This window comes from Corylus avellana, chromosome 7 (assembly GCF_965113065.1).
Source record: "Corylus avellana chromosome 7, dhCorAvel1.hap1.2, whole genome shotgun sequence".
Taxonomy (NCBI): domain Eukaryota; kingdom Viridiplantae; phylum Streptophyta; class Magnoliopsida; order Fagales; family Betulaceae; genus Corylus; species Corylus avellana.
Window position 1 is genome coordinate 16,558,402 of NC_142496.1, and position 72,089 is coordinate 16,630,490.

At 36.4% G+C, this 72,089-nt stretch overlaps 5 protein-coding genes across 6 annotated transcripts; 1 reads left to right on the plus strand and 4 right to left on the minus strand.

Moving 5' to 3' along the window:
- Window positions 1-572: 572 nt before the first annotated feature.
- Window positions 573-3,530, minus strand: LOC132184939 (nascent polypeptide-associated complex subunit beta). Its single transcript, XM_088518073.1, has 6 exons — window positions 3,421-3,530; window positions 2,363-2,430; window positions 1,523-1,671; window positions 1,368-1,424; window positions 1,046-1,084; window positions 573-936 (listed from the first exon to the last, which is right to left on the minus strand). Exons 2-6 carry the CDS (start codon window positions 2,428-2,430, stop codon window positions 767-769), a joined length of 483 nt encoding a protein of 160 aa, XP_088374199.1. The 5' UTR covers window positions 3,421-3,530; the 3' UTR covers window positions 573-766.
- An 8,239-nt stretch (window positions 3,531-11,769) lies between these two features.
- LOC132185943 (uncharacterized) lies at window positions 11,770-19,362 on the minus strand. Its single transcript, XM_059599763.2, has 2 exons — window positions 18,822-19,362; window positions 11,770-12,415 (listed from the first exon to the last, which is right to left on the minus strand). The coding sequence occupies exon 1, from the start codon at window positions 19,232-19,234 to the stop codon at window positions 18,851-18,853; it is 384 nt and encodes a 127-aa protein (XP_059455746.1). The 5' UTR covers window positions 19,235-19,362; the 3' UTR covers window positions 11,770-12,415; window positions 18,822-18,850.
- A 1,358-nt stretch (window positions 19,363-20,720) lies between these two features.
- Window positions 20,721-21,347, minus strand: LOC148584563 (uncharacterized). Its single transcript, XM_088518074.1, has one exon. It carries the CDS (start codon window positions 21,345-21,347, stop codon window positions 20,985-20,987), a length of 363 nt encoding a protein of 120 aa, XP_088374200.1. The 3' UTR covers window positions 20,721-20,984.
- A 16,087-nt stretch (window positions 21,348-37,434) lies between these two features.
- Window positions 37,435-43,314, plus strand: LOC132184775 (GEM-like protein 4). Of its 2 annotated transcripts, none has more exons than XM_059598521.2 (5): window positions 37,435-37,573; window positions 39,826-40,105; window positions 40,192-40,272; window positions 40,642-40,916; window positions 42,933-43,314. In XM_059598521.2, the coding sequence occupies exons 2-5, from the start codon at window positions 39,952-39,954 to the stop codon at window positions 43,113-43,115; spliced, it is 693 nt and encodes a 230-aa protein (XP_059454504.2). In that variant the 5' UTR covers window positions 37,435-37,573; window positions 39,826-39,951; the 3' UTR covers window positions 43,116-43,314. The 2 variants fall into 2 exon arrangements, with proteins under 2 accessions (XP_059454504.2, XP_059454503.2); XM_059598520.2 differs by having other exon boundaries at window positions 37,560-37,600.
- Window positions 43,315-71,032: 27,718 nt separating this feature from the next.
- LOC148584564 (uncharacterized) lies at window positions 71,033-72,054 on the minus strand. The gene is made up of 5 exons (XM_088518507.1): window positions 71,977-72,054; window positions 71,806-71,898; window positions 71,627-71,728; window positions 71,180-71,540; window positions 71,033-71,076 (listed from the first exon to the last, which is right to left on the minus strand). The coding sequence occupies exons 1-5, from the start codon at window positions 72,019-72,021 to the stop codon at window positions 71,033-71,035; spliced, it is 645 nt and encodes a 214-aa protein (XP_088374633.1). The 5' UTR covers window positions 72,022-72,054.
- Window positions 72,055-72,089: the final 35 nt, after the last annotated feature.

A 72,089-nucleotide genomic window follows, 5' to 3' on the forward strand; every position in this document is an offset into this window, starting at 1 on the left:
TTAATAAAAAATAAGGGCACGATTGTAATTTTTCACCCTTTCCGTTAGGATTTAACAGAAAATCCTAACAGAAGGGGCAAAGTGAAAAAAAACAAAAATTGGATACATCAAAGTGAGAAATTTTAAACAATGGGAGAGTGTTTACAAAAAGCGCGAAAATAAGAAAGTAAGTAAAATTCCCCCTATTTTTTTTTTAAATGAACTTTTTAAATATTTCAAACGCAATCTCAAACATAATCTTATTATGAGCCTTCCACCTTTTCGGACATGGTCGACAGCATAAGCTTTTCTCTCAAACTGCGTACTTTCCAAGTTACGAGACATTTAACAATTTTAATCAACCAAAAAAAAAAAAAAAAAAAAAACCCAAAAATTAAACACATCAACCTACTTTTTATTTTTGTAAATCTTGCATTTTTTTCAATATTAAAAGGACAGATACCGCTAATGAGGAGAAATATTACAGAAATTTAACTGAGGAGAAATACTTTTTTTTTTTTTTTTTTGCTTTGAAGAAAACATTATTACATGATAAAAACTGAAAAGGGTAAGTCCTAAATGATGCCGGGTAGTAGCTCAGACAAAAAACCACCAATCAGAAATATTGTAAAGATCTTTGAACCGATACATCGAAGTAACATCTATCCCAGAGTTTTCACAAGCATCAAAAAAAAAAAAAACGCATGAAAGAGTTAATTGGAAAAACAAAAGTAAAACTTGAAAAACATAGAAAATATATAAAATAGCACAAAATCCCTCAAAACTCCTAAGTAGTTTTCGTCTCCTCCGCAGCAGCTTCAAATGTCTCTCCAGCCACAAGTTCTGGGACATCATCATCATCGTCATCTTGTGCTGTGGCCGCACCAGCACCTGCACCAGGTGCCTGCTTCTGGAACTGCTCAGCCAACTTCCTCAAGTTGTCCAAGTTATCTGGCCCTGTAAATAAATCAGGAAAAATATACATGATATTTTAACCAATCCAGTTACAGGCTTACAGCCAATAGACATGAGCAAGAAAATTGTGAAGTTACACTAGGAAACATACCCAATTGGTTGATAATGCCAGGGAGAATATCCTGCAATTCTGGGAAATAGAAAATTCATGTTAAAATACTGCGTCATTTCTAGAGAAAAGTCAATATGGGAAAAAAATCAATGCCTATACAGGCACCCCAACTAACAATTACTCTCCCTCTAACCAGCATCACAAGAAAGCAAGTTCTAGGAAGACAACAATAAGAATATTTTCGCACTTTTTGTGTTAAAACATTATAGATCCGGTTAAAACATTGAAACAAACACACACAAGAATAGATTGGCAATTACATAAATCTTCAAATACAGAAAGAAAAGATACAGAGGCATACTCTTTGTTTGAGGAGAACCACTAACAACCCATGTGTTTGCAGCAATAGAGGCTTGAACTGAAAAAACAAATGAGACAACAGTTATTAGTATTGTAAGGAGATGTTAAACGTGGGGAAAGAAATAGATGATCCACATAATGTCAAGTTAGCATCACCTTTGGGATTTATAAACTGGATAACTACATCATCCTTAAATATGTTAACTTCCTCAATTGCTGGAATAGCATTCACCCCTATTCTCTTAAGGGTGCTCTGAAGCCTTTTGTCATCTGTGGTAGTTGTCTTGTGAACGGCCTTCTTCTTTCTGTAGTCATGAGCAGACAGTATAGTAGGTATAGTGTGAAAGAAAAACAAGAAAGAATCAACAGATGATTAAACATGAGTTGTCTAACATGCAAACTCATTGTCACATGTTGCAAGATATTTCACTTATACAAATCAGCAAAGAGTACCTCTGGCAATATATTTTTCTATTTTTTAAAAGAGGTACGTTATACACACCTCTGGTGAGCCCCAAACCCAAAACACAAATTTAGCTCGAGCAAGTTACATTTGACTACACAAAAGGCAAAAGCCACAATGACCATATCATACCATGAAAGTACCAAATGGGCAATCTCCTTAACTACTAGCCAAAAAACCAAACTATTGATCAACATTATAGCCACAGTTTTCTCTAATTTTATTTTCTCAATTTAAGAGTTTTTATTGTATTGTCAGATAAGGTGGGTGAGATTTATGAAGTCTCAGGGAAAAACAAACAAAAAGATAACAATCCAGTAAAACATGTTATTTGGCTCATACATACATATGAGGTCAACTTATAAATGAACATCTTAAACAAGGAAGTCATAAAGTGGGTAGGATGGAATGTTGACAAATGATCACTATCATCTCAAAGCTTCTTTCCTTGAAGAAAGCAGCCACAACCATCTTAACACTTCCAAGTTAAATAAGCTTAAAATTGGCATTGTTTGTAACTGAAACAGACTTGCCTTCTCACACTTCCTTTTCCGCCGGTGCGAACCGCACCGGCCATCTTCATAAGCTTCTCCCGATTCATCTGCATAAATAAAGACAAGGATAAGGAAATCATGACTCATATGCAGTAAGACTAACAAAGAAGTGATAATCATAATGAAAACCAAGTTAATATTTCTCAGTACATTATGTATTTTCAGTTCATATGATAATACGGGCACAACAATTGCCTACATGAGATAACTATGACAAAAACCAGGTTACTAATTCTCAGTCCATAATATTTCAAGAGTGTCAGATTCACAGCCCACACCCTACACATCAAGGAAAGGGTAATCAAATTCAATCAACATATAGTATATCGCAGTTGAAAAAAAGTGAAGCCCAATTTTAAAGGAATAATTATTTCAGCTGCAAAACCAAAACCAAGAAAATCTATAGGAAGCAGCACCTTGAAAGCCAATAACAAAACATAGAAGCCACATCAAGGAATAATACAAAACAGATGAAAGGCTCGCACACAAAACCAGTGATGAGCCACTAAAATTAAAGCCTTCGTACTTGATAAACGGTGCTCCACAATGAAATCATAGCACTCAAAAAACAACTTTAAAATGTTCATGCTTCAAACATCCAAATGAACAAACCCATAATACAGATGCAAATAAAGTGAACCCAGATTATATTACATAGCGATGACAGTTGGAAATGCCCCCTCCAGATCAAAACCGAAAAATCAAATCAAGCAATTATCACTAACAAATACAATAGCAGTACGAAGAAAAGAAACCAAAAAAAAAAAAAAGAGAGAGACTGAAAAAGTCATCCAAAGGAAAATGGAAAAGAAACGAAAACTTCAAAACTAAAATCGCTAAATATTTGATACCCAAGATGTGAAAAATGAAAAAAAGAAGAACCGAGTAGTTAGAGCTCACTGATCTGCCAACAGAATCAGAAGTAATAGAAACTATAAATACCCTAGTACAGGAAGATACGAAAATCAGAACGATGAAAATCCACACCTTCAAAATCACTTCAGAGAGAGAGAGATGTGGGGAGAATAGGGTTTTACCTTTGCTAGGGTTTTGGGTGGGGATAAGATTTGGGAGGCGGAGAGAAAGCTTCTCCTCAGACGGCGCTCTCAGGTTTTGGCATTTGTTTACAGTAATAGCCGAATGGGGCGCTGGGGATATTTACAGAACATGCCCCTGCTCTGATCCGACGGTCCAAATGAGAGTTGAAAAGTTCGATAGGGTTCTTGTTTATGATGCATAGCGGCTCAGTTGATTGGACCACAAAATTGGGCCCTCCATCCGGGTCGTCCACTGCTAAATAATTTTGGACAATGAGTATTTTGGATAATTCTCGTTTATATGTATATGAAAATATATTCATAAACATCAAATACATTTCTTAAATTTAAAACATGATATAAAAACGTTGTTATATCTCAAGCATAAAACAAAACTAGAATATTGTCTTCCTATGAAATATGATGAAATTAGTCCTTACAATTTGTTTTTAAGTTAAAAAATACTAGAATAATGTTATTTAGGATGCGTATGAGATTGCGATTTTAAACTAAATCGTAAAAAATGAATTGTTTTGGAAGATCTGTGTTATCAAATCGTAAAGAGATGATTTTTTTTAAAATGTGCAATTTTAAAGGCTAAACAATGATTTTAAAGGTCAATCCATAATTTTGTCAAAACGCTTAACTGCATTTTTAAAAATCATGTTTTCAAATCACATATTTTAAAATCGTTAATGATATGGCAATAAAAATCAACTTTTGAATCAACACTTGTAAAAAAAAATAATAATGATTAATTTTTACCATTACGTCATCTTAATTGTGTGATATAACTTTAACAAAATCACGTTCTTAGCCATGGCTTGATCTTATATTAATATTTTTTTTAATTTATGAACTAGATTTTGCTTGTAAATCTTTATGACGATGCCAAGTAAACTTTACTAGTTAGGCTTGGTTGGCACTCTTTATTTGCTAATGTAACTAGATGCAATTTATGGGTGAAAATGTGGGCGATTAATAATCGTCCGCTAACTGCTAACTGCCCGTTAGTGATTAGTGGTGTTTACAAAACTGGTAACCGCTAACCATTTTTTAAATATAATATATATATATTAATGAATATATATTAATTGTATATAATTTATTTAATATACAATAAAAATATATTGTTTGTATGTTATATAATGTAATATTAAGTTTTTAAAAAGTGAGTTAGGCATGAAGCCAAGAACATTGACGCATGGAGAGTGAGGTTTTCAATTTGCCTTTTGGCCTTGTCTGAGACTCCCACACAGACAACTGCAAGTGTTTTCAATTGCCTTTTGTTTGTCCCACATCGAAAAAAAAAATCTACTACTTCCACCTTCACTCATCTATATAAAGTACATGTCCCTCCCTAATCCTCTAAATATTTGCCTTAGTCAAACACTTATGCTAGGTAAGCCAAGAGCCAAATTTTAAGTACTCAGCTTGCCTAGCAGGTGAGCTCAGCTAGCCAGGGAGAATGGCGAGCCGAGCCAAGCACAAATTTTTAATTTTTTTTTCCCTTTAAAAAACGGTTAACCGCTAGCCGCCGATTAACCTTATAGGTGATTAGTAAATTTTACTAACTGTCTTTTCATCCCTAAGTTGCATTATCATTGGTGTAGGCCAACTCAACTTACATCTTGCCTAGAATAAAATAAAAATAAAATAAAAACGTACATCTTTCCTATAACTTTTTCCAAACACAGAGGAATATAAAAATAGCTTTACAAATAAGTTTTGTCCGGACTAGGTTGGCCATTTAGCAAGAAGTTAACCTAGCCCAAAATCTTTTGGGACAAAAAAAATGATAAATATTATAATTATATCTAACATTCATCCAACAAGGTTAAAGTGGTACTCTCAATTAGTCTTTGGATTAATTATTGTTAAGCAATATATATATATATCAAATGGTTGATTTAGACTTTAAAGTGTCATATCAACATTGTTGGCTTGAGCAATATGCTAAGGACAATCACGATGCTTTGTTCTCCTTAAACCACTTATTCTAGTGATGAGTTTCAGTCTGTGTTAAATGGGAGATATGATTCAAGGTAAATGATCTTGTTTTGATCAAATGCTTGAGGAGATGTAGTCTATGGCACATGGTCATGCTTTGATCAATTGCCCCAATAAGATGGGTATGTGTATCTTTAAGTTAAACTATAGTTCTTGGTTCATTGCATATTCCATAATACTCTATATTGACCCAATAGTCCAATTGTTATTTCAATGTCAGGTCTAATGTTGACCTGTGCATACATATGTAATATTTTTCATCTGCCTTTGTTCAAATACATTTGGGGACATTATCCCCTTTAATAATAGGTGCTATTAAAGATTTATAGTTCTTCATTCTGAATTTCTCCCAAAACTTTAGTGAAAGGAACTTTATGTAGCAAATGAAAATTAGTGCTTGCAAGCAAAATATTATCTATATACAGGACTAAAAGAAATGTAACTTTACTCCTACTGACCTTAAGGTATATTCAATGATTAACAAGGTTCTCAATAAACCCATGTGAGGTAATAACCTTGTAAAATTTTTGTATACCATTGATGAGAGACATATCTTAGTCCATTAATAGATTTTCTTAATTTGCAAGCTTTCTGACTGTTATCAATAAAACCCTTAAGTTGTCTTATGTACATCTTCTCCTTAAGATCCTCATTCAAGAAAATTGTTTTTCACATCCTTTTGATATATCTCTAAACCAAAATGAGATACTCATACCATGATAATCAATGCCTTCCTTTTGAGTAAGATCATTGGCTATAAGTCTAGCTTTATATCGTTCAACATTACTCGGAAGCATTCTTTTAGGTTTTGTAAACCCATTTGCAGCCTATGGCTACAACTCCCTTTGGTAAGTTAACAAAATTGCAAACTTGAATTTTAGCAAATAATTTAATCTCCTCCTTCATGGCATTGAAACACAATGTGAACTTATTTCCACTCAAAATGATGTGAAAACAATTTTTGGATCGTCCTTAGGTCTGACATAAAAATCAGACTCCTGGAAGTATACAACATAATCACTAGGGATTGTTGGTCACCTTATTCTAGAGGATCTACTTAATCCTACTTCCTTTGCATTTGGCAAAGTCTGAGTAGGTTCATTATGAACTTCTTATGAGTTGACTGTTCTGAAACCGATTGTGGTTCAAGATAATCAATTTGATTTTCCATAAGCACAATCAAACACCCTTTATATGAAGGGGTTTCAATCAACTCTCGTGCTTCCTCTAATTCAATCTTTTGAGAATAAGCACTCCTATTAGGTTCAGCATCTTCTAGAAATTTTGCATTTCTAAACTCAACAATTCTAAGATAGAATGAAGGACAGTAAAAACTAAACTCCTTGGAGTTTACTGCATAACCTATAAAATTCCGCTAGTTGTCCTTGAATCTAATTTCCTTAGGTGTGGATTATAAATCCTAACTTTAGCATGACAACCCCATATGTGTAAACAATTTGAACTTGGTTTCATTCATTCCTTAATTTAGGCGTCTTAGGACAACCCTGAATGGAACCCAGTTAAATGTATACACAACGGTTTTCAAGGCTTCACTCCATTAGGAGAATAGAATATTAGTATTACCTTTCATGTCCCATTTTCATGTACATACCATAATACTATCTGCCTCTATCAGATCTTACGATCTTGACTTTCTTTTATTTTGTTTCTCCACTTCTACCTTATAGGTACTGAAAGCATTTAATGCCCCAACCTTATGATTTAGAAGATAGAGATACATAAACTTTATATGGTTATTACCGAAAGAGATAGGATATCTCTAACCATTTAGGCAAGACGTATGGAAAATGTCTACACTTGTACATGATCTCAAGAATCTCAAAAAATCATTTTGTTAGCATGTTTAGTGGCATAGTTGGTCTACTGTTCCTTAATGCAATCCACATAAATACCAAAAATAGTAAATTTCAAGAGTCGTAAAAAACTCTATTATTTATCGACCTTTTATTCTTTATAGAGATATATTCCAATCTCCAATGCCATAACATAGAGGATTTTCTCATTCATAAGACTCTGCTTTATGTCAACATTTATATGTAGGGATTAATATTCCAAAAATTGGGATATAGATCAATTTTAAATAGACCATTAATTTAATATTCCACCTCAAAATTTCAATAATTAATCTTGTACTATGTGATATTGCTAATTCATGTCTTAAAGCTATATCTTTTTTTGGAATTGTACAATGTATATATACTTTGTTTTCGTCATCTACAAAACGATGGAAAATATTACTAGAGAATGCGCCAAGTTTAACTCTTAAGCCATTATCACAAATATGTTGGGAAAGTTGGATTGAAAGTATAAAAGCAATAAAATTTCAAACTCTACAAATAAGAGAGACTCTGCTACAAGTAGCAAAAATAAGTGAAGATCATAAAACAAAAAGTGAAGCTAATTGTTTGGCAACCTATGAGATTGAAAGTTTTGAATTCTTATTAAGTATGACTATTTGGTAAGATATTTTATTTGCTGTTAATACTGTTAGTAAAAATTTACAATCGAAAGACATGCATATTGATGTTGCTATAGATTAATTAGAAGGTCTTATTCCCTATTTTAAAACTTATAGAGAAACTGGATTTGCATCGGCTATGATTTCATCTAAAGAGATTGCAACCATAATGGAAATAGAACATGTTTTTCGTGAAAAAAAATGTGTAATTCGTAGAAAGAAACAGTTTGATGAGAATGCTAATGACGAGACAACACAATCTGCTAAAATATCTTTTAGAATTGCTTACTTCTTATATATAGTAGATCAAGCTATTTCTTTAATTCAAAGTAGGTTTGAACAATTTCAAATATACGAAAATATTTTTGGTTTTTTATTTAATTTTAAGAAATTAAAATCACTAGATGATAATGGTTTGGAAAATAAATGTCTTAATCTAGAAGATTTCCTAAAACATGATCTTGATGGTTTAGATTTATTTTCAGAATTAATAAAAGTTTTAAAAGAAATTTTACAAATAGAAGAAAGTGCTCCAATTGATATATTAAATTATATAAAAAGACTTGATTCTTTTCCAAATGCATGTATCGCTTATGGAATTTTATTGACAATACCTGTTACAGTTGCTTCTGCAGAAAGAAGTTTTTCAAAATTAAAATTTATAAAATCCTACCTAAAATCAACAATGTCACAAGAGAGATTAAATTGATTAGCTATATATTATCAATTGAAAAAAAAGATGTTAGAAAATCTTGAATATAAAAACTTAATCAGAAATTTTGCATTTCAAAAAGTGAGAAGAAGAATATATATATATATATATATATATACTTTTAAAAAGAAAAATTGACTTAAAAAAAAAAAAATTGTTACTTTAAAAAAATAAAAAAATTTAGGCACAATTTCAAAGTTTTGCTGATAACCCCTAAATACATTGAGCTAGCCCTGACCGTTTGGATGGGCATGCGGAAGACATGCCGCTAGGCTGGAGTAGGTGGCACTTCCGCCGAGTGAGAACGTGATGGATCTAAGGCTTTTGAGAAATGATATTCAGTTTCCATTGTATTGCAGTACACCTCTGGCTTGGAAGATGAATGACCCTCTTGGGTTGTCACTGAACTAGCAAATGGAGAGTTCGTTGAATGTTTAAGAGACGCCATAATTGACAATGTTGTTTTGACCTCTCAATACATCCACATGTCTCGCGATTTTTGTTGGCCTTCGGCACTAGATTCGCCATTAAAATCCTTCCTCCCACACATTCGCTTGCACATGGGGTGAATCTATGGTGACCTTTGAAAATGTCAGTCAAATCATGATGCTGCCTTTAATGAGCTATGGTGGGGAGCTGTGGTCTCTTGAGAGGGAAGAGGAGGAGGCAAATGGATCTAGGGGTGTCAATGAACTGCTAACAGCTAACAGCTAACCGTTAACCGTTAACCGCTAACTGCTAATCGTTTAATCGTTTAATCGTATTAACCGCTAATCGCTTAATCGCTATAACCGCCTAGCGGTTAGCGGTTAGTGGTTATTGGGTTTACTAACCGTAACCGCTAACCGCATTTTTATATAATATATTTTTATAATTATAATTATAAAAATATTTATACATATAACATAATCAGTTGATCATTAAATCACAATTTGAATATTAATATAATATCACTATAATTTATATAATTATATCATATAATCACTTGATCATTAAATCACAATTTTTTTTTAAAATAATTAAATCACAATTTGAGTATTAATATATTATCACTATAATTTATATGATTATATCACATGATCAATTGATCATTAAATCATTTGATTATACAATAACAAATTATACATATATAATATGACATAACTCATAAGTATACAAATTCATACTAATACAACAATTAAATATCTAGAGACTTATTTCCAATGTATGTTATAAACTTATAAGTCTATATATGTTATAAGTCTATATAAGTCTACATATGCATATGAATAATATAAATGTATAATATCAATACTTAATTATATGATTGAATGACAATCCAAATACTTTATTCAAGACTTCAAGTGAATCATATTATTAATGTACAATGATGATATGATTCGTATAATATTAAATTAAGTAATTGACATTGGATTAAACAATGACTAATGTGTTACTTATAAACACAATTTAAGTATTAATGTATTATCATTATATGTTGTGACAGTTGTCTGAATTTTGAACTTTTTTTTATACGTTGTGTTAATTTTTTTATATGTTGTTGTTGTTTTTTTTGTTTTTTTTTTTTAAAAAAAGAGTTAACCGGTTATGATTTAATATTTAAAGAAATTTTTTTAAAGTACAAGTAAATGTAAATTTTGGGTCAAATATTTTTGATTTTTAAATATGAGTGCTTTTTATAGCAATTGGGCCCAAGAAAACACTAAAAATACAAAAAATACAAAAAAAAAAAAAAAAAAGCCGAAAACACCCAAAAAGTCCAAAAAAAGAAGCCAAAAAGGCCCAAAAAGCCCTAAAGAAAGCCCAAAAAGCCAAAAAAAAAAAGTCCAAATTTTGAAAAAGTGGTTAGCGGGGCGGTTATCTATTTTACTAACCGCTAACCGTTAACTGCTAAGCGGTTAGTGAAATCTACTAACTGCTAAGGCGGTTACGGTTAGCGGTTATTGCCAATAACCGCTAACCGTAATCGCCTTGACACCCTTAAATGGATCATTTCCATTTCAAATGAAATGGAAGAGAGCCATTTAGGCAAAATGGTAAAATAAGGTTGTCTTAATTTTAAAAAATGAGGACAATATTGTCCTAAATTTTATACTATTTTGCCTAAATGACTTTTTTCCATTTCATTTGAAATGAAGATGATTTGTTTCCGTGGAGGAGGCCCACATTAACAAACTTTATGACGGATTTGGTGGGAGGGGAAAAAGGGTAAACATCGGTGGGCAGTAGGACTGCCACGATGCCAGCTTAGGTTGCAACTTTTGCCTAGGATAGGAATGCAACTATTGCATAGCGCTTCCTTTTATTGTGTAGTAGTTGAGCAAATTGGTGTTCAATAAGTTGCCGAGTGATGTCGTTCAACCAAGTGTTTTTTGATGGGCTATGAGTGTAACACCTCCTGAATTTTTTGACATAAAGTTACTTTCTATACCTTATATTAGGTCAAAACTTTTTACAAAGTTTTCCTTCTCAACGTTGACTTTTCTTTTCATTGGAAGAGAATTTGATGGACTAAGGAACCTTTAAGGGCGACTTTCTTTAACTAGATAACATCTTAAGGGAAATTTCTCACTCTGAATATTCTTCGCCAAGTGTCACATTATAGTTGTGAATTGCCATGTCATTTTGTGTGTGTAAAAAGAGTAGGAAAACTCCTAATCATTTCCTTCGTTATGATGTTGCAAAAGATTTGTAACTCTAATTTTTCAGATGTTTAGACTAGAATGAGTTATGCTTAAACAGGCTGTGGATCTTTTGGTTGAAAAGGAAAGGTCAATTGTAAGGATGCTAAAATTGTTTAGAAGTTAATCCCTTCATGTTTAATAATGTGGTGCATTTAGAGAGAAATGAATGGGACAAGTGCCAATATGCAGTTATGTTTTCTTTAATCCCTCTTCGAGAGTATTGTTTCCGACATCTTTCTTAATATCTCTAACTTTGTAAAATTTTGTGCTCTTTTCTCGCTCTTTTATTTTTTATTTATTTTTTTTAAAGAATGGGCACATTGGATTTAAAGGCTTCAAAACAGTTTGGCAGTCAACATGGGATTGAAATCCCCTCCAATTATTCAAAATTGGAGAATCTCATATTACAAAATCGTGGTCTTTCATTTTAAATCCATTGGTCTATAAAATCATTTAAACCTCGGTAAAACAAAAGCCATCTTAAAATCAAAATTTAATGCTTCGGTTATACAAAAGCAGCTACCATTTTATAGACCAACCACTGTTCCGTCCGCATGCTACAAGCCTGTCAATCATTGTTCCCACCACTCATGCTGAAGAGTTATCTACCAGTCCTATTATAGGCACGAGGACAAACGCTAGCCACGGCTGTGTAAACTGCTTTTACTGGATGCATGCAAATATGATGCACTCCAATGGAAAAATATCCCTAAAATGCAAGGAATTGCATGTGGATTATTCAGGATGCTCTGTCCATCCTACATTGTGTTGGGCCTGTAAAACGTCACCCAGCCCACAGCATCAACTCTGCCTGATGGTTCCAATCGAAGCTGCGTCCATGTAATTTTCTATTCTTGGTGTTTCTTACAACTTAGCATATTACTAAATAAAATCATCTGCCTTAGACAATGGCTCCTAAATATGGTCTACAACGATTACAATATAACAAGGGCTTACTAAAAGAAGAGCTGATAGGGTAAACAAAGGAATGGTATCTTCCTCATTTGAGTGCAGTACAGAGCATATAGCTTTCCTGGCTACTTCTGAGAGACCAAAGTTTCAAAACTAGACTTCTCCGCAAACTCAACCATCCCATTGTGCATCTCATGCCTGCCAGAAATCAACAGATCAACACACACATATGGAAGCCTTACAATTATATTTGCAAGACAAAGTCATATCTGATGATGTTGACGAAAATATTAATGCAACCAAAACCATTAACAAATTGATACATGCATGTAGAGAAACCATTGAAATCAAAAGCCCAAACAATCTTGATATAAAAATTCTCTCAGGAGATGAAACTAGAAGAGCGGACTAGAGAATCTTGGCAGCAGTTATTTATTTACTTGTTTTGATTGGAAAGTTAAACACGCACCAGTTTGTCTCGGACCCATGACCTCATGCACCACCTCGCTTTTGTGGAGAAAGTGCCATTTGAGCTAGAGCCCATCAGCATGTCTCTGTAACAATTATTGGAAACCAGGCCCAGAGAAGGACAAGATTTTTAAGTTTCACAAGAAACTGAAGTCTTGGTCTTGGCAAGTGCACTCATGTCATTTTTTTTAAAGCCATGATACATTCATATCACAATTTGTCTTTAAACATGTTGTACATGCACCTGTGAAGTTTGAGTTCTACATTGAGAAAGTATAAAGAATAAGAATGATTAATATATCTAAGTGGACCCAAGCCCATTAGCTTAGGCTTTTGGGCTAAAAATAGTGTCCTAATATGTATATTAATTTACTCTGATTTGACTCCCTTTGGTGTTTCTCTCCCCAACAATTGGTATTAGAGCTCATGGTTAGCTGACGCTGTTGCTGATATGAATGCCTTGGTTTGACGCGTTTGGTTTGACTCCGGTAAAAAGAGTGGTTTCTCTTGGGGTATGCGTGACATTCTTGTGTGTAGGGGAGTTTAGTCAATGTGGTAGAGACTCATAAGTGAAGGAAGATTTGTCGTACATGCACTTATGAGGTTTGTATCCCACATTGAGAAAGTATAAAGAATAAGAGTGGTTAATATATCTAAGTGAACCCAAGCCCATTAGCTTAGGCTTTTGAGCTAGAAGTGGTGTCCTAATATGTATATTAATTTACTCTTGTTTGACTCCCTTTGGTGTTTCTCTCCCCAACACAACAATAAATACTCACAAAGAGAAAATCAGATTTTAACGTCATCAGAACATACAGATGTAGCAGCAAGACAAGGAATATTTACTTTGGGTAACACTTTGTCAAGAAAACTGGATAGGTAACTACATCTATTGCATAACGTTAGAGCAATGAAACACACAATGTAAAAAGCCATTCCCTTTTATCCTTTGAGTGAATCTAATAATGGTACATCTAAATGTTGCGAATAGCATCAATATCCTATTAGAATTAGCTATTAGTCGCGTATTTATATGGATGTAATGTTTCTTATTCAAAGGAGATTATATTCTGCAAAAATTTCAAAAACTATGAAGCTTTGTTCAAATTTGTATGACACAACGTTAATCTGAGGTGTGATGTCGAACAAAAGAAACCCAGGTGTGGCACTTGGGAAGCTTGGGAAACTAGGTGTGAGACCTATATCTATGTTCTTGTGGTCTCTCTAAATTCAAGCAATTCATCTGGCTTTCAAACTATACTCTGACCTTGATTTCTCATCCTTAGAATCCCTAAATACTTAGGAAAGAAACCCTTAGCACAAACCACCTATTATTAGCCTCCAAACCTACAGAATCAGATCTACTAAAACTGCAAAGTTACTGTTTACAGCCATGAACCAGATCTCATTTTTTTCTTATTTTCATCTGTTTGAGCTCCAAAACACACCCATCTTGTTACTGCATGATTAAAATTTAACCCAACCTATTCTCCCAGCCATTTCCACCCCAAAACCCTAAGCCAAACAACTCCAATATGCTTCCAATACCGACTGCAGGGAAAATTCCAGCAACCAAAAGTTCTGTTAGTCACTTTTAGCCCCTATCACTATTGTCCTACTTTAGTTCTGGTATCAAAGTGGGTTACCTCACTATGTTTTCATATAATGGGAGATCCTATATAGCCACAATGAGTTGGGAATAGTTGGAGATGCAAAAACAAAGTGTTTCAAGATAGACTCCAAGAGAGATATTATGATGACATGGTTTGTTTTTACCAAGATGGTTTCTTAGTGTTTGATTATGCTTAAAAGTTCGATGACCTACCTATCAAGAGTGGAGTAGTCGAATGTAAATGTATGACAATTCCTCAATTCATGGGTAGGTTGAGATCTGAGATTAAAATATGACTACTGCACAATTTTCTGACCTCCAAGAAGCTATTGATATGGCTATTATGTGAGATACAACCATAAAGATTTTCAGATCTGACAGTGAAGTAAAGGAAGCTGCAATTTGTAAACAAAAAACTGCCCTTCCAAGACAGTGAGCTAAAAGCCTGAACAACCAAGAACTTGCTAGAGTTGATGGCAACCGCTAGCGGTGACTAGAGGCGGTTGGCGACGGTGATTTGAGATGTGCCTTGAATAACAATATGCCCAAGAGGGTCAACTATGGACCAAAAAAAAAGCTAACAAAAAGGCTGAAAATGAAGCCAACTATGGGATGAAATAAAAGCCAACTGTGGGCTGAAATAAGGCCCACTATGGGCCATAAATGAGGCCAATTATGGGCCTTAAATGGGCTTGGGCCTTCAAACAATACCACAAAGGCAGGGTGTAGGTCATTAAACAATACCACAAAAGCCAAAATATGAGTCTATGTCAACAATTGGACCAACAATGACTAAAATAATGGGCCAACAAAGGGCCAAAATAATATGAGCAACTTGCCTTTTTGTTGTTGTTGTTTTTTTTTTTTTTTTTCCTTTTCTTTCAATCGAATTTTCTTTCTTTTTTTAGCTTTCCTCATGCCTTGAAGCCTCACCAAACTTTCTCTCTTTCTTGTTTTTTACCAGCCACAAAAGAGGAGAACAAACACCCATTCTAAACCATAAAAGGCCTAAGCAACTCCTCATTGTATTACGTAGTATATGCGTACCAACATATATCGACAAGAGCTGGTTTGAATGGGCACAAATTTGAAGGATGGATAGAAAACTGAGGCAGTGGTTGGCAAATCTAGCAGGGGTGAACACATATATGAATGCAAAAGAGAATGAGCACTAGTGGTTAGGTCTATGACCTTCGTCCACAAGATAAAGCCAAAAGGGTTCCACTTTGCTCTTATTTCTATGGTTATGTTTACAATATAAGAGTCTCCTATTTATATGATAACTATGGTACATGAAAATAATACAAATATGGAGATAGTATCAGATTTGAATGATAACCTAAAAGGTCGGCGATTACAATCAAATCCCATAATATATGATAATCAAATATACTCTTAACAATACTGAGACGAAGAAGAGAAAGAAAAGAAAATCGAGATTCAATCTTTTTATCTAATGTCAAGGATGCAATTCAAGAAACCAATAATCTTTTTACTACAAAACAAGAACGGTTTTCTCCAACTAAGCGAGAATGGTGCAGGCAACGAGAAATCATTTTGACGAAAATGTTGACATTGCAAACTTTTGAAAGATGGTAATTCTAACATGGCACTTTTTAAAATTTAAGAATATGACTGCAAAAAAAGTGATGAAAGATCAGAAATGGTAAGTGAAGTTTTTCCTTTAATTTAAAAAGTCAAAAAATATTTCTACACTTTTAGTTATTTAATTTGGCTTAGGAGTCAAGCCCATTAAGTCCAAGTATTTAATTTGACGTAGTGTTTTATATTCAATGGAGAATACCTTTTACTTATAAAAAAATAAAAAGAAAAAGAACTTCATAAGTTTTTATTTTTTATTTTTATGTGTAAAAACTTCAGAAGTTATGGAGCTTTGTTTGAGGTCTGTGTGGTGCAAACTTAATCGAAGATGTGTATTGAGGAAACCGTAGGTATGATGTATAGGAAAATAGGTGTGATACATAACATAACTATCTATTTCTTGACTCTTTTAACTTCCAGCAATTCATTTAGCCTCCAAACTACAATCCAACCTTTGATTTCTCTGCCTTAGAACTCTAATATCCATACAATTGAAATCCTAAGACAAGTACCTATTATTAGCCTCCAAAATAATACAATCAAGTATGCTACAATTCCCTAGTTACTTAGCCATGAACCAGATCTGATTTTATTCTTTTTCTCATTTGTTTAGAGTCCCAATATTTGAAACAAAGATATATGTTAGAGATGGTGGCTCATATTATGAATGTGGAAGTAACAATAGTCTCTAGTAAAAAGGCCACGTGAACAGGGTGAGTAGAGCGTAAGCGAAATGAGTTGACATATTGAAAAATTAGCTGCCTGTGCCGGCTCAAGTAAATTCTGTGAATTTTTTCTCTCTCTTTTCTCTTTACCTTTCACTAAATCGCATAGTCTCAACAATTCCCACCAATATCACATATCTCAAGGGATTTCCAACAGGAAAGGTCAGATGAATTTTTAAGTTGAGAAAATAAACAGTTTTCCTATTTATAGTTAGGCAAAAAGAGTAACCTGAGCTAAAAGTGACCAACAGTTATCAAAAGCAATGTAAACAAGTAGGCCATAATGTCAAACTGATAAAGAGAATTTCTGCTCAATGAATTTCTAAGGCAAGTTTGAGGCAGTTCTCTGATATTGTATGCAGAAAATATTAAGGGAAGGCTAAACCCAATAACAGAGCCACCAAAGGGCCAAAATAACAAGGCCAGAAAAGTAGACAACTATGGGAACAAGCACTATGAGAGATGAGAGAAGCCTCCCATCGAAAGAGAACAGGCTTTAGGAGAAGAACCTAGTAGAGCAGGAATCCACCCTTTATAATTGACTGAAATTAATAATTTAATTTCCAAGCTGGAAGTGGAAGTTTGGAATTCATAAGGCTATATAACTGATAGTTATAGAAAATTAATTTCTTACCACTGCATGCTATAAAAGTGCAATTGAAGAAGCCAGCCAGTTAAAGCCCACCAGCAATCGGAATCCATTATCAGTGTTTGCCAACTCGAGACCCAAATGATTGATCGGGGCCTGACATCATGTTTCATCATTAATGGTTCACTACCGATCAGGGATCGGACCAAGCTGTCCATCCGATCGTCGCACCGAATCTACTTGTTAGCGCAATATCCGGGATTTTGTCGCTAACTGATTCGACCCTCTAGAAAAAGCTATCTTTGAACTATATCTCAAATTCGAAGATATCAAAGTACAGTCGTAGTGCCCCTGACAGTCTACACTATTTGGACACGACCAATGTCCTTTCAACTCCACAAATCGAGGAGTATGGACACCACAACCAATTGACAAGTAGTGCTCGGCCCTGCCTGCGCTCCCCCCTAATCCCAGGGTCTAGGGGGCATGGGGATTAGCTACCATTATTACATTCAATGTTCGGACTCTATAAAAACAACACTATGTCCAGGTACGAGAGATGTTTGGGACCTTTTTTTCCTCTGAACACAAAAGCACTCTGAATTCAATAATTATCTATCTTTAAGGTGATAATTGACTTAAGCATCGGAGTTATACCCCATCGGCCTGCTCCGGCAAGCTCTGTTGCTTTTGCAAGAGTGGATTTGCTAACGACCGGAAGCTGTCCAAACAGTTAAATTTAAAAATATGCCATTGTTCAGTTAAGAACTTTGTAAGCAATTAATTTCCTCTCATATATTCTACCCTAAGGGATAGCTCAATCGGCCGGGGATTACGTCTCATGAAGCTAAGGTTCAAATCTCTCATTTCCCCTCCCCTTGATGCCAATTACTTACCCTAAGAAAAATCCTCTCATATATTATGGATTAATCATATATTTGACTACTAATGATATTTAGAAGAATACAATATATAGTACAAACTCATAAAATTTCAGCAAGGTACGTGATTTGACCCATAATTAACAATCGTTAGTCATGACCTCATACACAACTCATGTATCTAAACCATGGATAGGGTACAATTCACCAAATTTGACATGAAAGCAGAATCTGGTTAAATTCAGGTCCTGAAAAGTAATTCAGGAATCTGAATAAATTTGACTCAAAATATTAGAAGTTTAGCAAAGGAACATGTGATGTTTGAATATATCCTGAAGACAACCAGTTCTTGACATGTGTGAGACGTTATTCTATTTACAACATCTTAAGATGACTCCTTCAATTTAATAACTGTTTAATCCAACATTCAAAATCCAACATCTTAAGAAGGAGCACAAAGATATTCAAAGAGGGAGATATTTATGAAGGATTATCAAGAGAAACTAGAGTAGCATGAATTTTGCATACAAGTGCTTGAGTGATCACACCAATCACATTAAATGGAACATTCCCAAATCATATAAACCAAGATGCTATAAAGGAGAAAATTTTAAGATGAGAATGTGCACATGGTAGCCTATTGCAAGAATTGTAACAACCATAAAGCATGAAGATTGTATGGCCAACTACAATCCCTAACAATAAAGAAGAAGAAGAAGAAGCGGACCTGAACCAAAAAGATGGTTGATATGGAAATTATTTACAGTAACGATCGGCCTTCTTCTTGACCCGTTCGTCGAGAGCGTCCTCGACGGACTTGGAAATAGACTTGGGATCGTAACCGAACTTCTTGGTCTCCACGGGGAAGAGCTGCTCGTACTTCATGCGCTTGGCCGCGTCGATGGTGTAAACTACTTGCGCTCCTTCCGCTTTTCCAGATTCATCGCCCGCATCATCGGCAACCTGAATCTCTGCCTCCACGTCTAAGGGAAACGAAGGCTCGGATTCATCGACCTTTGGGTTGTGATTCTTGTTCTTCTTCTTGTGCTTCTTCTTGTCGATGGATTTGCTGCGGCTCGCGAGGCTTCCCCCTTTGAAGGTCAGCCTCCCTCCTTTCACTCTCTCGTACGGATCCGACATCTCAAACACTCCCTGTCCGGTCCTCAGCTCTCTTTTCTCTCTTTTAAACCACACCTCGCCAATTCTATACTACTCAAGAGAGGATTCTGGGTTTGGTCTCATGAATCTCATCCTTTATGTTCTTGTAACCCCAAAGACAAAAAAATAAAAATAAAAGAAAGAATAAAGTAATTCCATTTGAAACGTTTTTCATAATGACAAAGTTTATTTCAAATTGGAAACGTTTGATTTGCGGAATAAACTTTTGGTAAGGGTATATTATTAGAAATAGTTATTTCTGTGAGGATCATTAATTCCTTACATACAGGAATTGACAAATTTTTCCAAACAAACAACTTTTATATTTTTTTTTTAGTTTTAACCCTTAAATTTATTTTTTTATTTTTATTTAAGAATAAAGAAAGAAAAAACCAAATTTAGAGGGGTGGCCGACAACCCCATTTGGTGGTCGGCCACCCCCTGCATGACCTGGGGGTGGTCGCACCACCCCCGGTGGATTTGGCTGGTGGCGAAGGGGGAGGCTGCGGCCACTTGGTAAACGTCTTGGGGGTGGCCGTGGCCTCCCCTGTTGCCATCGAAGGTGGCCAAGGCCACCCCCGATGAGCGTCAAGCCACCCCCAAATCCACTGGGAGTGGTTGCATCACCCTTGGGGCACCTCGGGGGTCCACCCCAAGGTGCTCCGGGGGTGGTGCGACCACTCCCAGGTCATGTAGGGGGGGTGGCCGACCACCCAATTGGGTGGCAGGCCGCCCTTGTAATTTTAGGTTTTTTAATTTTTTTGTTTTTTGTTTTTAATTTTTTTTTTTGTTTATTTTTTTATTTTTTTAAAAGAAGGGTGTGATTTTTGGTAATTTTGGTTCAACTCTCATTAAAATACATATATTGTTATCAAACTAAGGAATATGAATAACTATTCCATTCTGCCTTCCTCTATTCTTAGTAATAACTTTTTTTTTTTTTAAACGGAATACCCAATCCGCGAACCAAATGAGCCCTTAGTTTATAAAAGTGACATGTGTCTATTTTTTTAATAATACGTAAGATGCGCATAAAATATGGTGTTATTATTATTGATACTAAAGTGACACTTTGCCGGCTTTTATCCAAATTTCAAATAGAAGTTCAAATTGGGGAGTTATTTTTCCATTTAACTTATCACGACGAACCTTAAGAAACTTATTATAAATTGGTCGGTATAACCACAGAGACTGTTTTTAAAATTTTTTTCCCCTTATTTAAATTGGGTGGGAGCATATTCTAGTCTTCCTTTCTCTTTTTACCCCCTTCCATTTGTTTTAGTAATGAAAGTACCATCCATCTCTTGATCATCTCTCTTGCAAATTCATTATTGAATATGTCTTACAGATTTAATGATGAATTTGCACATTTTTTATATGGAGATGGACAAAAAATAAGCTAAAAATGAAAATGAAAGGACAACAATGACAGTAATAATCAATGGAAGATAGAGGCTCATCATTAAAATAAAGAAGTAATCATGTTCTTAAGGACAACAATGACAATAACAAGCCGAAGGAATGACTAAAATGAGTAAATAATGACCCTACAACAATAAATACAAGCATATATAGTATAAACCCCACACAAGCTTGCAAACACTCATATGTCTAAGCTCAAACAAAAAAAAAAAAAAAAAAAAAAAAAAACAAGAAGAAAACATATGTAGAGCCAATACAGACTCCAACAAGTAGTGAACGGTCCTATGGCTTTTCAAGGAGTACTAGTAGTTCAGTTTGATGGGGGTGGGGAGAAGAAAGGAATGGTTGGAATTGTTGTTGGAATGGTAGGAATAGAGGGGATTGTAGTTGGGATGGTGGGCAATGGAATGGCTGGCAGAGGAGGAAGAGTCAGCTTGGGAAGTGCTGGCAAAGTTGGCAATGGCATGCTAGGCAGTGGGGGCAATGTGGCTTTAGGCAGGGTTGGCATTGAGGGCAAAGGAGGCAAAGATGGAATTGTAGGCAGCGTCAATGCCGGGGGTGGAGCCGCTACCGGTGTGTCCATAAGGTGGCGAGCTGCCATGCTCATATCGATGCTCGACAACGACATTGTTATAACTAAAGACAATAGGAAAAAATGAGTGGAACCGGCCATTGTTTGATAGTTCTTTCTCTATATACGTGGAACTTTTCTAAGTGTGTTTTGAGTCGAAGTCCTAATTGGTATTTATAGAGTGGGATGTTGAAGGGATCCAAGTGTTTGATGGGATGTAGTTGGAGAAGTTCTCGTTAGTTCACCTGCTCAACAAGACTTAAAGCCTACGTGCCTGCCCTCTCAGGGGATAACTTAACAAAACCAATCTCTTATGGAAGCAAATTTTGAGAGGTAACGACTCATTACCTCTCACAATTTGACTACTTAATTAAATAATAAGAGTTATTGATTATGGTGATTCATGTTGTCTCACAATTTTCTTAAATTTTATTGGGAAAATGCAAAATCAGTTTTAATGATTTACTTGATTTACAATTAACTTTATGTGGTATCAAAATAAACTTAGATGCATGTCCATAAGATATGTCAAAATAAAAATAAAAATTCACTCCCTATAGTCAAATTCTGGTTACTAGCTTAATAGGTTTTGTTAATGTGGCACTAACTTATGTGTATTTTTTTTTTTTTGCTCTTATGTGTCACACTATCGAAATTTGTTATATTAGTGGATGGAATTTGAATGTACGGAGTAAATTATTTTTTTAGCATAGCTTAGGGATCTTTGAATTCATTTTCATACCATAAAGAGCTAATTGCAAATAAGGTAAACTACAATAACTGATTTTGCTTTTTTTTTTTCCTAAAATTTACATGCATTTAGCGAATGGTATCCTTTAAACTGGGTTAGAGAAAATTTTTCCACACATGTTCTTAGGACGTGTGAGAATTGAAAATGAATTCAAACAGATGAGAGAAAGATATTTTTCTTTTATACTTCTTTGGTGACACATGCTCCTATTATATACACATATGATTGTAACTATACAAGAGATTTTCCTGATTCTTGGGATTGCATTGAATACACAATTACCTCATATATGTCATGATTAATATATTTCCATGTAGGTATGAGTGTTTTTCCTTTATTGTATAATCTTTGCTGTCTTTGACTTCCTTAGTGAGTATGCATTGATGCGTTGTCAAGCAAGAGGATAGCATAGAGTTTCCTTTTGTAATATCTTTATGAAACGTGTGTAGCAAGTGCTTTGCTGTTGAGTAGGGAGATCTTCCATTTGTAGTTACATGCAGATTAGAGTTTCCTTGTGTAGTGCTAGGAGACGTGTGATTGTGCTGAGCATCAGAATATTACCTTTTTCTAATTTGTGTCGGGTTAGCAAAAGTCCTCTTGAAATTATCCATACTGATATGTGGACATCTCCTATTCCATCAATAAGTGGTTGCAAATACTATGTTCTTTTTATTGATGAATTTCTCGCTTCATTGGGCTGTTTCCTTTGCACTCTAAATCTGATGTGTTCATCTGCTTTGTGAAATTTAAATCACTTGCTGAAAATTAATTGTCTTCTAAAATCAAATCTCTACAATCAGATGGTGGGGGTGAATACATGTCAAACCAATTCTAAAATTTTATGTCTACTCATGGCATTTTTCATCGTCGCTCATGTCCCCACACACCACAACAAAATGGCATCTCAAAAAGAAAACATCGCCATATAGTAGAAACTGGTATCACACTGTTAGCCCAATCGCATCTCAACTCTAAATTCTGGGTTGATGCATTTAACACTGCAGTGTATTTAATTAACTGGTTACCTACCCCTGTTTTACAAAATATGTCTCTCTATGCCGAATTCCTCAACGTGGAACTCGATTATTCTATCTCGAAGGTATTTGGTTGCTCATGCTTCCCTTTGCTTCGACCATACAATGCACATAAATTATTACTTCGAAGCAAAAAATGCATATTTGTGGGTTATAGTGCCAACCATCGTGGGTATTGTTGCTTAGACCCTGCTACCAATCGTGTCTACATAACCCGCCATGTTGTGTTTGATGAGACCTCATTTCCAGCCGAAAGATACGGTCCCACGCTCCTCCGACCAAGTATGTGCACCTCCTCAATCCTTATATCCTTTTATTCAAAATATTGAACCCACGTTGGTTCCTCACCAAGGACATGTGTAAGGAGAAAATACAACATCTGGAACCTCACCTTCTCTTGTAGGTCCCTCCACTTGTGCTACTATTCCATTGGAACCCGTGAGCAACACAAATGTGTCCCCACACATTGGTTCCTTGTCTTCTATGCACCATGTGCCTATCTATGCAGGTGTGGACAATAGGGTTGATGACTCATAGCCAGCTGCTTCTGCTGAGTCTCCAAGTTCTCCAAGACTTGTTGCTCTTGCCGCCCCTGCCACAGCACATGCTGGCTGCCAACTTAGCCCCACTGTGGACGTGCCCAACTCTGGCATGCCTTTCATTCCCATAGATGATCCATCTGGCAGCACCGCATCTGTCCGCTCTTCCATTGTTACTCGCTCCAGAATTGGGAATCTACGACCACGTCAATTTCCAAACAATCACATCTACTACTCGTCCAAGTACCCTCCCAAGTGTTTCACTGCTACCACCATCCCATCAGAGCCCACATGTTTTTCTCAAGCTATGAAGCATCAGGAATGGAGAGTAGCAATGGGAGCTGAATTTGGCGCTCTCCTTGCCAACCACACTTGGGTCCTTTGTCCTTGACCCAAAGACAAAAATGTCATTCGTAATAAATGGGTCTATAAAATCAAACAACATTATGATGGCAGTATTGAACGTTTCAAAGCCCGATTAGTCACCAAAGGATTTGATCAACAGGGTGGCATTGACTATTTTGAGACTTTCAGCCTGGTCCTTAAGATCCCTACACTTTGCCTTGTGCTTGCTCTTGCTGTGCATAATGATTGGCCAGTTCGACAGTTAGATATCTCAAATGCCTTCCTCCATGGTGTATTGGATGAAGAAGTGTTCATGGAACAACCATAGGGGTTCGTTGATTCAACCCATCCCGACTATGTTCGTTGTTTAAAGAAAGCTATCTATGGTCTCAAACAAGCCCCAAGAGCTTGGTTCACCCGTCTCTCTCATGCTCTCACTACCTTGGGCTTTCTTGAATCCTCAGTTGATCACTCCTTATTTGTCTTTCACAAAGGTTCTATTTTGATCTATTTTCTGGTGTATGTCGATGACATTCTTATTACAGGAACATGTGAACATCTCATTCTCAAGCTCAGTGATCACCTCAAGCATGATTTTTCACTCGAGGATCTTGGCCCACTTGCCTTTTTCGTTGGCATTCATGCTGCTTGGGACAGCCACGGACTCCACTTAAATCAGTCTAAATACATCGCAGACTTACTCCATCACACACGCATGCTAGGTACGAAGCCTGCCACTACTCCTTTGAGTTCATGTCAGAAACTTAGTAAGTCCAGTGGTGATCCTTTGCCTGATGCAACTGAGTATCGCCATGCTGTTGGGGCTCTCCAATGTTGCACCTTAACAAGGCCCGAAATTGCTTATGCTGTGAACCAACTTTGTCAATTCATGCACTCACCAACCACCCTCCATTGACTGCATCCAAATGCGTATTGCAATATTTAAAAGGGACGATGGACCATGGTCTCTACTTTACAAAAGAAGCATTGCATCTTCAAGCCTTTTGTGATTCTGATTGGGTTGGCAATCCTGATGACCGGCGATCCACCACTGGGTTTGGGGTTTTCTTTGGTCCATGCCTTGTCTCTTGGAGTGCAAAAAAGCAACATGTTGTCTCTCGCTCAAGTACCGAAGCTGAATATCGGGCCATGGCGGTTGCTATTGCAGATCTCTATTGGCTTCGAATGTTACTCAAAGATTTACGAGTTGTCCTTCCTATGCCACCCACACTATGGTTTGACAATATTGGTGCACTTGCCCTTGCATCCAATCATGTATTCCATGCTCGTACGAAACATATTGAAATTGACTACCACTTTGTAAGAGAAAAGGTGGTGACCAAAGATATTTCTACTCGCTACATTGCCACAGTTGATCAAATCGCAGATATCTTTACAAAAGCTCTTGGGTCGGCTCGCTTTGCGCTCTTACGAGACAAGCTTTGTGTGGTGTCCCCACCCATGCACTTGAAGGGGGGTGTAAGCGAATATTCTGATGCTCAGCACAATCACACGTCTCCTTGCACTACACAAGGAAACTCTAATCTGTATGTAACTACAAATGGAAGATCTCCCTGCTCGACAGCAAAGCACTTGCTGCACACGTTTCATAAAGATATTGCAAAAGGAAACTCTATGCTGTCCTTTTGCTTGACAGCACATCAATGCATACTCGCTAAGGAAGTCAAAGACAACAAGGATTATACAATAAAGGAATAACCCTCACACATGCATGGAAATATATTAATCATGACATATATGGGGTAATTGTGTATTCAATGCAATCCCAAGAATCATGGAAAATCCCTTGTATAGTTACAATCATATGTGTATATAATAGGAGCGTGAATCACCAAAGAAGTATAAAAGAAAAATATCTTTCTCTCATCTGTTTGAATTCATTTTCAAGAATCACATGTTTTAAGGACACAAATCAATTTAATAGATTAAGTTGAAGAAATTTCCTCTAACCCACTTTAAAGAAAATTATGTCCTTTAATCAGATTTCTTTACCTTTTTTTTGGTTGGAAATTAAACTGGCATGAAGCCAATCTGAACTGCCTAGTTCTATCCTTACTGTTTTTCTTAAGAATCAAACCTAAAGCCCAATCCATCCCACCTTGCAACACCCATCAATACACTCTATTGACATTAAACACAATGACAAATGTCAATCTTGCCAAGCAGCCTGATCTGGTTTTACTTGAAACCGAAGGCCATGCTAAGGGAGGTACTCTCAAATTCTTTTAACAGGATTCTCTCCGGTTGAAATCAACGGGAGAGGAACCAGTTCCCTTTTTTTGGTATATAACTGCTTAAACAAAAATGAAAATACAATTATACTCCTAAAAAAAAGGGACCAACTCCTCTCCAATTGATTTCAATTGGAGAGGATCACGTTCTCAAATTCTTAGCTAACCAAACTTGGTGCCTTATGGGCTAGTCCATAGTTAATGACTAAATACAACGTCATTAGTACTATAATATGGAGGCATCATCAATCAATAGTCAAACATAGTCACTAGGGGTATATAAGCGGTTGCAGTTAGTGGTTATTGGCTAGAATCGCTGACCGTAACTGCCTAAGGTGGTTATTGGATTTTAATAATTGCAACTGCTCTGCTTAGGTAGCTAGTGATTATTTTCTAACCGGCGGGTAGCGGTTATTCAAACCAATAACCAACGGTTTTATAACCCCTTTTTATTTATTTATTATTTTTTATATGGCCTTTTGGGCTTTTTGAGGTTCTTTTGTGCCTCAATGTGCTTATTTTAAATAGTTATGGGTCAAAGTGTTCCAAAAGACAATGAATATGATGAAACCCTATCTTTAACAAGTATTTAAAACAACATCGTTTTGGTGTTTAACACTAAAACATCGTCGTTTTAATGTTATATTTTTAATATAAAATATATATTTACATTATTATATATAAGGGTAGATGGTTAATAACCACTTTTCCCTACTCCTAAAACTGCTAACCGCTCTGCTTTAGGCGATTAGCGATTTTTTATAACCGCCTACTAAAGATGTTATGCGGTTAATGGACCTGTAACAATTACAGACATAATTTTTTTACAAATTGGATTGTGAGAGTTTCTACATTTCATATTCTTAAAAAGTGACATGTGTCTTTTAAGCATGTGAGAACCACATGCTTTCTTATTAATACTATTAAAAAAAAGTATTTGAGAAGCACATTCTATTAGAAAAAAAAAAAAAAAAAAAAGTGTGTTTCTTACATGCTAAATGATACATATCACTTTTAAATGTTAGGTTGTTAAAAACTCCTACAACCCACTATGTAAGAAATTTCTATTACTTAATTTTTTTTTTTTTTTTTTTTGGGACATGATATTACTTAATTGATTGGTCAAAATAGGAGAGGAAATAAAAAAAGAAGAAATGAAGAAACTATCGATAGGCTTTGGATTCTGGATTGAGATTTCCTATAAAATGAGCCTCTCTATGACCACTTTCAAAGCTCTCCTTAGGATCACAAAATGCTTCCAAAGCCGAAACTGTCTTTCTCAGCTCCCTCACTTGCTAGACCGTCTCTACCAGCACTGTTGCCATGTCCATCTGTTGTTTATTGGAATTACACGACCATCCATGTACGTCCCCCACAAAATTAATATAAAAGAACATGGTTTGGCTTCATTGTTGAGATAAAAGACATCTTGCTTATTACATGTTTTGATGCTAATAGTAAAGAAACCAAGTTCATGAACTCACAAACGCTATATATTTTTATGGGTAAGTTTTTCTTTGATCAAGTTTGGAAGGATATTGCGAAGAGTGACGTATTTTACCATTGATTCCCATCCTATGCCTCTTCTCTGCCTCGCTATGTTGTTAGGCCTCAGCTTTTGATTTTAGCCATTTGGAGAATGAAATTTTATAGTTGATGGTATTGGCTGAGAAAACTCTTTGAGAGAAGCTATTTTGTATTGTACGTGCTTTTGACATCTTGTAACTTTGAAACTGTTGCATGATTTGTTCTAACTACATATATTAAATCAAGAAATGAGGCCACCTAATATAAGATAAGATGGCAAATCAAGGAAACAAAAAATGAGTAATGCTATATACACTCTCATTCTTTCACCAAATGGTGAATGGGAACTATTTAAAGGTGTATGAGAATAAGGGTGGGAGAGTGAGAGTACGTGTAATATTACTCAACCAAAAGTGATGGTGCACACTTTTGTTTGGGAAATTATACCTTAGGGCGTATTTTAGTAAGCTCATAATATAGTATGTTGAGACATCACTCAACCCAAAAACTTAAGTTTATGGGTTTGGGACCAACTACGCTATATTATTTACTCACACTAATGACATATTTCCAATGTAAAACTCAAACCTTTCTGTACTCACATATTTGTACTCAACAATTTAATCTTTTAGTATAAGTGATGATTTAATATGGTATTAGCGTTAGAAGTCATGAAGTCGAATCCTGACTCCACAATTTAACTCTCATTTAAATTGAATATTTCACATGTTAGGCCTTACACGTGAGGAGAGCAAGTGTTAAAGTATTCATTAAATGACTAAATTTATCAATTCTTTTTAGTTTAAGCTTTTGGATAAGTGATAATTTAACATGTTATAAGAGCTAGAGGTCTTAAGTTTAAACACTCACTTTCAATTAAATATTTCTCGTATTGGGTTGATATTTGAGCCTACATGTGAGGGGGAATGTTAAAGTATTAATTAAATGTATAATTTATTATCAGTTTAAGCTTTTAGAATAAATAATGATTTAACACACACTAGCTAATCCCTGCTCAAATTCTAAAAAATTTGGGCAAAGAATTATGAGAGAGGGGAGTACAAGGCTCAAGGTGCCTTGCATCTTGGACCCAAGACCCTTCTCTTATTTCGTGCTCAAATTTTCTAAAATTCAAGCAGATTCTAAGGAAGTTTGTAGGAAAATTGTTATAAGGATCTAACGTAGAAGGATTTTGTCCTGTTAGGGTAGAAATTCAATGGAGGATCAAAGACAAAGAAAAACAGAAAAGCCTATTATGTCAGAATAATAGATCGTGTCATTTACATCAATGTTCTATTTCTTCTTTCTACAACACAATTTTGTTAAGGCTTATAAGGCATTGTAAATAAATGCCTTATTCCATTTTCCTTATAGAAAAAATCCATGGCTTCATCCTCACTTCCCCTATCATTATTCAAGCTTTTTATGGATCTACCTAGTTTATTTTATACCTCCAATTTGTATTCTTTAAATTTTCCAATAGCCTCGGACTTATGTCTAATTAGATAGATGTGTCCATATCTTGAATAGTTATCAGTAGTCATTTTCCCTTTAATAAATGATGCACATATATTAAAATTCCCATAATTAATTTTTGGTAATAAGAGCATTCCCAATGGAGAAGCCATATTTTTATGTAAAATGGCTTCTCAAAATTCATTTTTATCTAGTTTATCTAAGCCTTTTTTAAATGTATCTACATCTAATTAGTTATATTTCTATCTATTCTATTAAAATATTATTAAAAGCAATAAAAGTTTTGGGAAAAAGAGAACTTGCAGAGAAAAAGTAGGAAAAAATTTGGGAAAAAGAGAAAATAGGTAAGAGAAACAATGAAAAATAAAATAGCTCACTTGAAAAGTGCTGCTACATTTAGTTTTTTTTTTAGCTCTTCTAATTAAATATCTATTTTACATTTTCTTTTGGCTAATCCAATGTAGGGGGTTTTTTAAACATTTAAAGAGCTATTTTAGATAAAAGTAACATTTAGCTCTTCCATTGGGAATGCTCTAACCCTTGTTCATTCGAATTAATTTATCCTTATTGATGTGACCTAATCTTAAATGCCAAAAGAAAGAACTATCAATCGACACATTCAAATAATCAAAAATAGATATTTTATTATCAACTTTGAGGAAGTACATATTGTCTATTTTTGTATCCTTTATTGATATATTCCCTCTGCTAATGTAGGCCTTCCCAGATTTAAATTTTATACCATATCATTTGTCATTTAATATAGGTACTGATATTAGATTTATACGGATACTTGGTATATACAATGTATTGTATAAAACAATAACAGACCCATTAACAAAAATCTTACATTTTCTCTCTCCTAAGACATCATTGTAAGTATTGTTGCCCATGTAAACTTTGTGTTATCCTATTGCTTTTTACCTTGAAATCTACAAAAATTCTTGGTTTGTTGTGATATGTGTGGTTGATGTTGAATCTATCCACCAGGAATTTGTAGCCGGTTCTGCCATCATTACTTCAGTGATTGTAATAGCAATTTCTCCCTGTTTCTTGCTGCCATTGTTCTTTGGACAATTTGCTTTAAAATGTCCTGTCTTTTCACATCTGTCTGTAGCATGATCTTTTGTTTTTGAAAGTGTCTTTTGGTTTACCCTTCCATCTTCTTTTAAGTTTCTTCGATTTTCCTTTGAATGCGGGCACATGTGATTTTTGTGCTGCTGTATGTGCCATCATTAGGTTTGTAGTTGTCCCTTGTATTCTTCTTTGCTCATTCTCTCTTCTTCTAACACAAGTAACACTGGCAAGATGTCATTGAAATTTCTTTGCCATTCTGTGTCAAAGAAGTTACCACATGCTCCCATGATAGAGGAAGACTATTATGTATGGTTGTAACTTGCATTTTGTTTGACACTAGGTGACCTGCATTTACTAATTATTTTGCAACAAGTTCTATTTGGTTAACATAATCACCTACATAATCATTTTCATCCATACGAACATTGTTATATTTATTTAGTAACAATTGTATGTGTGTCTCAGACTAAGGTTCATACTTTTGATCTCGTGTTCTTCAAAAAGATGAATTATATTAAGGAAAAATTCACTTTACCCCTCTAAAGTTTCAGGAGTTTTTCAATTCGAAACCCAATGTTTAAAAATTGGCAATATACCCCCCTAATATTTCAAAAATTTTCAATTCAAATCCGTTACTAATTTTCATCTAATTGGACAGAAGTCATCCCACGTGCGTTTCACGTGGGATTTTGATGCCCTCTATTCCAATTTTGCCCTTATTAAAACATATGAAATTACGTAATTACCCTCATTAAAACTTATGAAATTGAGGGTAATTACCTAATTTTATAGGTTTTAATTAGGGCAAAATTGGAATAGGGGATATCAAAATCCCACGTTCCATCCAATTAAAAGGAAATAAGTAGTGGAGGGTTTGAATTGAAATTTTTTGAAACATTAGGAGCGTACATTGCCAATTTTTAAACATTGGGGTTCGAATTGAAAAATTCCTGAAACTTCAGTGAGGTAAAGTGAATTTAACCCACTATATTATCTTTCATATTATGAAGAAGGGTAGCTCTTGTCATAAAGTCGTCTCCTAACCATTTTTCTTGTTTCTTGATGACCTCTTCGTCTCTTTGCCATCTAATTCTAGTTTTACAGAATTAAGAGTGTATAATATTTTCTCATGCGTCAATACATAAATTTTTTTTATGTTTTCACATTCTAAAATTGATACCATTAAGGTTTTCAACCTTTGAGACATTTATATCGCTTTTTATAGCCATTTTAGAATGTGTATACATTAACATTAACTAATAAAGTTTAATAATTACAAACCTATACAAATGTGTTGTGTATCACACTTATTTCAACAAATAAAAATAAATACATGGTTCTAAATAAATACAAACCAAATAGTAAAATAAAAAAGGATAGTTGTGAAATCAATTGTTCATTTTGAAAATTGTTTTGAGAGAAACTTATAATTTTCTTCTCCTTCCAATTAGCTTTCCAGTGGTTTTGGAATCATCTGAATCAGGTTGAAACGAGGCAGAACGATCAAAAACAGTGAAATTACCTCAAATTGGCTAGTTTAGGTGATTCAAGTCGTTTAGGCAAACCGGATAGAGTTTGTCGAAACCGGGTTGCTAGACCTATAGTTTGGTGCACCACGTGGCTTGGCCTAGTGGTTGGGCTTGTTGGTGTGGATTTGTTTCCGGGACGGGTTGCGGTCCCAAGTTAGCTGCTGGATCCGAGGCTGATGAGGATTTCGACTTTGGATTCGGTTCTTCCACGGATTTGGGCCCCGGATCCGGGTCGGGTGGTGTGAAGGCGTGTGACTTGATCTTCTGGGCATAGGCTTGGGCTCTGAGGACTGATTTGTGGGCCATGTGTTTCCACTTCGGGCTGGTTCAACTTGGATTTCGGGTCGGATCTGAATTTGGTTTTGGGCTCACAACGGCGATGTCATGGGGTGTTTTATGTGCACCTTCAAGCATTCTTGGATCGGCTTCGTTTCGTGGTGAAACGGTGTTGTTCTTTTTGTATGGAACGACATCGTTTCCAGAAGGGCCTTGAGCCGCCTTCTGGAAAGGGCGTGAAACAGCTTCATTTCCAGAAGGCGATCTCGCACTTGCAATATAGGGGTGCAAGTGCGAGGTCGAACCCACAGTAAATTGTGTTTATGAAGAACAATTATGCCTAAACCAATTAAATCATAACCTAGTTCCAAAAGATTTATGATTTTTGAATAAAAAGAAAACATAAACTAAACCAAGTAAAATTAATCAAAAGATAAAGCACTAAGGTTTTGGAATCCATACCCACCGAATCATAGCAACATATTCTCATGTTCATCAATATATATCCGAAGTTCTCACAATAAAAATCTTATGTATGTTCTACTTTGCTTTAAAGATTAATTAAATCATTCAATGAATCCGTTCTTGGCACAAATCACAAAAGATATCTAGTTTAAATTAAATCATCAAATGTATCCATAAATTACAAAAGATTTCTAATTTAAACCAAATCATTAAATGTATCCGTTGAACGAAACACAATGAATATCTAATGTTTTGATAAAAAAAAAAAAAAAACAATCAATTAAATGAAACTATCTCAAATCATCAAATGTATCCATGGAACAAATCACAAGAAATACCCAAGAATCATCCCACTAATTGAATTGAAGTAGAACAATTGAAATATTAAAACTCATAAAATCGGATAATATCAACTTACATAAAAATATTGTTGTTCTTTATCAGTGAGGTTTTATCTTCAACCTTAGTTAAGAAATTAGCTACACATAACTATGGAAAATAAATCCTAAACATAAAGGAAAACACTAAACTAAATGGAGAACTACTCTGAAGTTTCGTACTAAGCAACCTCTGTAGCCTCCTCCTTTTTCTGAAGCTTTAGGTCCTATTTATAGGAAGCAAACAAACCCTAGAAGTCCTAAAAATCCCAGAAAAATCGTACTTCAATCTCATAGTCAAATTAGGAAGCAATCCTAATACAAATTGGAATAAGATTAGTCCAGATTTGAGTTCTTATATTGCAAGACGCTTTTGACATAGAAAAAGTCCAAATTAGGAAACTCCTATTTCATAATGATTTGTATTATTTTGAGTTAGCTTTCCAACGTCACTATTTTCACCTTAATCCGATACTTGAGCTGAAAGTTATAGTCAAAATACTACGACGTGTGCATAATCTGAAATTCAATCCAATCCGATTTTGACTCCAATTAGAGAAATTTCGATTTAATCTTTTCATTGATTTGGTTAAACTTAACCACATCATCTAGGTCTTCTCAAAGTATGCTTTAAACCCAAAATCAATAGAATTCATTGCATTTTTCCTTCAGAACCTGGAAACACTAAAACAAAACAACATCAAACAAATAATAATACTAAGGAATTAACACGCAAATTTAGGGGCTCAAATATGCAATATTTGGCACTTATTACAACACAAATCACATACTCGTTCTATAATTTAGTCTTTCGTTCAACTTGTTCAAACTCAGTTTAATCTCAAAATCAAATGCTTAAGATCTAACAATGGTCCTGAATGTAAAATGATTTTTTTCTTCTTCTTCTACACATGGCACCATACATCAGCTTAGTTGTATAGAAACTTCATACCAAAATGCTATAGTTGAAAGAAAACATCTGCACTTGCTAAATGTTGCAAGATCCTTACAATTTCAATCAAATCTCCCTTTATCTTTTTTGGGGGATTGTATTCTCACAGCTGCTCATATCATCAAAAATAGAATTCCCACACCTCTTCTTTCAAATAAATCCTCACATGAGTTGTTGTTCTCCGTTACACCTTCATACACACATCTAAAAGTTTTTAGATGTTTAGCTTATGTTTCAACTTTGTCTAGACATAGAACAAAGTTTGATTCAAGAGCCACTCCTCGTATCTTTATTGGCTACGCATATGGCATGAAGGGATATAAATTCTATAACCTTCATACTCAATCCATCATTATCTCTCGGCATGTTATATTCCATGAAACAATTTTTCTATATACTTCTAACTTAGATCACTCATATCTAATAATTGTTTTCTTAAACATCTATCACCTACAATACATAATATAATACCTTCTTTAATTCCTATGCATGTTCCTGATGTATTAGATCACGATTCTGCTATAAATCATATGTCACCTAATTCTGTTTCACTTGATTTTAGTACACAACCATTTGATCCTAATCCACAGTCATCTTATGTTAATGCTCATGATATTCCATCTGATATTAACATCCATGATAATTCATCAAATTCTCTCACTTCTGCTTAACCATCTATTCCACCTCTTAGAAAATCAAATAAGATCAAACAAAAACCTAGCTATTTGAAGAATTTTCATTGCCAACTAGTTTCTTCTTCTCCACCTCTATCTACTCATATGTCTCCTAATTCTGTTTCACCTGATATTAGTACACAGCCATCTGATCATAATCCAGAGTCATTTGATGTTAATGCTCATGATATTCCATCTGATATTAACATCCATGACATTTCATCAAATTCTCCCACTTCTGCTCAACCATTTGTTCCACCTCCTAGAAAATCAAATAGGATCAAACAAAAACCTAGCTATTTACAGAATTTTCATTGCCATTTGGTTTCTTCTCCTCCTCTATCTACTCACATGGCTACTGATTAAGGTATATCTTATCCATTGTCTTCATTTGTTTCATATGATAAGCTGTCTCCTTCTTACAAAAATTTATGTCTTTCCATATCATCTCAAATTGAGCCTAAATTTTATCATCAAGCTGTCAAAGATGCACACTGAGGTGAAGCCATGAAGGCTGAAATTCAAGCACTTGAAGAGAACAAAACATGGGTAATTACTGCGTTACCACCAAATAAGCATCCTATAGGGTGTAAATGGGTATACAAGGTGAAGCAAAAGTCTGATGGTAGTATTTAGAGGTACAAGGCTCGGTTGTAGCAAAAGGGTACATTCAATGTGAAAAGGTTTGGATTATCAGGAAAAATTTTCACCTGTAGCTAAAATGAGTACTGTTAGGTGTCTAGTAGCACTTGCAGCAGCTAAGGGTTGGATTTTACATCAATTGGATGTGAATAATGCATTTTTACATGGTGACGTTAATGAAGAAGTATATATGAACATGCCTCCTAGTTTTGGTACTAAGAGGGAGACAAAGGTTTGTAGATTAACAAATCTTTATATGGTTTGAAGCAGGGCTCACAGTGGCTCTCTAAGTTTTCTACAACTTGAGTTGATCTTGATTTTATTCAATCTAAGGCAAATTACTCTTTGTTCACACAGATTAAAGGTTCTTCATATATTGCTTTACTAGTCTATGTAGATGATGTTGCCATAGCTAGCAATGATCCAAAAGCAGTGGCTTCTTTTATTACTCTTTTGAATGGCATATTTCATTTGAAAGACTTAGGACCTTTGAAGTATTTTCTAGGCCTTGAGATTGCTAAGTTACCAGAGGGTATTTCTGTTTCTGAAAGAAAATATGCATTAGAAGTCTTGGAAGGTTCTGGTCTGTTGGCTTCCAAACCGGTTAAGTTTCCAATGGAACAGAATCTAAAGTTATCCAGGGATGGTGGTGTTCTCTTATCAGATTCTACATGTTATAGAAGATTGGTTGGAAGGCTACTTTACTTGACAATAACTCGGCCAGATATAGCATATGCAGTTCAAACACTAAGCCAGTTTATGGATAAACCAAGACAACCACATTTACATGCTACACATAGAGTTCTCAAATACATCAAGAACTCTCCTGCACAAGGTCTAATATTTTTTACAAAATCAGATTTACGTCTCAAGGCTTTTTCAGATTCAGATTAGGTAGGCTGCTTGGACACCAGGAGATCCATAACTGTATTGTGTGTTTATTGGTGACTCAATCATTTTTGGAAACCCAAGAAGCAACAAACAATATCTAGATCATCGGCTGAAGCAGAATACTGGGCACTGGCATCCACTTGTTATGAGTTAATGTGGCCGTTCTCATTGCTCTCATCAATTGTTTAGTTTCTTTATTTGGTTATGCTCTGTTATTTTGATCTTATTGTAGCTGAGTATATAAGTTGATTTCTTCCATTATTGTAAGCTGAAGTTGATTAATCAGAGAATACATTTTCATTCGATTCATATTTTCCCCTTGTTTGCTTTGCATTCTTTATATATTGTAAAGCTTGACATAGGTGATGACATCTCTGTCAAACTTGCAGTCCAAGATCTGATTCCCAATTTTTAGATCTCCAGCGAGTGCAAGTAAAATAGAAAGAAATAGCTTGAGCGGGAAAAAAAGTGAGGGACTTAGAGTTTGAGAAATGAGAAATTGTAATTAAGAATTGTATTATTGATTGTTTTAGTAAATTTGATTACAATTCAAGTTCTATTAAAGTGGTACAATCAAACCAAGAAATATGAATCGCTAAACAATTTCATTCCACCTTCAACTATTCTTTAAAATAACTATACATTTTTTGAATGGAATACTCATTCAGTGCACCAAACGTTATTGCCTTATGTTATTTTTGTTTTAATTTTATTTAATTAGCCTTATAATGTTTAGAAGTGTTAAGTGTTTCCTTATGTTATGCTACGGTAGAAATAAGTTAATCAGACATCAGAGAACCTAATCCAATATTGATTTAATATTGCAAAATTTATTTATTTAATTACAATCTAGCTAGTCAGAACATGGAAAGGAGAAGAAGGATAGACCTAGAAAAGGAGAAGTTCAACAATCTGTCATGGCATTTGGCAAACGAAAACAAATCTTGATTAATTCTTTCAATTGAAGCTTTGTTTCTGGCTTTGGCTGGAAGTTGGCAGGTGATCATGAATCTTTTCATTTCTAACTCTTGTTGTTAATGTGTCATTAATTTAAGTGTAGGCCTTAGACATTAATGTGTCATTAATTTAAGTTCCCCATGGAGGAAGAGGAAGAAGAGGAGGGACATGAGTTCTTCACACGTCATCACAATTATTTGCAACCTAAGTAGGATGAGCTAGCTAGGGACATGACTTCTTCACACGTTAACTACAATTATTTTGCAACCTAATACCAAACTCATTAATAACAATGAACTGAACAACAAATTTGACAAGCAAATCGCAATAGAGAGAGAAAAAGAAATCTTTAAAACGGAGCGGTAGATCGGCGCAAAAGGTGCGGCTCTCGGCTGCTTTAGGGGTCAGCAAATGAGTGGTAGATCGGCGCAAAAGGAACAGCTTTCAGCTGCTTTAAGGGTCAGGAAAGAAGCTGCTATTAGGGCTCACCGAAGAAGAAGCAGCAAATACAGATAAGTTCTGCTGATAGGCTGGCGTGAAGACCAAAGGTTCATGCCAAAACTTGTATGACAAATTTTGTGCAGAAAAAGGGTAACAAAGACGAGTGCTTAATTACCTTGTTTGCAAGATAATTGTTGCAACACACGCACACTACTTAATTTGCACTATTCCTTTGTCAACTCCAAAGTCCATTCTATTAGGAAAAAAAAAAAAAAAAATAGTTGGCCATTCAATATTCCTCTTAAAAAAGTCTTGTTCCGAATCCTAGTGGAAAATTGTTATTGAATCTTTCTTCTTCAGTTTCTTGAATTTCTAACTGGGTTCTATCACCATAAAAATGAAATTACACATATATTCTAAAATATATACTGAGTTATTTAACTTAATTATATATTTATTTTGATTCTTTTTGCTACGTTTATTATTCACTAATATATGGAGTTCTCTATTCACATAAATAAAATTCTCAATTAAGTTTTATTGATGGATAATATATATCTTAAAGGGTTATAGGGTTGTTCACAAATATTATATCAAAATCATTTCTTATACTCAAAGCTAGCAACACTTATTGGATTTATTAATTTATACATGCTTTCCCATTATAAGCAAGGTAGATTTGACTTGTAATGTTGTTTTGTTCAACAAAATTATAAAGAAATTAATAAAATCACTATGTACCATAATTCTTTATTATTACTTTTTTTAATAGTCTTTATTATTATTTAAGTGATCGCGAGTAATTAAGTCTTTCAAAATGCAGAAAAGCACGCATAAAACTCATGTTCTTTAATTGAGGACCACGCTAGTACGTAGTAGTTGAATCCCATCCATTCGAAATTAGTTAACTCAAGTCTTCTAGATCTAGAGCGTGACCGCTGCGGAAGTAATCCATAAATAATAATAATAATAATAAAATAAAATAAAATAAAATTCGATATTATGTGAGCCTTCGATTAATCTTTTCATATTTTTCAGAAAAAGAAAAAAAGAAAGAGTGTCATCATATATGATTTTGTTGTGAGTTTGCTTGTGATTCCAATTAGCTCAAGCTTTTATGTTCAAATAATGTTCAAATATGTATATTACTGTAGTTTTATTAAAAACTCTTAAATTATTGATGTCTCCAACAAGTAGTATTAGAGTCATGATTAGTTTGATGAGATGGTGTCTGGATGCTTCTAGTTTGAAGTTGCTTTTTGTGGCCCTCTCGCACAACTCTTCATGATGTGAGACTCTCTTGAAAATGTTTGTCCCATATTGAGAATTGAGAAAGTATAAGAAAAAGTGTGGTTAATATAAGTAAAGTAAACCCAAGCTCATTAGCTTAGGTATTAGGATTAGAGTGTCGTTCAAATATGTATATTAATACTCTTAGTAAAACTTATGACTTTTGATTCTAATATCATGCTAAATTATTACTTATTTAAAAATTTGAAGCTAATAATAAATATATTTAATCATTTAGGGCTCGTTTGGTTCGCAGAATGCGTATTTCATTAAAAAATTGAATAGTTATTACTGAGAATAGAAGAGAGCAGAATGAAATAGTTATTTCTATTCTTTAGTAATAATACACATAGTCTAACTAAAATTGAATCAAAATGACTAAAAACCCCATATATATATATATATATTTTTTTTTTCAACTCATATTAAAAAAATAAAGTGGGTGGACGACCACCCATGGGTCGCGGCCACCCCTGAAACAAATCTGGAGTGGTCCCCCGAGGTGTCCAAGGGTGGTGCGGCCACCCACTATATCTTTTATTATTATTATTTCTTAAAAAAATTTAAAATAAAATAAAATGGGTATTTATGAAAAATGTATTTCATTCTTTAATGAATAGTTATTCCTCTATGTAAAGGATTAGTCATTCTCACGAGAATGATTATTCCTAGGATATGCTTAAACCCTTATCAAACAAAAGAAAAACTAATCCATAGGAATAGCTATTCTACAAGCCAAACGAGCCTTAATCAATACTTTTAACATATAACAACACAATTTAATAATGTTAAACAGTATATATGCGTCCTTTCTTATTTGGTGTTCGTTATAAAATAAATATTTCTGCACTATGTATGGGGCCGTTTGGCCACATTTTATTGACTAAGAAATTTTGAGGTCAATAAGCAAAAGTCGACTTGCTTTCCAAGCTTTGTAAATTGCCAAGAAACTGCGGCATTTTCTAGAAATATAACAAAGAAAGGGTTTGAACTTTAAGCTGCAAAACAAAGAGGAATCATAGAAAATTCTTACGTTCCTGCAGCCTCCTTATTTAATGTCTATTATATTTTTCAATAATATACAGATAAACTGACGCAGAAAGAAGTAGATTCAAGCCACAGATCCCATCTTTTAAATAGCTTGTTTCTCCCGTGAAAGACTTAAAGGCAAAGATTCTCAATTAGAGAGTGAAATTTCTGCAAAAGTGAATATGAAGGAACAATATGCGGATCATCAGTTTATTGATAGTCCCTTGATGAGCTCATATGGCACAAGTACTCCAGCCAGACACTCTTCTCTTTCTGAGACTGCCAGCTCCCTTCATAGTCCACCTTCCTCATATGACTCCCCCTCCTTCAAAAACAGTAAGCAATCACCTCTCTCTCTCTCTCTCTCTCTCTCTAATCAATCTATCTATTTGTCGATCTCTTACTAGTTTTGGAAAGTGCAGATAAATGGGATTCAGAGATGGGAAACAAGAAAAAGCTTGGGAGGAAAGGCAGCAGTTTTGCATACAGGATTCGGGAGCATGGTAAGGATCTGTCTACTTGATTTGAGATGGAAAATGCTAAGTGTTGATTAAATGATTAAATTTATCTATTCCTATTAGCTTAAATTTTTGGAATAAGTGGTAATTTAACATGGTATCAGAGTCAAATGTCTTATAATCGAACCTTGACTCTGTCAGTTCACTTAATTTAAGTTAATATTCCATGTGTTGGGCCTCATCTATTAACCGATAGTTTGAACCCATACGTGAGGAGGAATGTTAAGTGTTGATTAAATGATTAAATTTACTACTTCCTATCAGTTTAATCTTACGGAAAAAGTAGTGATTTAACATAAAACATGTTTTTGTTTTGGATGAGTGATATATGTTTGTTTTGGTTTGGAATTGTAGTGAAACTGGGGCCAAAGTTGTCTGAAACTGTGAAGGGAAAGCTGAGTTTGGGGGCAAGAGTTGTTCGAGAAGGAGGGAGGGAGAATATATTCAGGCAAGTGTTTGGAATGAGCCAAGGAGAGCAGATGTTGAAAGCCTCGCAGTGCTACTTATCAACAACAGCTGGCCCTATTGCAGGGCTCCTCTTTGTTTCCACTGAGAAGGTTGCCTTCTGCAGTGAAAGATCCATCTCCATTTCTTCCCCTGACGGCCACTTCATTACTACACCTTACAAGGTACCTAATTCTAAATGCCTAATATGTTAAAATATAAATTTAATTTTTATTAAATTAAGCTGTGATTTAAACCTTTTTTTTTTTTTGGTATACAAAGAGGAAAAATGAGAATTACAAAGAAATAAGTCGTGATTTAACTTACTATCAAAGTAATGATCTTGAATTCAAATTATGTTTATGTTATTTTAATTAGGGTTAACTTATATAAAAGCTTCCTAAACTTTTACACGTTTTGAGAAGATCCCTAAAATTTAAAGACTCTTAATTTCAGTTCTCGAAGTTCTAATTTAAAAATCTACCCCTTGGTTAAGATTTGGCATTAAATCCTAACGGATCTTATGAAAAAACTAAACTACGTACCCTAACCCTTTTTTTTTTGCTTTTAATGTGAAATTAAGGATAAATTTAATATTTTATAAAAATTTCAGGAGTATAAAGGCTATTTCATCTATTTTAACGTATGTTTAATGCCAAACTCTAAGGGCTAGAGTAAATTACATCAAATTAAAGGTTTAAAAGGGTAAAATGGAGAATTTTTGAACTTTAAAAAGTCTTTTCCAAACGCGTGATAGCTCATGAAACTTTTAATGATTTTTTTTTTTTTTTTATTAAGAAAGAATTTGAACCATAAACTAAGAAAATAATATATATATATAGGAATATTCAGTTTTCACCTAGGAATATTAGGTCCACCGGCTTAACAGATAGGATCCTAACAGGTGGAATGTGCGTGTACACGCTTTTCTTAGTCCACGCGGAATTCCAAGCGTGAATGGATGATGGAGGAAGACAGACTTTTTGTTCCCGTTTAGAAAAATAAAGGATAAGGATGTGGGACATGCATGTCTTGACCAGCAGTGTGAATGCATATATATACAAATACAGTTGATTTTTCAACTGTCTCATGTGGCAACCAAATATAAAAATGGTCACATGGCTCTAGAAATGGCTCGGATAGGTGCCCAAATAGCTCGTTTCAATTCTAGTTTAGGAAAGTATGGTTGTTGGATTCGAGTTGTGTCAAGATATAAATTATTAAGACTAAATAAGTTAACTTTAATTTTAACTTATCTAATTAAATGAGTTAAATTTTAATTTAATATGTTAATTTCGTGTTTGATTTATGGGTTGTGTTAAAAATTATGAGCCTTAGGGTTACATGTCATGTTGAGATTGTGTTAAGGCAATGGTAATGAAAAACTATATAAATCAATCATAATCCAACCTATTTAATTAAACCAATTAAATCTTTAGATTTTAATCTTCTAAGTTCGTGTTGGGTTTGTATCACGTCCACATTCTCTTGGATATCTAAATTTCTTGACAGAAATGCCTTTGATAAAAAAAAAATTAAAATTAAAAATCATGGTGGCTTTGCCGTGGGTCACCCGTCACAACACCCTCGCCATTTATTCTTGTTTTTTTCTTTTTGAATTTATATAAATATTTTTGTCTGTTTTAAAGGCTAGAGACATTGTTTCAATTCATAGTTTAAATGAAACATTGTAAATTGCCTAGCTTGCAGGGTAATCTACCTTAAATTCTGAGTTGGTCTTAATTTTAATGTTTTCATATTCTAGACTGTACAGTGTAATCTACCTATCGACGTCCAGCAACTATAGGTAACCGTTAAATTAAACATTAAAACACTATTACTTCCGACAAAATTTTCAACTTTTTCTTTTATCAATCGAAAGAGTTTTGAAGTTCTCGCAGAAAAAGACAATTTAAATGGGAGAAAATATGGCTGCATAATGTGATAGAATCATGCATGAGCGTGCTCGTGACGAACAATTCCCACCCTCCCCCCCCCTTTTTTTTATTCACTAATGGTTTTGTGACTATTTCAAATTTATCGTCCTTCAAGAGTATTGTTAATTTATGCCTGGCTTGTTTTATTATTTAGTCATTCAATTGTTTGCAATGAACATTGTATATTATAAGAAAATTCTATCAGAAATAATTGTTTTAATATTTCTACTGATCCCACAAAGTTATATTTAATATGCATGGCAGGTTCTGATACCAGTAAGGAAGATTCAAAGAGCCAACCAAAGTGCGAATGTGAACAACCCTGCCCAGAAGTACATAGAAATAGTTACTGAGGATAATTTTGAATTTTGGTTTATGGGATTCTTACGCTATGAGAGAGCTCTCTGCAATCTTCAAAAGGCCATTTCTATGGCCAACCAAATATAACTATATATGTATATAAGTGAAGGAGATCTAGAAAATTCCCCAGGAAAAGCTTGTATAATTTTGTTAGATTGTATGATTCATAGCTGGGAGGGTACTTGGCCCTTGATGTGTAGGCCTTTGTTGTGTTAGGAAATGAAAGTTTAGGGTAAAATAGCACTTAAATTACAATATACTCTGAGCTAGGCCCCTCATTTTTTTTTACCACTTCAGCTAAGCCCAGACTGAGCTTGCTTCATGTCCATGTCAAAGAGTATATAGTCATTTGGGACTGAGCAGTTTCTTGGTTAATTTCTGAATGTTGTGAGAGCCAGTATCTTCAAACACATGTCCTGAGGGACCCTGAGAAGGTGCATTGCCTTCTCGAGGGGAGTTGCTAGACTTTGGCGACATTGTGAGGTTGACTTATTGGAACTTGACTCCCTAGCAAAGTTGCCAGACAATTTTGAGGTAATTTTTGGAATGAAGAAATCTTACACACATTTATAAGTGCATATACTATCTGCGGTGATAATAAAAATTACTTTTTAATTTTAGATAAATAATTATTAGATTTTGTATTCAATAGTGATTTTCATTGTCACGTCAGAAAATGTGTACTTGTAAGGGTAAAAATGAGAGTATGTGTAACATTTCTTTTTTGGAATGATGTCTAGATGTCGGGTGGACAAGTAGAGACTTGGTCCCAAGTTTATTATAAGTTAAAGGGAGTCAAGCCCAAAACTCAAGTCAACCGAGTAGATTGATAGTTAACTATAGAACACTAGAGGCTTTCAATTAAATCAATCAATCACAAAAGCTTGCACAGTCAATGGCAATTTATTAGTGAGGTCAGATGCTAGCGAAAATTTTAATGACAATAATAATGTGGTTCAACAAGAGTTTTAATGGCAAGGAAGGACAATTGCATAAACACAATGGCATATGTCATCAAATATTACACCATCTAAAAAATGTTCACAACAACTCACAAGAAAAAAAAATTATTCACAACAAGTACATCCAAAATGAGGACAGTAGGGAATGGGTAATAGAGAGAAGATGTGACCCGGTGATTACACAGTAAGATAGCTTTTCCATACTTTAGTAGTAGTATGACTTACTTCCTGCAAGGACATGGGTAGATCTCACACCTCCCCAACGCTTTCCTTTTGGAAGGGTGATTTATCTCCATCTTTCTCTAGTAGGAGTAAATATTTCAAGAACTGTTTTTGGTTGCTCGACCAAAACAGTGTTGTATTTCCCTTTATATAGTGCAATACAAAGGACCATCTAAATGGCAAGTTTATAACTACAATGGTAAGCTTACAACTGGTACAAGATAAAAAGAAAGTAAATCAAATTAATACAGCTATTGTGAGATATATATAGCTGCATACATTCACGTAAGGAATATAAATATTGTCACTAGTTGTCAAGATGATATGGTGAATCCTCCTCTGTCTCAATGTGATTGTCGAAGGAAGGTGCTTGATGTGTGGGTGATTTGATTTGATATTGTATGCTCTTATTCCTGCCTTGTTGATTGACCGAGATACCAGTGCTCATTTTCTGATTTCCAGAGATACCTTTAACACCCCCCAGCAAACTGATGGGGGGACGACCGGCAATTTGTCACATAAGAAACAGAAGCGATCAACAGTTTGTCCCTTTGTAAAAATATCAGCGACCTGATCCAAGGTAGAGATATAGCGAAGTTGAATGTCACGGTTGGTAACCTTTTCATGGATAGAGGCGAGGGCAAGGGCACCAAAATTATCACACCAAAGGACAGGAGGAGAGTGGAGAGAAATCCTCAATTCTTTGAGAAGCATGCGAAGCCAGAACATTTTAGCAGTGGCATTGGCCATGCAGCGATACTCGGCTTCGTTACTTGAGCGGGACACCACAGGTTGTTTCTTGGCAGACCAAGAGATTAAATTGGAGCCCAAGGAAATGCTAAAATCAGTGGTGGAGCGGCGGTCATCAGGGTTGCCAGCCCCATCCGAGTCACAAAAGGCATTGAGAGCAAGTGCGCCTTTGCGACAGTGAAGGCCAAAATCGACAGTGCCTTTCAAGTAGCGCAACACACGTTTGGTTGCTGTCCAATGCACATAAGTGGGAGTATGCATGTGCTGAGATAGCTGATTTACAAGTATGCAAGGTCTGGGCGTGTGAGAGTGACATATTGAAGAGCACCCACAACTTGTTGAAATTCAGTGGGATTGGCCAGTGCATCACCATCAAATTTAGACATTTTAGAACCAGTAGTACAAGGGGCACAATAAGGCTTGGATTCTGTCATTTGTGTGAGAGTGAGCAGATCAAGAGCATATTTGGACTGGCGAAGGTGAAGTCCAGTGGCGTCTCGGATAGCTTGAATGCCAAGAAAATAGCCAAAAGGCCCAAGGTCCTTCATTGCGAAATCGGACTACAAGTTGTCAATAAGGCGTTGCATGGTGTCTGGATGATTTCCTGTGAGGATAATATCATCCACATAAACAAGAAGAAAAATATGGACACTGTCAGTGTGATAAACAAATAAGGAATGGTCCACTTGAGAGCCACAAAACCCAATTTCCAGTAATGCATGAGAAAGTCGAGTAAACCAAGCTCTAGGAGCCTGTTTTAGGCCATAGAAAGATTTGTGTAATCGATAGACGTAGGTAGGGTTAGAGGGATCCACAAACCCTTGAGGTTGCTCCATGTACACTTCTTCGTCTAACACACCATGATAGAAGGCGTTACAAACATCCAGTTGCTTTATTTGCCAATTGAATTGCATGGCCAATGCCAATATTAATCGAATGGTTGTAGATTTGATAACGAGATTGAGTGTTTCATGATATTCAACCCCACTCACCTGATCAAATCCCTTAGCAACATGACGAGCCTTAAACCTGCCAATACTGCCGTCAGGCTTTTGTTTCAGCTTAAATACCCATTTGTTCCTTACCACATTTTAGTGCAGAGGCCTGGGGCATAGAGACCAAGTTTTGTTTGTGAACGAAGCATTGAATTCAATGAAGCAACCAATTTGGGTGTAGTTGCTGCTTGGCAGCATGTAGAGGGCTCAAGAGGGACAGCAAGGGTGTGATAGGCGAGAAGAGGATGTTTGACAGCTCGGAAGAGTTTAAAATCAGAAAATGATTTTGGTTTTAGATTACCTGTCTGGGAATGTGTCACAATGTGATGGGTAGGAGCAGTATGTGCAACGGTAACTGATGATGTGCGGATACACGATGGGCTGTCAAGAGAAGAAGAGGGACACATAAGGTTGGGTAGAGGCAAGGATGTAACCTCCACGGCTGAAGTTGGATGTGATGGGGTAGTGGGTAAAACAGATGTTTCTTGGGGCATGGGTTCTGTAGCTTAGTTGGTGACAACATGTGAGTTGAGAGGCAAAGTAGGAGAGCTGTCATGCAGACTAGGGGCGTGGCTTTGATGCAAAAAGGCTGAATGAAGATGTGTTGGCTCACTAGAGGAAGCTTGCGTGTTGAGGGGCATTGGTACTGCAGCTAGAGGAGGGGTAACGTGTGAGTTGGAAGGTAGCATAGGTGAGCTGTCCTGAAAAATAGAGGAGTAGGTTTGCTGCAAAATGGTAGCAGCTCAAGGGGTTATAGCTGTAGGTGGGTTTGCCTGCAAGGTAGGGATCTGCATTGTAGGTGATGGAAAAGGGGTTCTTGACAAATCAGCAGAGGGGTAAGTGGAAACAGGCTAGGTGGGGTATGCATAAAATTTGAAGGAAGAGACATGATGAGATTACCTGTTGAAACTGTGACTGCAGGATCCTTGTGAGAGAGCCATACCCTTAGCTGGAAATTGGGATTCATCAAAGACTACACTGCAGGAGATGTACATTTTTTTAGATTGAGGATCAAGACAACAGTACCCACGCTGGTTAGCACCATAGCCTAAAAAAATGCAAGGTTTGCTTCTGAATGACAACTTATGATGTGCATAAGGACGAAGGAGTGGATAACATAAACACCCAAAGGCTCTCAAGAAGGTATAATCAGGATGTTTCTTAAAAAGCTTAGAGAACGGTGTTTCATTTTGAATAGCAGTAGATGGTAGTCGATTAATGAGGAAGTTGGAAGTCAGAAAGGAACCAACCCAGTATTTAAGGGGTAGACCAGATTGAGCCAATAAAGTAAGGCCCGTCTCCATAATATGTCTATGTTTCCTCCCAGCAATACCATTTTGCTGAGAGGTATATGGGTTAGTCTATGAAAGATTCTATAACGGCTGAGAAAATCCTAGAATTGAAGAGAGCAATATTCTCCACGATTGTCAGATTGAAAATATTTTATTTTAGCAGAGAATAGATTTTCAGTAAGCAATTTGAATTTGACAAAACATTGAAACAAATCACTTTTATTCATAATGAGATACAACTAGGTGAATCAGTTGTAGTCATCAATAAACAATATGTAAAATTTGAAACCACTAAGTGATGGAACAGAAGATATCCAAACATCTGAGTGAATTATTTCTAGCGGACCAGTGGAAACTCGATTGGACTCAAAAAATGGCAATTGCTTGGATTTTCCAAGTTGACACGACTTATATACTCTTCATTTATGAAAAGACCCAAGAGGAGAATTTTCTGGTGACGGAGGAGATGCTGGAAAATAAGTGCTGATGGGTGTCCTAGCCTTTGATGCCAAACCATGTCGGTAGTTTTAACACCAAGAAGAGCAGAAAACCCCTTCAGTTTATTCATGAATTTTCAGTGTAGAGGAATAGGGCATAGCCCATTCTCACACGGCCCCTGAAGTAACACAACTCCTGTCAAGTTTTCCTTCACAGTGAAATCAGAGTCAGTCAAAGCAAACCAACAGTAATTATCCTTGCAAAATTTATTTATGGAGAGTAAATAGGCAGATGCAGATGGACAATGTAATATGTCTTTGAGAATAAGAGATGTGGGGTTAGATGCATGTGTTTGAACAATTGAGGAACCAATGCCATGTATATCCAAACTTGAACCATTGTCTACAACCAAAGTATTTGCTACTGCAAATGGTTGAGCATCAGTGATGTTGGAGAAATCAGTTGTCACGTGAGTGTTGGCTCTAAAGTTAGCCAACCAGCCTTGAGTTTCAAAATCGCCATTGGTGTTGGCAACCATTGCTGCTAGTTGTGATGGGGATGCCTCCCTTGATAGGCATAGTCCATTCTATAGGAGCAGTCTAAAGCCCTGTGACTGCTTTTCCCACAGATTTGGCATGGGGACAGTGGGGTTGGAGGAGCACTGAGTGGGGAATTCCCATGGTGTGGTGTTGGTTGGAGATTTGGTGGGGAAGTGTGATTACGTGGAGAAAAATGGGAAGGACGTGATTGGCTATATTGGTTTTGTCTTGAGGAAAATTTTGGTTTCCTAAAGTGGGCAGAATGGTGAGGATGGGTTTGTTGGCATATAAGGCAAAAGGACTAGCTTCAGGTGTGAGAGTGTGCCGTTGATTTTGAAGTAATATTTCATGACTTAACAATTCAGACTGAAAGTCTGGAAAGGTCATTGCACTGTCACGCAAGGTGAAGGAAGTGACAAATGAATTGAACATGGGATTTATTCCACTAATGATGAATGAGATAAGATCATCATCTTCAATAGGCTTACCTACTACAGATAACTCGTCAACCCATTGTTTGGCTTGGTTCAAATATTCAGTGCACAACTTACTTCCCTGCTGCAAGCTTTGTAACTGACGCTTGAGGTGAGAGATGCGTGATCTGGATTGGGCAACAAACCTAGTTGCAAGAGCATTCCAGGCTAAGCAGGATGTGTTTAAACCATACATCGACGCCACTAAGGATGGAGCAAGAGAGCAAATAATGAGACTTAGCAATTGCCGGTCTTTCCTCCACCATGCAACATAGGCGGGATTCAGAGTTTGGGCATCACCTGTGGAGTTGGTGATGTATTTGGGAAGGGAGGGGGATCAGTCCCGTCAATTAATCCTTGGAGATCATAGCCACAAAGAATGGGCTGAAATTGAGCTATGCATCCTAGGTAGTTAGATCCTTCCAGTTTGATACCACCCAATTGTGTAATGTTATGAAGCGCAAAAATGTGGGGGATGATTTCAGTTACTAGGTTGGAGGTTTGGGAAGGTGCGGTATTAGAACTAGAATCGGCCATAGATGAGCGTTGGCTTGTAAGAGGCTTTGATACCATGTATTGTTGTGACAAATGCAAATCCAAGATCACCAAAGAAGTAGAAAAGTGCAGAATAGAAAAATTAACATAACCACACAAGACACCAAGATTTAAGTGGTTCAGCTTAACAAGCCTACATCCACTGGCGGAGACGATCCAGGAGAAATTCACTAACAAAAGAGTGGAGTACAAAGATTAGTACAAACAAAACCACTTAAACCCAAAAACCCCAATACACCCCAATCTCACTCAAAAGAGAATTAGATACAAAAGAGAAAATATTCTCTAAAATTCTCTAAGTATTTCAGCACTCCAAAAGTGAGATCAAAATGAAGAAAAAATTGTGTATCTCTTATTCTCTTTGCAACACAAGTCTCTCTCTCTCGGCAACTCTCTCTTTTCTTCTTTCTCTCTTTTTCTTGCTAAAGTTGCTGCCTCTCTATGCTTGATGACCGAATGGCTTCAATAATAAAACAACAATGCCTTTTCACAAAGCTTCTAGAAGAAGCTCAATGAATGGAGAAGCCAAAATGGACGTGTGAGAGAGAAAACATAAGTCAAAAGTATGGGATGCCATACTACTGTGGGGCCCACAGTAAGACTTGTGAAAACAAGTCACCAATTCTGACAAATCTCCACCTTGACTTGAATTTCATCAAGTCTTCAACTCAAATCTCCTCAAGACGTCTCCTCGAACACCCCTAAGGGTAATTACAAATGACAAACACCAATCAAGCCCAAGCAATGCTTGAACTTGAGGATCGGAAGTGGCTTAGTCAACATGTCTGTTGGATTTTCCATCGTTGCAATTTTCTTCACTATGATCTCACCTTGTGTCACGACCTCCTTAAGAAAATGATATTTGACATCAATGTGTTTGGTCCTCTCATGGTACATTTGATTTTTGGTCAAATGTATTGCGCTCTGGCTATCAAAAAATACAACGGTCTCATCCTGCTGCAAACCCAGATCACTGGCCAAACCTCTGAGCCAAATTGCTTCTTTCACTGCCTCTGCTGCTGCCATATACTCTGCTTCCATAGTGGACAAAGCAACCGTTGACTGTAAAGTCGCTTTCCAACTAATGGCACACCCCGAGAGAGTGAAAACAAAACCTGTTAGAGATCTTCTTTTATCCAAATCACCAACATAATCTGAATCAACATAACCAGTGACACTAGAACTGATACCACTGCCTCTATCATAGACTAAACCAACATCTGTAGTGCCCCGTAAATAACAGAGTATCCATTTCACTGCCTGCCAGTGAACCTTGCCCGGATTCACCATGTAGCGACTAACAACACTAACTGCTTGTGAAATATCTAGACGAGTGCACACCATAGCATACATGATGCTCCCAACTGCACTGGAGTAAGGAACACGCGACATGAACTACTCCTCTTCCTCACTCTGTGGCGCTGACGCTGCTGCGGAAAGTCTAAAATGAGCTGCAAGTGGAGTATTCACTGGTTTAGAATTATGCATACCAAAGCGTTCAAGTACTTTCTCAATGTACTTTTTCTGTGACAAGTACAACTTTCCCGCTTTTCTATCCTTGTGAATCTCCATACCAAGGATTTTCTTCGCAGTACCCAAATCCTTCATTTCAAACTCATCACTCACCATAGATTTCAATCTCTTAATCTTCAACATGCTTTTAGCAGCAATAAGCATGTCATCCACATAGAGTAACAAATAAACAAAAGAACCATATGACAATTGCCTGTAATACACACAGCTATCATAGCTACTTCTTGTGTAACCATGTCCGATCATAAAGCTGTCAAAGCACTTGAACCACTTTCTTGGAGATTGTTTTAAACCATACAATGACCTCCTCAGCTGACAAACATGATCCTCTTTACCTTCAGCAATGAACCCTTCTGGCTGATGCATGTAAATGGTTTCCTCAAGCTCACCATGCAAAAATGCAGTTTTCACATCAAGTTGCTCAAGTTCCAAATCATTTAGAGCAACCATGGCAAGCAAAGCACGAATAGAACTATGTCTCACAACAGGAGAGAAAACTTTATTGAAGTCCATACCTTCTTTCTGACTATAGCCCTTTGCTACCAAACGTGCCTTGAACCTTGCATCTTCAACACCTGGGATTCCTTCCTTTTTCTTGAAGATCCATTTGCAACCAACAGTTTTAGCGCATTTAGGCAATTTCACCAATCCCCATGTTTGGCTCTTATGAAGAGACTCAATCTCCTCATTCATGGCAAAAACCCATTGAGCAGACTCACTACTTGTGACAGCTTCTGAGTAGGTGGATGGATCCTGGACTGCAGTGTCCTCTGCCTCAGTAAGTGCATATGCTACCAAATCTGCATAGCCATATCTCTAAGGTGGCCTAATCTACCTCCTTTGTCTACCAATTGCAATACTGGTCTCTTGCTCTTCTTGTGGATCATCATCATCAGAACTGGAATCATGAACATCTGTAACAGGCTGATCTTGAGTGTTATCTCGCACCCTCTGTGAAGCCTCCACCTGAAGTTCCACCTCCTTGCTAGAACCTTGCTCCTTTCCTACAGAAACAATAGACTCCTTTCTCGGGTGAAGCATGACAGATTCATCAAATACAACATCTCTACTGACTATAAACTTAGGTGATTTAGGATCAGAACACCACAATCTATATCCCTTCACCCCATCCGCATAGCCTAGAAATATACATTTCTTTGACCTAGGCTCAAGCTTACCATCATTCACATGACAATAAGCAGGACAACCAAAAGTTTTTAAAAATGAATAATCAGCAGGAGTACCAGACCATACCTCATAAGGAGTTTTACAATCAATGACTGTTGATGGAGAACGGTTGACCAAATAGCAAGCAATATTGACTGCCTCAGCCCAAAAATCTCTAGACAACTGGGCATTTGAAAGTAAGCAATGCACTCTCTCCAAGAGAGTCTTGTTCATCTGCTCAGCAACCCCATTTTGCTGTGGAGTATGACTAACTGTGAGATGTCTAGCGATGCCTTCATCTTTGCAGAATTTATTAAATTCACCACCACAAAATTCCATGCCATTGTCTATTCTGAGTCGCTTGATTTTCATCCCAGTGTAATTCTCAATTAATGTCTTCTATTGCTTGAAAGTGACAAACACATCACTTTTCTTCTTCAAAAAATATACCCAGACTTTTCTGGAATAATCATCAATAAATGTAACAAAGTATCGAGCACCACCCTTTGATGGAACCTGAGAGGGACCCCATAGATCTGCATGGATATAATCCAATGTACCACTTGTTCTGTGGATGCCTGTACTGAACTTGACTCTGCACTGTTTCCCGAACACACAATGCTCACAAAAGTCAAGAGATCCTGTTTTCTGGTCACAAAGCAAACCCCGTTTGCTCAAGATTGTCATACCCCTCTCACTCATATGACCCAACCGCATATGTCATAACCGAGTAGTGTCTGAATCTGGATCATTTGAAAAAGACACAGCAGCTGAACTTGTTACCGTACTACCCTGAAGAAAGTAGAGGCCATCAACCTTGTTACCTTTCATTATAACCAATGAGCCTTTGCTAACCCGAATGACTCCACCTTCACCAGAATACTTGTATCCAAGGGAGTCCAAAGTGCCCAATGAAATAAGATTTTTCTTCAAATCTGGTATATGTCGAACACTTGTCAAAGTCCTCACAATCCCATCATGCATCCTAATTCTGATTGTACCAATACCAACAATCTTGCAGGCGACATTATTTCTCATCAAGACTGAACCACCATTGACTGAATCATAGGTAGTAAACCAATCCCTTTTAGGGGACATATGAAATGTTCAAGCAGTATCAAGGACCCACTTGTCGTTAGAACGATCATTAGAAATGGTAACTGCAAGGACAAGGTCTGAACCCTTAGAATTTCCTTCCACAACACCAGCCACAGAAGAGGAACTTTGCTTGTCACCTTCCTCTTTATTTTTCAACTTCGGACACCTGGATTTATAATGCCCATACTTTTTACAGTAGTAACACTTTACTTTCTTCTTTGACCTGGATTGCGATCGGCCTCTTGATTTACTTTTACCCGAATCCCTCTCACTGGATCGACCTCTAAAATTAGAAAATTTTTTCTGAACGACCCTTAACAAATAAACCCTCTGCCTGATTATCACTACCTTTACTATTCAATCTTGTCCTCAACTCCATAGAATTCAAAGCAGATTTAACATCAGTTAAGGAGATAGTATCTCTACCGTACAACATTGAATTAACAAAATACGAGGAACATTAGCACTCGCTTAGCCTATTTTGGGATTGTTCCCTCTCGCCCCAACTATGCTCAAAATTGGGTTGTATATGGGTATCTTTTGTTGTGGTATTTTCACTCTTGTGGTGTTGTGGTTGCTCCCGTATTGTTCTATTTAGGATTCAAGTTGGCCCTCCTTATTTAGGCGAGCCAACCACTTAATCAGCAACCAAATTGTAACGCCCCCAAAATTAATTAATTAAAATAATTAACTTTGAGTGTTACTCGTAATGCCTCCACACTAATTAACTAGATTCATTAGACCAACATTTATTATCATAGTAAACTATAGCGGAAAAGAATGATTTGAAACAAACTAAAAATATGTTCATTTGTCATTAATTATCATCAATACAAACTCAAAGTTTCTAAATAAATAATACTACGATAATGTAACGACCCCAATGGGCAAATCAATTAACTAGTAATTGACCTCATGGTACGTCTCCCAGCCCTATCCCTCATAAGACAAGACTCAGGGATTACAACCTCTCATAAGCAAAAGACCTCGGCGGAAGACTTCTAAACTATAGGAATAGAGGGTAATAACAAAGCAACCACACATTCGTACACCAGAGTAAACATAATTCCTCATAATATAAAAATAGTCACCAAATCTATCAGTCATTAGACCATCATCAAAATAAAAGATTACATCTTATAACACAATTGTCTTACAAAAGATCAATATATCAAATCTTAAGCTTAAGCAATGCTAAAGAGATAATAATCTTGTTCATGTCCACTCGGGTAGTTCCTCCATCATCCCATATAGACTTCAACCAAACTGAGTCCATATCCTCAAAAATAACTTAGATTAGGTCCTACGCAATCACCCATGTCTGATCCAAAGGCATTCTCGTCTAGGCTAGCTAAACCGCGCAATTATTCGTAATGAAGGGGGAAAACATACAATAAAGGGGTAAGTTTAAAGACTTATAAATTTTAACGCAAAAAGTTCTTTAACCAGTGAAATTTTTTTGTTTACCCTGAACTTGCCCACCCTCAAAACTCTCCACCACTAATTCAGGGGCACCCCTAGGATCCTTCAGCTATTGACGTTAGACCAGCAAATTTGTTGCTGTTTTTTCAATCTTCACTTTTAATAAATTAAAACTTAGATGAACAATTGAACAAAGAAGAAAAATCAGCCTTCAAGTCTTTCAAGAACAAGCTCAGAAAAGAAGAAGAAGAAAAATTCTAGAACAAAGAAAGAGAAACTTACTTCAGTCTTCAACTTCAAGAATAGAGAAGGAAGGGCCCAAAAAAAGAAGAAAAAAGAATGAAGCAGGAAGAGTGTTTGGGATGTCTTAAAGTCATCAAGATATATTTTTTTAAGTGATGAGACATTGTTCACAATTCACAAGACATCACAATTAATTATAATGCACAAGCCACTAGACTTATTTGTGGCTAGTCTTTCTTTTGGAAATGGAAGCCAAATTTTACAAAAAAAATAAAAAATAGAAGCTAAAACTTCCACGGCAACACTACCATACATATCATAATTCAAAATTTTGACATTAAAAAATAAAAATTAAATTGAATCACTCACAGTTTTTTTTTTTTTTTTTTCGAAGATGGATAAACTTAAATTGATTACATGTCGAAGATGGATAAATGTGACATCATAATTAATTAAAACTGCTCCCTAGTTAATTGTTGGATATACACAATTTAAACTTTAAAGTGTTAAAAACATATTTGCAAGAATAGCATTTGCATTATATAGTTTATTTATTTTTGGATAATCTCTATCTCCATCAAAGTAAATTATGCAAAATTGATTTTTTAGATGCTATATGGAAACAACTCTTTTTAAAAGAATTTCTTTTCAGCATGCATACCACATTAAAAATGGATGATCATTGTGCATCTAGAAACTCTAACTCATAAGATGATACTTGGATGGTTTTGAAACCCTCAATAGATTTAATTTATTGATTCAGATGGAAAAAAAGTAATTCATTAATGTACAATGTGTTCTAACTGCAAGACATCCCATTCCATAAATAAATGTTGAAATTTCTCATGCTACCCCCTAATTAGATTGAACTCAATCACTTACTATTAAAATATATAATTAAAATTGATAAAAAAAAATTTATTTCGTTAGTTATGTTTTGCCCCCAATGAACAAAAGTTCTGGCTCCACCACTGCACGCATGCCAATTTTAGTGATGAACTCTATTTTATAAAGTAAGTAACAGTCTAATCATGATAGTTTTCCATATGCGTGATATAGATATATGATGATATATGCATATGACATAGAGTAACAATGACAGTTCAAGAGTATGGTTTACCCGAGATATTACCCATTCTCAGCAGGGTTGGCGCTGTCCCGATGGACCTATAATACAACAGCGTGCCCTGGATATACTACGCTACCATCCATAACACTAGTGGCATGATCGAGTCCGACTCAGGTGGCCCACACCACTAATTATGTACGTTCTGTAGTGATCGCCCATTAAGGTTGCGCCGGTCACGAAACAACCATTGGATCTAAGGCTCATATAACACATACACATTTGACCTTAAAGTTAAACATGTATAGTAAGCCCATGGCCATTATCCCGTACGTACCGGTGTACCATGTCATACGATGCAATTTATTTTGTCCGTATTTTACATGCATGCTTTACAAGTCTCATTTTCGTTAACATATTAAGTACAACAGTTTTCACAAAAGCTAGAGTTCATGTGCAGCAGAAAATATATCACCGTGAGAGTTGCAAATATGCATGTTTTGGTACCCAAAATATAGTGCACATGTGGGAAAATAATGGCAAGCATTATGTGAGTTAAAACTCGCCAGGGTCGAACAAAGTCTCCGAATATTCCTCCAAGCATTATGTGAGTTAAAACTCACAGGTGGAACCTCATTTGTCCATGCGTCCTCCTATCCTCCCAAATTGGTTCTAGGTTTATCTAAACGGATTTCTAAGACCTCCTATCTCAAAATAAGGCCTCCATGTGTACGAAAACACGTTTGATAAAAAAAAGAAACACTAACCCATCTCAGATCAAGATTAAAGCATAATCTATCTAGAAATTCAAACCAACACTAAGCTAGTCAAGAAAACATTAAAAGAGCTTAACGACTTAAGAAACAAGCAAAGCTTAGAGGGTTACCTCCTTGAAGCCAAAGAATCACCTCCTTTCTCCACAAATCACTAAAACTCACAAGAACACACTCACACAGGGTTTTAGAGAGGTTGGGGCTAGAATGGGCATGAAAGGGTGAGGGTAGGGGGTCTTTATAGGTGAGAAAAAGCAGAGGGCGCTGCACACTTTTCTGAAAAGTAGCATACGTCCGGTACTATTTACCCAGCAGTCCAAAGGTTGTAGCGTACGTCCGGGTGGTCCCCAGGCATATGTCCTTATACTTTTTCCACGCATACGTACAGTGGCCCCCTTTCGTACGTCCTCACTAAAGACAAAGGCATACGTATAGTGGTCCTCCTACGTACGTCCTTTACTAAAGACAGGAGCATACGTACAGTGCTGTTGGGCGTATGTATGGTCAGAAAGTCCAAAATTCTTGAAATGCACCTCTAGTTGGCCTAGTGACCCAAATTCCAAATTAACTCTCTAACTAAGCTATCTAAGCTTAATTAATTATTTGGGTCACTACATTCTCCCCTCCTTATAAAAATTTCATCCTCAAAATTTTTAGATAAAATACCAAAAGAACAGCAACCAAATGGGGTAGAATGTTACCTTTCGTCTGCCGCATCATCAACATCGTGCTCAGTAGGCTCCTGGGCTATCTCCTCCCATCCGTTGACTAGCATGACTTCATCCTCAAACAGTTGCAAAAAATCACCTCGTAAGTCATCTAACGCATCATACTCAATGTTTCCAATGCTATACTAGTCATCATCAATCTTAACTCCTAAATCCATCAGCTTACAGAATAAGTAATTCCACATGCAATCCGGGTTGACTGGTATAGGTGCCATACTCCTGTAGAGAAAAACAAACTCTTTCTTAATCAACTATTCCCATATCCAAAACAGAAATAGGTATACTATCCAAGTATAATCTTAAGCAAAAGAGTCATACACAATCACTCAAACAAATCAAGATAACGGCTCCGCGTGTCTTGCTTTGCCTTTCATGATGCTTCCTCAACACCATGGTTACGCCACAATTAACGATAGAAATCATTTTAGTACGGAGCACCTGCTCCTTTCTGTCCACAATCTTCACTGGCTCATTGACGAAGGTCAATTCCTCCTGGATTCCTAATGGCTCATATTTCACAATTTTATCGGGGTTAGCGATGTACTTTCTCAGCATTGGGACATGAAAAACATCATGCGACCCGACCATGTCTGGGGGAAGGCGACTCTGTACGTCAATCTCCCTACTCTTTGGGTGATCTCAAACGGTCTAATAAATCAAGGGCTGAGCTTCCCCTTCTTCCCTAATCGCATCACTCCCATCATGGGTGATATCTTGAGGAATACACGATCCCCCACTTCGAATTCCAATTGTTGCCTCCGATTATCGGCATAACTCTTTTGCCAACTCTGGGCTGAACTCGTCCTTTCTCTAATGATAAGCCCTTTGTCTCAAGTATCTTGAATTAGTTTCAGCCCCAACATCTGCCTTTCATTGATGTTGTCCCAGAACAAGGGCGATTGCCATTTTCGTCCATAAAGTGCTTCATAAGGCGGCATTCGAATAGTCGCCTGATAGTTGTTGCTGTATGCGAACTCTATCAAAGGTAGGTTAGTCCGCTCTGACTAACCATCCGTCTGCAGGTGAAAAGTGGTACTAAACTTCATCTCCATCCTCATCTCCTTCGGTAGACTTTGCCAAAACTTCGAAGTAAAGCGAGAGTCTCTATCCGAAACGATTGCCAATGGTACCCCGTGTAATCGGACTATATTCTGAACATATAGTCTGGCCAACTTATCCATTGGATCCTTAACCTTCATTGGAATGAAGTGAGCACTCTTTGTGAGACGATCGACTACCACCCAAATGGAATCTTCTCCGGTGGGCGTCATAGGTAACCCCAAAATAAAATCTATGGCAATCTCATCCCATTTCCACTTTAGTATAAACGATGGCTTGAGCATCCCTGCCGGCCTCTAATGCTCTACCTTCACCCGTTGGCAGGTTGAGCATTGCTCCACAAACCTTGTGATATCTTGCTTCATATTGTTCCACCAATATGACTCTTTCACGTCCTTGTACATCTTTGTACTACCAGGATGTACAGTATATGAGGAACGATGAGCCTCGCTCATTATCTCCTTCTTTAGTCCTTCGCCATCTAGTACACATACTTGCTTGAAATGGGTGAGCAACCCATTGTCCTTAAGGTTGAATTACTGAGTGATAAGCGCCGAATGTTGTACATTCAAGTCTCTTAACTCGCATATATTAATTCCTTAGCAATGTTATTTGTTTTATTTTGTATTGTTTTCTTGTTTTTAGGTTTTAAATAAAGATGCAATTAATTTCATTGATTTTAGCTTTAAAGCACACTTTGAAAAAACCTAGAAGATATGATTAAACTCATAATAGAGGACCTAAATGATGTGGTTAAATTTAATCAAATCAAGAAAATGATTAAATTGAAATTTCTCTAATTGGAGTCAAAATCGGATTGGATTCAAATTTGGATTCTGCACATGTCTCAGTATTTTGACCATAACTTTTGGTTTAAATATCGGATTGAGGTGACTCCAGTAGCATTAGAAACCTAACTCAAAATAGTACAAATTATTGTGAAATATGATTTTCCTAATTAGAACGTTTGCTATGCCAAAATTGTCCCGCAATACAAGAACATAAATTTGGACAAATCCTATTATGATTTTGACTAGGATTGCTTCCTAATTTGACTAGGAGACTCAAGTACAATTTTTATAGAATTCCTTGGGCTTTTAGGACTTGTTTGCTCCCTATAAATAGACCCCTAAGCTTCAAGAAAAGATGTACGTAGTTTTAGAAATAAATTATCTTCTTAGAGGCCTGACAAGTTGAAAAGGAGAAGATCATGGCAGGAGGCCATCGTAGCACCCCGATGAGCAACTAATTCTGTAATAGGGCCTTGATGTAGCCCTTTATAAGTAACAATGGCTTAATTGTATTTAATTTGGGATTTTATATATGCATGATGATTGTATAACTGCGAGAATTGATTTTAATGTTTATATTCAATTATTATGGATTTCTTATCTTTTCTTAGAAAGTCTTTTATATTGATTGAATTCAATCCTTCATATTTTCTGTGATTATGTGAATGATTGTTATGCAATGGTTTTAATTGACATATGATCAAGAGGGTTAGATAGACCATGTCTAGGGAAGATGGATTGTACTACAACCTAGTTTAGTGTAATTTAGGTAGACAGTTCGTGCCAACCGAAGATAGGTTATACTATTCCCTTGATTGTATGTATCATAATAAGGAATTAGATAAGCCATACCTAGGAAAGACGGATCACACCGCATCTTAGTGGTTAGGTGGACAGTTCGTGCCAACCAAAGATGGGTTATACTTATTCCTTAATGATGGTATTTTCTTAACTACTCAAATGAGACGAGCCTTATATCATTGTATATTATGAATTTTCCTTATTAATTGATTGTCCATTGTTATGTGGTTAGTGGTGAAATCAATCGCCTATTCTTTCCCACATCACTACTATCTTTATTTTTATGTTTTTACTTTTATAAACAAAACAAAAAAAACATATTTAAATTAAGTTATATTTAATCTTGAAAAGCTTGATAACAACACCTACGTAGTCCTTGAGGTTCGACACCCTCAATATAGCCCTATCCTACAAGGATTCGTCCTATTGTGAATGGTTAATTTATTATTGATATATTTTGGTACACAAAAAGACCACATCATGAAGCCTTCCCTACTCCTAGCAATTGCTTGATCTTGGCACACTTAGGGTCCTCCAACTCAGTGGCTTTAATCCTTTCAAGTAGCTCTAACTGAACAATCAAGTTAGCCAAGTGTGCAAGCACACCTTCTCCTACTACTTCCAGTCCCATCCTAGCAAGTTCCTTGATCAACTGAGGTTGGAAAATTCCAAGGGCAGCAAGCTCCACTGTTGATTTCCTACTCAACGCATCCGCTACTACATTAACCTTGCCAGGATGATAATTGATCATACAATCATAATCCTTGATCAGCTCCAACCACCTTCTCTGCCTCATGTTAAGCTCATTCTGAGTAAAGAAGTACTTCAAGCTTTTGTGGTCAGTGTAGATCTCACACTTCTCGTCATAAAAGTAGTGCCTCCAGATCTTCAAGGCAAACATGACCACTGCTAACTCCAAGTCGTGCATAGGATAATTCTGTTCGTATGTCTTTAGTTGGCGTGAAGCTTAGGCAATAACATTGTTGTTTTGCATAAGCATGCACCCTAATCCATTCTCAGAGGTGTCGCTATATGCTACAAAATTGCCAGATCCCATAGGCAATGCCAACATAGGAGCAGTTATCAAGCGCTTCTTCAGCTTTTGAAAACTTTTCTCACACTCGTCCATCCAAAATAACAAGCGTTCTTCCTATTTAATGCAGTAAGTGGTCCCGACAGCTTTGAGAAACCCTCGATGAAGCGTCGGTAATAGCCAGCGAGTCATAAGAAACTCTGGATCTCAAATACGTTGGTTGGCCTAGTCCACTCCACCACTGCCTTGATCTTTTCCAGGTCAATTGCTACACCTTCTTTGGAAATCATTTGTCCGAGGAAAGACACGTTGCCTAACCAAAACTCACACTTCTTGAGTTTAGTGTAGATTTGCTCCCTTCGAAGCCTTTCTAATGCCTTCCGTTGTTGCTCCTTGTGCTCCTCTGATGTCTTTGAGTAGATCAAGAAGTCGTCAATGAAAACCACAGTGAATTGATCCAGATAGTCATGAAAGACTTTGTTCATCATACCTATGAAGACAGCTAGTGCGTTAGTTAGTCCGAAAGACATAACTAAAAACTTGTAATGTCCATCATGAGTTCGGAAGGCCTTCTTAGGAATGTCCTGTTCCTTCACCCTTACTTGGTGATAGCCTGAGCGTAAATCAATCTTGGAAAACACGCGCGCTCCTTGCAGTTGATCCAACAAGTTGTCAATCCTTGGCAAAGGATACTGTTCTTGATCATCATCTTGTTCAACTCGCGGTAGTCGATGCACATCCTCATCGACCCGTTCTTCTTTACGAACAATACCGGCGCTCCCCGAAGTGATGAACTAGGGGAGATAAAGCCCTTATCCAAAAGTTCTTGGAGTTGTTCCTTTAACTCTTTCAACTCTGACGGTGCCATCCTATATGGTGCCTCCAAGAAGATAATTTATGTCTAAAACTAAGCACACCTATATTCAAGTCTTAGAGGCATATTTATAGGGTGTAAAAAAAACCCTAGAAGCCCTAGGAATTCCAAAAAAATCGTACTTTAGCCTCCTAGTCAAATTAGGAAGCAATCCTAGTACAAATCAGAATAGGATTTTTTCCAAATTTGCGTTCTTTTATTGCAGGACAATTTTGGCATAGCATACATCCGAATTAGGACAATCCTATTTCACAATGATGTGTATCATTTTGAGTTAGCTTTCTAATGCCACTACTTTCATCTCAATCCAATACTTGAGCAGAAAGTTATGATCAAAATACTGATACGTGTGCAAAATCCAAATTTGAATCCAATCCGATTTTAACTCAAATTAAAGAAATTTCGATTTAATTATTTCTTTAATTTGATTAAACTTAACCACATCATATTGGTCCTCTATTATGATTGGTTAAGCTTAACCACATCTTCTAGGTCTTCTCAAAGTGTGCTTTAAGCCCAAAATCAATGGTATTTTTTGTATCTCTATTTAAAACTTGAAAACAATAAAACAACACAAAATCAAACAAATAACAATGCTAAAGAATTAACATATACAAGTTAAGGGACTTGAATATGCAATATTCGACGCTTATCATACCTGTCAATAGTACCATCAGAACAAGTCTTGATTTTGTATACCCACTTACACCCAACCACAAATTTTTCAGGAGGCAAGTCAAGCAAATCCCATGTCTTGTTCTTATGTAAAGCATCAAGTTCCTCTTTCATCGTAGCTTGTGAAAGAGGGTTACTGGAGGCCTCACGAAAGGAGTGAGACTCACGCAAGGTAGCTAAGGCATGAAAGCAATGAAAATCCTGTAAATGGGATGGAAGAGATCTTACTCGAGTGGATCGACGAAGGTTAGGTGGTGGAGTACAGACCGGATCTTCGGATGGAACAGAACCTGGGGACATAGGTGGAGCGGCATCAAGAGTGTAAGATGATAGCTATTCGAGCGAGAGACACTCTGGCAAGACATTGCTGGTGGGGGTTGGAGAAAGAGGAATCTCAAGAAGAGTATTAAAGTGAGGAAATGATGGCATGCTGAATTTGCCGACTTTGTGGAATAGTTGATGCTCCCAAAAATCTACATGACAGGAGATGCGAAGACGACAAGACACAGGATCATAACACTGATAGCTCTTTTGTTCCACTCCATATCCAAGAAAACAACACAACCGAGAACGAGGCTCGAGTTTGGTGCGCTCATGAGGTTGGAGTAAAACAAAACAGGCAAAACTAAAAACATGAAGATGGTGATATGAGGGGATAGAGCCAAACAACCTCTCGTGAGGAGTGCAATTATGAAGGATAGGGGTAGCAACATATTGATCATGTAGACAGCCGTGAGAGGAACAGGATCCTCTTCAGTCCATTTTGGACTAGAGAATATCCAGTTCATGGCTAGGATTTATTCTTGAAATCCTAGAGTTGTAAATGAGACACCTGTCCACTAACAAAAATACTAATAAAATATTATTTTTATATTAAAATAAAATAATAAAAATGTAAGAGGTGGTTGGCCACCCCCAAGGGCCAAATCTAAAAGAAAAAAAAAAAAATTGTTTGGCCATTGGGGGTAGTCTGGCCAACCACACGGGCCAAATCTAAAAAAAAAGTAATAATTTTGTTTGGCTCTTCGGGGTGGCCAACAACCCCTTATTATTTTATTATTATTTTTTTAATTTTTTTTTTAAGATAAAATAATATTTTATTATTATTTTTTGCTAGTGGACAGGTGTCTAATTTGTGACTTTAGGATTTCCAAGAAAAAATCCTAGCCATAAACTGGATATTCTCCACTCTAAAATGGACTGGAGAGGATCCTATTCCGCTATGAGAGTGGCTTCACCCTAAAATGGGGTAGGAACAAATGTGGAAAGAAGAAGAGTACAGACAATGTCTAAAATGTGCCTAAGTTTACGTTCAGCTCAACCATTTTGTTATGAGGTGCCTAGACACGACAAGTGAGGAACAATGCCATAATGTTTGAGGATGGCTTGAAAATCATGTTGAGCATATTCTAAAGCATTATTAGAATGAAAAGCTTTGATGGGTTTTGAAAATTGGGTTTCAACCATTTTGGCAAAAGTGTGATAAATAACTAATAATTCAGAACGAGTTTTCATTATAAACACCCAAATGTAATGAGAGAAATCATGAACAAAAATAACAAAATAACTTGAACCACTCATACTAGCAACAAGAGAAGGTCCCCAAACATCAGAATGAATTAAATCAAAAGAAGAAGTAGCATGAGGCTCACTATTATTAAATGGCAATGCCGGTTGTTTCCCAAGTTGACATGGAATACAATCAAAAGAACTATTGGACACTGAACCTAACAAGCCCTTTGAAGCTAAAAATTGTACGCGAGACGCAGATGTATGACCAAGACGCGAATGCCAAAGTGTAAGAGATGGTGGTGACGAAGAGGCAGCAGCAGAGATGCTAGTCATGGGGACGTGTAAGGATGAGAGTTCGAACATACGCCCAATTCTACGCCCGGTCCCAAGGGTCTGGCTCGTACGAGGATCTTCCACATGCACACCAGAAAAGTCAAAAACAAGTCTATATCCAAGTTCACACAGTTGCCCAACAGAAAGAAAATTGAAAGACAATTCAGGCATATGAAAAACTACAGGAACAAAAAGGGAAGGTGTATTGATAGTGCCTATATTTTTAATAGTCATAGTGGAGCCATCAACTATGCAAATCAATGAGAAATGAGGTGAAGGTGCAGATGTGGTAAAGGAAGTAGGGTGAGGTGTCATGTGATTGCAACAAGCAGAGTCAAAGAGCCAAGAGGAAGAGGTACCTAGCAAGACTAAGAGGATAGAGGAAAATCCATTACTAGAATGAGATAGGATGACCTGGTTGACTATTGCCTCGAAGTTAGCTACAGATAAGGTGACACTGGATCCTGATGACTAGCCAGAGGGAGCAACTGAAGAGGGAGTAGCTAGAGATGAAGCAGCTGGAGATAAACCACTCACAGTACGGGCACACAAACAAGCTCAAAATTATCACTCAGGGTCATCAAAAATTGGTGAAGGTGATGTTGATCTCTACGTGTAACATACATCTCGGCATCAATAGGATCCTTCCAAATAGGATCACAAACATCAATTTGGTTCCATAAGAATTTCATGCGAGCAAAAAAATCATTAATACTCTGGCTAGGTTCCTGCCTCAGATGGAAAAGCTCAAACAGAAGCTGATACACATGAGCACCATCTACAGAAGAATAACAAGATGTAAGCATATCCCAAGCACCCTTTGCTTCATCAAAGCTGGCAAAGAGAGCAGAAATAGATGGGACAGTGGTGTTACGGAACCACATAAGAATCTAATAATGCTTACTATCCCAATCAATAAGACGGATGGTGAAAGCGTCATCTAATTCAGAAGCCCCTTTAACTGGCTTTATGACCTCTCCAATCACATAAAGCCAAAGCTTCTGGCCATTAAGAAAGCTGCGCATAGATTGAGACCACACCATATAGTTTGTGCCATCCAATACAGTCTGAACATGAAGAAGAATCTCGTTTTATGCTCTCTAGAAGGGTCAAATGAAAAAACAGACCACAAATATGAAATCAGGAAGAAAAAATAGAGTAGAAAGCACTTGGTCAACTCTAGAAGTCAACGATCAACTCTAGCAGAAGTCAAAGGTCAATGGTCAATGCAAGACTGACGTGGCAGTGGTGCTGTAATGGCAATAGGGCTGACATGATACAAAGGCTGATGTGGTAGTCTGAAGACCGTAGTGCGTGTGGACCATGCGCTGAAGGGCTAGAGGCGCCTGAGCGCATGAAACTTACGAGTGGATCTTTTAGTGGCGCATGAGGGTGCGTACAGCGTTGAATGGAGGCGTTTTTGCTAGTTCTGGAGTGACTGGAAGGAAATCTATCGAACGGCAGCCTGAGTGAAGCGAATGGACCACCGTGGCGACTTGGGGCGGAGCGGCAAAGACTTCAAGCGGCGCGTGAGGACTCCGATGAGGCTGTGTGCGGTAGCTCTAGAACGGTCATCTTCTGAGGTTTCTAGCAGTATATTGAGCCCTTGGAAACTATGAGGGGAGGAGAGAGAACAGAAAAGAACAGAGCGAGAGATTAACCGAAGAACACTAGTGACGCCAAAAAAGAAAAAAAACATAGGATGCAAAAAAAAAAATTTAAAGGTGATTCAGAACCTGTGCTTTGATACCATGTTGAGAATAAGGTTAAATATTTAATCATACAGAATAATGTACAGAAGGGGCCTATATATATAGGCTAATAATACAGACACTATATGTACATAGCCAACATGGGATAGCACTACATATAATCTAACAAGTTTTATTATCAAAATTGTGGGCAGCACTTTCTTATATGTAGCACTCCAGTCTCTCCATCAAATAGTGTTCATAAAATTATTAAAAAGAAATCGTGGAAGCAGAGGTCCTTTACATCTTGGGTTGCCAAGAGAACGTGGCAAAGAGAGGAAGATAGCTGAGAATGTTGGCACTTTTGATTTCGCGAGAGAGAAAAACCAGCTTAATGGATTTAGTTTAAGAGTTAAAAATAAAAATAAAAAATTTCAGTACCTAAGTTAGGAGGATATGAACTCTTTAAATAACTTTTCCCTGAGTTGACACTTTACCTCCCAAAACTTAGTTACTTCGGGGTGGTAAAGTGTCAATTCAAATACTTCAGGGGAGTAAAGTGTATTTCATGGGAGTCAAATGTCAATGTCAGATACTTTGGGGGAGGGGGGGTAATGTCATTTTTTAAACATTGGGGTTAAAAGTGCAAATTGACAGATAGTTCAGGGGGTAAAGTGTATTTTTCCCAAAAAAATTTTAACCAAGGAATTATCTTCATTGATATAAAATCAATCTCGAGCAAAATGCTCCATCATTCAATGCCAAAGATGCAAGTTGAAAACTCTATGACCCCAAACAGAATATATGATTTACCGAATAGCCTCTAGGGCTATTACAAATCAATACGTTAGAAATGTCATCATCACAATCATTATATAGATCTGCAGCATAAACTGACGAATTACATCTCTGGTTACTGTCTCTTTCATCAATGACAATTCTTCCATAAACGTGGTAACTCTTCCATCATCAGTCAATAGTTTCCCTCCTCCTATGCCGTTAAAAAAAAAAAAAAAAAAAAAGGCCAATTAATAAGCACTCTATTCAAATTTAATTTTTTAAGAGAAGCTCTATAAATATTAAAAGCCAAAATTGTGAAAGTTATTTAATTGTTTAGGCTTCTTCTATATTCATTTCTCTTTTGTCTCTCGTATGCAAATCAAATAAATAATTAAAAATAATATTTAACTAAAGTAAATACAGATATATAGAGTTTGATGTTCGGTTCCTTTTAATGGTGACTATCCAAATTTGAAAAAGTGTTTTTTCTTATCTAACAGCAAAAAATACCATCCATCCAAAAAATCTGTCTATTTGGATGGAAACCAAGTCACATGCGTGACACGTGACCTTTTTCAACCAAAACTTTTGAAAATGCCCTCGTGCCTAAAGTGTAAACATAAACAACTTTTTTTTTTTTTTTTTTTTGGGGGGGGGGGGGGGGGGGGGGGAAGTGCAAAAATAAAATAAAATAAAATAAAATAAACAAAAATAAACAAAATCCAACTAAAGTAAAAAAAAATTAAAAAATCAAAATCAAAAATCAAAAACTAAAACTAAACTTACAAATAGAAAAAAATAAAAAGTGATGGATGGCCGAGCCATCCCCTTTGGCCAAACCATCTCAAGACTGACCGAATAAGGGTAGCTTGGCCACCTCCAAACCCATTTTGGGTGATTTTGCCCACTCTCATTTGGGCATATGGGGTGGTTAGACCACCCCTATGGGACACATGGGTGGTTCGGTACCCCATATCGGCGGAATGGGGGTAGCTGAGCCACCCCCAAATGGCTTGGCCACCCACCACATTTCCCGGCACGGCCCGCCCTACCCCACCCCGCCCGTGCGGGTTTAGTGTTTATTTTCACGGGTTCGGGTTAAGAATATCCAACCTGTATGGGGCGGGGCGGGTTTTGGGTTTACTAATATTACCTATGCAGGAACCTGCCCCGACCCGCTCCTAAAGGCTAAAACACAAAAAAAAACCCTAGACTTAAGAGGCTTAGAGACCCATTCGGCTTTCTCCCTTTCACCCAGCACTCAAGAGTCAAGTCCTCAACACAGCCATCAGTCTGACTCAGCTGCACTGCATGAGTTCACGACCGCACCTCTCATCCTCTTGATCTCATCTCACTCCCCGCACCGTACGACCGCACCTCTCGATCTCCCATCGGACCCATCTCACTCTCGAGTCTTGCCTCTCGATCTCTCACTCTCGCCTCTGACCTCTCGATCTCTGAAGGGTACCCTCTCTCTCTCTCTCTTTTCTGTTTGGTTCTTGGGAAAGATGAAATGAATGGAAAGAAAGAAATATTCTCAAATGATTTCCCAAATGGCCGGAAGGTACGAGCTTTTGGGTCAAATTTTTTTGTTAGTGTTGATTTGTTTTGTGAAATAAAATGTGGGTTTTGCTTAGTTTTCTAGTAAATCATGGATATGTGGGTTTTTTTGAAGAATGTGTTTTGGGTCAGTTGCGGTTGTGGGTTTCGCTTTTCTGGTTAATGGGTGTTTTTGGTTTTTGTTAGATTATGGCTTGCTTGTGGGAGTGGATCATGGGTTGAAGTTGTTTCCTGGTGACATTTGTTTCTTCTGGTAACAGTGGTTTGTCAATGTTTCCGACATTACTGTTTGCTTCATCAGAATTGTTAATATTTTTTTTTCTTTTCTTTCTTTTTGGTCTGAGTAAATAAACCCGGCCCGACCCGCAAACCCGCACCTATTTAACCCGCATCGCAAATACCCGACCAGTACGGATCTTGGTCGTTGGGCTCAGGTGGCGGGTTGGAAAATCCCAAACCCGCAAGGTGCGGGTCAGGTGGGAAAAAACCTGATACCCGCCCTACCCCTGAGGGCATTTTCGAAAGTTTTGGTTGAAAATGGTCACATGCCACGCACATGACTTGGTTTCCGTCCAAAATAGATAGATTTGATGGACATATGGTTTTTTTTGCCAACTTTGTCGATTTTTTTTGATACATTGTGGGGGTCTTTCGTCAATTTTTAAACGTTGGGGACGTCAAAATGCAAATGCGTGAATACTTCAAGGGATAAAATATATATATATATATTTTTTTTCAGAGGTTAACATTTAATTTTAAACTGTTAGGAAAAGTACACATATCCATATCAAACTATCACCCCATTATCAATATCCCCCACCTCTAAACTACCAATTGTATCAATGTCCCCTCTTAACTACCAAAAAAATATCAATGTCCCTTCTAATGACAACAATACCCTTAATAAAAATTTATGAAAGATTCAAAAAAAAAAAAAAAAAAAAAAAAATTTAAGAGGGCAATCAATCAACAAAAGAAAAGGGGAAACTTTACAAAATCCCCATACACTTCCACTTGTTTTGACATTACTCCTCAATGTTTAAAAACTCTCAATTATGAGTATCAAACCTTCAATTTCTTTTAATTACCGTCGTCCATTAGGCTTTTCTGTCAAATTTTGTCAAAATTTCTAAAATACCCACTTTTTAATGACTAACGGTCAAAACCGCAAAAACCAATTAAATTGATTTAGTTTTTTGTCATAAAAATAACGAATTAGTAAACCAACTGCTTAAAAAAATAATGTTTGTAACATATGTTACAAAACTTTGGTTCTTGCTCATAAAACTTTTTGACTCTATCCCTGGAAGAGGTTATCCTCTTCACCGTAAATATTCCTAGTGTTCTTTATATGACTGAGGCCCTTGGCTTAGGCCCAATCCATTCAGCCCCAATTGTGGGCTTTTGGGCCTACAATAGCTCCTTGGGCTGGCCAAGTGGGTAGTGGGTATTGTCGTTTGGTGCAGGTTCTGCATCATCTCTAGCAATGCATCCATGCTATAAAAACTAGGGTTAAGTATTTTTTTAGTACCTCGGTTTGTACTTTTTTATTTTTTTTTCCCTCTAGGTTTCCAAAACAGTCAAATCTAGTACCTCACCTATGGGAAAATACAAAATCGATACCTCGTTAATCTCTCACGTGTCACTCCTAAAATATGCCACGTGTCCTAAAAATGAAAAATAAAAAATAATAAATTGAGGTACTTTTTGAATGTGTAAAAGGGCATCCACTTGATTCCAGGATACTCCAATGCTGTATATACTAACATGGGAGAAGCTACTATATGAAAGTGAAGAGGACATGGAAGTAAACTATTGAGAAATATAGAGGTACACCAGCTTTCTCATATTCCAAGCACCCTTACCTTCATCAAAACTGCCAAATAGCACAGAAATAGGATGAAATAGTGGTGTTGCGGAACCACGTAAGAATCTGATAATGATTGCTATCCCAATCAATGAGGTGAGTAAGGAAAGCTTCATCAATTTAAGTAGCGCCTTTAATGGGCTCTTTGGCATCTCCTGTCACATAAAACAAAAGCTTGCAACCTTTAAGAAAAGCTACACATAGATTGGGACCAGGCATCTAGAGATTTTTGTCATCTAGAGATTTCAAATGCAAAATCAGAGTGTAATTGGTGCCATCTAGAGTGTAGTTTGTGCCATCCAAGATAGCCTGAACATGATAAAGAATCATTTTTTGTGCCATATGAAATCAGGACGAAAAGATATGTAGAAAACACCTTGCCAAAACAAATAAAACACTCGAATGTTGTCGACCCCCAAGTTACCGAAACTGAAGGCGATGTATCCACTTTCATGTTTTCTATAACATTTGAACGACGCTGCACCTACCATCAAATTATCTACTCTCTGCTTCTACTAATATCATTGAATAACAAGGGGAACAAAATTCTAAAGTGAATTTTCAACACATCGACCAAGGAAATCAACAAAATTCTAAACTGTCTAATATATAAGCGGAAATTGGCTACTGCACTTGTTTTTCAACACATCGACCAAGGAAATTAAGACTCAACCAAAATCAAACTTCCATCCGAAAATCAATCATCCAAATTCCATCAAAGTAGTAAAGAAATCACAAAATGAGAAAAATTCTTACCCATTTTCATGTCTCTTTAAACATTCCAATCAAAATGAGCAATATTCACACCTTGTGTTCCTATAACATATAGAAAAGAAAACAAAGATGTCATCAGTAAAAAATTAGTTGTTTGGGTTCAATTAAAGTATAACAAAACATATCTATCACATAACCATTTTACCTAAAACACGTGACATTAGGAGATCAAATTGGCGCTTTGATTCTTGTCTAATTTCCTCTATTTGTTCATCTCTTTTTCTATCCTTTTCCACTAACTCATTTTGCAGTTCCTCTATTTGTTCATCTCTTTTTCTATCTTTTTCCACCAACTCATTTTGCAGTTCCTCTATTTTTCTATTTGTTTCCTCCAACTCAAGGTTGAGTTGGGTGCCATATACTTGCGAAGAAGAGGATGGAGTAGGTATGACAAATTTTCCCATCCCTCTAACATGGCCAGAACGTTTCCCACTAAAAGCTTGTGTAAATATTTCCTCTTCATCTACTTCTACCTCTTTGTCAGCCAACTTCTCTAGCATCAAATTTTGCAGAAGCAACCAAAATCAACAGGTTAGCCGTATAACAATGTGAGACAAGATATTAATAGAAAGCAGAAATTTCAACTACTTACGTATCGTTCTTCACACTGAGGAGTCACAAATTTCCCGTCTTTCTTTGTGTGAGAGATCTTATAAAAGTCAATTAGATTGGGCTCTTCTTCTTCCTCTCCTGTCTATACATAATAGACATATAATTAACATATGCTCAAAACATAATTATTAAAATAATGTAATAGTATAAAATTGTTACCTCACTATGGCGATGATTAAGAAAAGATCTAGAGCCGAATGTGTGATTGGTCTTCAACTCTGATCTATTCTTCTTATTATGTGTGGACTTGTCCTGTGACAAATTTTCACTAAATTATTACAAAATTGTACTCCTTTAGATTTGTTGTCAATTTAGTTTAAAAATATTTACTTTCCAATCTTTGTTTTCAAATGACTCGCATATCTTAAGCCACATGGGCTGTGAGATAAGCTTTGGAACTTTTGTCTTCGCGATTGTTGAGTCTTTTCAATATGCATGACATC

What these genes read in the sequence shown, in the direction of transcription:
- LOC132184939 (XM_088518073.1), bottom strand. Translation starts at nt 2,430, where the DNA reads ATGAATCGGGAGAAGCTTATGAAGATGGCCGGTGCGGTTCGCACCGGC. An exon ending in GGAAAAGGAAGTGTGAGAAG is followed by an intron (nt 1,672 to 2,362) that starts GCAAGTCTGTTT and finishes TCATGACTACAG; the next exon opens with AAAGAAGAAGGCCGTTCACA. An exon ending in TGGTTCTCCTCAAACAAAGA is followed by an intron (nt 1,085 to 1,367) that starts GTATGCCTCTGT and finishes TCTATTTCCCAG; the next exon opens with AATTGCAGGATATTCTCCCT.
- LOC132185943 (XM_059599763.2), bottom strand. Translation starts at nt 19,234, where the DNA reads ATGTCGGATCCGTACGAGAGAGTGAAAGGAGGGAGGCTGACCTTCAAA.
- LOC148584563 (XM_088518074.1), bottom strand. Translation starts at nt 21,347, where the DNA reads ATGGCCGGTTCCACTCATTTTTTCCTATTGTCTTTAGTTATAACAATG.
- LOC132184775 (XM_059598521.2), top strand. Translation starts at nt 39,952, where the DNA reads ATGAAGGAACAATATGCGGATCATCAGTTTATTGATAGTCCCTTGATG. An exon ending in CTCCCCCTCCTTCAAAAACA is followed by an intron (nt 40,106 to 40,191) that starts GTAAGCAATCAC and finishes TGGAAAGTGCAG; the next exon opens with ATAAATGGGATTCAGAGATG. An exon ending in TCATTACTACACCTTACAAG is followed by an intron (nt 40,917 to 42,932) that starts GTACCTAATTCT and finishes TATGCATGGCAG; the next exon opens with GTTCTGATACCAGTAAGGAA.
- LOC148584564 (XM_088518507.1), bottom strand. Translation starts at nt 72,021, where the DNA reads ATGTGGCTTAAGATATGCGAGTCATTTGAAAACAAAGATTGGAAA. An exon ending in TTGAAAACAAAGATTGGAAA is followed by an intron (nt 71,899 to 71,976) that starts GTAAATATTTTT and finishes AATTTGTCACAG; the next exon opens with GACAAGTCCACACATAATAA. An exon ending in CTCAGTGTGAAGAACGATAC is followed by an intron (nt 71,541 to 71,626) that starts GTAAGTAGTTGA and finishes TTGCTTCTGCAA; the next exon opens with AATTTGATGCTAGAGAAGTT.